This window comes from Sapajus apella, unplaced genomic scaffold (genome assembly GCF_009761245.1).
Source record: "Sapajus apella isolate SASKATOON/1434 unplaced genomic scaffold, GSC_monkey_1.0 scaffold10, whole genome shotgun sequence".
Classification (NCBI taxonomy): Eukaryota; Metazoa; Chordata; class Mammalia; order Primates; family Cebidae; genus Sapajus; species Sapajus apella.
Window position 1 is genome coordinate 20,592,164 of NW_022436950.1, and position 68,786 is coordinate 20,660,949.

At 53.1% G+C, this 68,786-nt stretch overlaps 3 protein-coding genes across 8 annotated transcripts in view; all 3 read left to right on the forward strand.

The window, feature by feature from the left end:
- The window catches only part of IHH (Indian hedgehog signaling molecule), a 6,543-nt gene extending 1,376 nt beyond the window's left edge, over window positions 1–5,167 (forward strand). The window contains exons 2-3 of the mRNA XM_032278161.1: window positions 1,876–2,137; window positions 3,724–5,167. Coding sequence (XP_032134052.1) covers window positions 1,876–2,137; window positions 3,724–4,382 — 921 coding nt within the window. The 3' untranslated portion in view covers window positions 4,383–5,167. The remainder of the gene's footprint in view (window positions 1–1,875; window positions 2,138–3,723) is intronic.
- A 14,412-nt stretch (window positions 5,168–19,579) lies between these two features.
- CFAP65 (cilia and flagella associated protein 65) lies at window positions 19,580–58,618 on the forward strand. 5 transcript variants are annotated; one of them, XM_032278164.1, is made up of 32 exons: window positions 19,580–19,874; window positions 23,606–23,790; window positions 26,749–26,851; window positions 27,560–27,726; window positions 27,904–28,103; window positions 28,383–28,528; window positions 29,001–29,223; window positions 29,541–29,806; window positions 30,800–31,000; window positions 31,192–31,551; window positions 33,086–33,223; window positions 35,190–35,435; window positions 36,261–36,485; window positions 37,321–37,479; window positions 37,709–37,859; window positions 38,364–38,492; window positions 39,955–40,168; window positions 40,503–40,631; window positions 45,686–45,862; window positions 46,142–46,208; window positions 46,374–46,484; window positions 49,302–49,493; window positions 49,594–49,752; window positions 51,235–51,378; window positions 51,627–51,740; window positions 51,931–52,038; window positions 55,039–55,083; window positions 55,314–55,516; window positions 55,919–56,092; window positions 57,003–57,512; window positions 58,189–58,326; window positions 58,440–58,618. In XM_032278164.1, the coding sequence occupies exons 2-32, from the start codon at window positions 23,630–23,632 to the stop codon at window positions 58,522–58,524; spliced, it is 5,445 nt and encodes a 1,814-aa protein (XP_032134055.1). In that variant the 5' UTR covers window positions 19,580–19,874; window positions 23,606–23,629; the 3' UTR covers window positions 58,525–58,618. The 5 variants fall into 5 exon arrangements, with proteins under 5 accessions (XP_032134055.1, XP_032134059.1, XP_032134053.1 ...); XM_032278168.1 differs by lacking the exon at window positions 19,580–19,874 and adding an exon at window positions 20,748–20,944 and having other exon boundaries at window positions 55,964–56,092; XM_032278162.1 differs by lacking the exon at window positions 19,580–19,874 and having other exon boundaries at window positions 22,807–23,790.
- A 9,325-nt stretch (window positions 58,619–67,943) lies between these two features.
- CRYBA2 (crystallin beta A2) overlaps window positions 67,944–68,786 on the forward strand; it is a 3,605-nt gene continuing 2,762 nt past the window's right edge. For both annotated transcript variants that reach the window (XM_032278170.1, XM_032278169.1), the window contains exons 1-2: window positions 67,944–68,043; window positions 68,224–68,388. In XM_032278170.1, the coding sequence (XP_032134061.1) occupies window positions 68,228–68,388 (161 nt within the window). In that variant the 5' untranslated portion in view covers window positions 67,944–68,043; window positions 68,224–68,227. The remainder of the gene's footprint in view (window positions 68,044–68,223; window positions 68,389–68,786) is intronic.

Sequence of the window (68,786 nt, forward strand, 5' to 3'; positions counted from 1 at the left end):
GGGAAAGGGAACCCGCCCAGCGAGCCCACGTGTCTGTTCGGAGATCAGAGGGGTGCTACTGCGGTGGAAGCGTGGGTTATTGGGGCCACGATGCTCTGGGACTGAGCTTAGGGGATTCCTGGGCTTGGTGGTGGGGACGGGAAGGGGTGGATGAGAGGGGCTGAGATGCCGAGGAAAGTAGGGAACAGGGCTGACGCTAGTCCCTGAATGCTGGGAGCAGGACCTGCCCTCCACTTAAGCTCAGAGGTGCAAACTTCCTTCCTTGCAGCCAGGTCTGGGAGGGGAGAGACCTGCACCCGCTTCGTTCCGGGTCTCCTGAGGCTTCCCCCCTGAAAGCTGGCCCCTGGCTTTCTAGATCCATTGGGAAGCGCAGCTAGACTCAGGGCCCTCAGCACGCACCCTGGCGCCGGGGCTGGCCGGCCGGTGTCGGGGCGAAGGTTGGCTGGTGGCCGGGCCGGGCCGGGCGCCGAGGAATGCAGATAAGGATCCGGGCCACAGGCTGGGCAATCATTGACAGCGCACGCCCGGGCTCTGGACCCGAGAGCGGGGGGGCGGTGGCAGTGAGGGAGAGAGGCGGGGAGCCAGGGCTGCAGGCAGACGTAGGTGGGGGGCCAGAAGCCTGAAGGCAGGGACTATGAAGGAGCAAACAGAGTTCCCTCCCCAGGCAGTAAGCACCCCCAGCCAGGCTGTGCACAAGGGAGGACCCACGGGGCCCTGGGTTGTAGCTGCTATTGGCTCCTGGGAGGCTAAGTCCAAGGGTCTGTGGGGCCCGGGCTCTGCAGGGTGGGGGGAGGTTGAGACTTGGGCTGCCCACATTTGTTGGCGCCTCAAATCTCGGAGTCAAGGACTGGTGGAAAGGCCTCTCCCCTTAGGCCAAGGACCCAGCCCCAGCTTCTCCTTCTTAGTCAGCTGCACAGTCCCTTGGGTTCTCAGGACCCAGGCACACTGGAAGGCAGCAACCAAGGATGGCCACTTCATCTTTGCCCCAGGGCGGGCTCTACCCCAACTCCATGTGAGGTGGATGTTGGATCTGGCTCCCTGAGATCAGAAGCTTGGTTTATGGAGTTCCTTCCGGTATAGGGGTGGGGCACCCTTGCAGAGGTGCTGAGGGTTTGAGGTTGTCAACCCCTTTTGCGCCTTACAGAGGAAGACGCTGCATGTGGTCCCTCATTGGGCAACCCTGGGGCTAGTTCACCGGTTTCTGGTTCCCGGCCGCTGTCATCTCCGGCGGGGCTGAGGGCCGGTTTGGGATCATAAAAGAGTCCCGGCGGGAATCCTTTGTGGCGCTCCAGGGATCCAGGCAGGCCGGCGATTCCCCTCCAATACACCCCCACCCCCCAAGCTGCCGAGGCTCTCTGCACCTGCCGCGCCTCCAGAGCCCGTCGTCCCCAGGCCCCATCCCTGAGGCTGCGGTGACACCTACTGGGCACCTCGGGCCTTGCATGCCTCGCAGGCCCGCCGCAAGCAATCGGCTTCTCAGGCATTCCTCCCTCCCGGCCGCTGTCTGGCCCTCCTGCCTTGGAGACACAGAGGGACCAGCCTGCACTGTGTGGTCCTGTCTGTGGAGGGATGGATACCCGGAACTGAAGACAGCACAGGAGGGAGGGGACCTCGACCTACCAGAGAAGGCACCGCCAGGGCGCTTGCCTCCATGCCTCCTCCAGATTTGTGGTGCCGCCTCGAGGCCCAGATCCCCGGGGGCGGCTGTATGCTAGAGAGGGAGCACTCCAGGGCCTTCTGTTCCTAAGGAAGAGGGAAAGCACCCTCCTGGGCTTCCAGCTCCCATGGGTGTGGCAGGAGAGTTCTGGACGAGGCTGGCCTCCACCTGCACCTCCGCCAGCTCCGCCCACTGATTTCCGCACATTCCTCTCCCAGCGCTGCAAGGACCGCCTGAACTCGCTGGCTATCTCGGTGATGAACCAGTGGCCCGGGGTGAAGCTGCGGGTGACCGAGGGCTGGGACGAGGACGGCCACCACTCAGAGGAGTCCCTGCATTACGAGGGCCGTGCGGTGGACATCACCACATCAGACCGAGACCGCAATAAGTATGGACTGCTGGCGCGCTTGGCAGTGGAGGCCGGCTTTGACTGGGTGTATTACGAGTCAAAGGCCCACGTGCATTGCTCCGTCAAGTCCGGTGAGCCGCCGCCAGGGGGCTGGGCCCAGGGCCGGGGCCGCAGGGCGTAGGCAGGAGGCATAGTGCCCAGAAGGTGAAGAGGCCACCTCTCCCACCCCCGCCGCTCCCCCACCCTCCCCCGGGATGGAGGCAGGGATGGGGGGAAGAGGACATCAGCAGCGCTCCCCGTGGCTGTTCCTGACCGTGACTGCCTGCTTATCCCACGACTGGTAGTGTCATGGCAGGAGCCTAGGGAGGTAGGGCCCAATCCCAGGGCTGCTGGGTACTGACCCAGTGGTCCACAGTCCAGCGCCTGCCACAGGAAGTGCAAGACAGAGCACGCGGCACAGATGGAGGAAGCCAGGCTGCCAGACAAGGCTTCCCCACCCCACCTGGTGCAGAACAAGGCGGGTGGTGGGACCAGGGGCCAGGGTGTGCCCAGACACCCACATGCCCGACCAGGAGCCCAGAGGCTCAGAATCACCACCCAGCTGTAGGTCAGCCCTCCCTGGGGAGCGGGCGTCCCCAGTCTCTCCCTCAGTGCCCTGAAGCTGGACATTTTGGAGCAAAGCCAGCCAGGAGAGCCAGACTAAGCAAAGTGGACTCAATAAAATGGATTTTCCCAGATTGGCAGCATTGTTGATCAGAATTGGCCAGCACTGGGGCCTCACCCCACCCTCAAGTCTTGTCAGCACCCTGTCACCTACACTGAACCCAGTCATGGAGGCTCCAAATGGTTCCTGTGTGGGTCCCATCTAGCCCCACCTGACTGTGGGCTCAGCCCTTCACACTGGCAGCGTGTAGTTGCACTCACAGACCCACACACTCAGCCCAGGCCCACGTTTTGGTATTTCTGACCCTATCCTCACCCACAATGACACCCTGAACCTTCCGCTCAGTAATTCCCCTCCCAACTGTGTCTACTCAAGTCCCATCCACCTTCACTGCAAACACCTGCCCAGGGCAACCACTTTCACTCATTACTCCTGACTCCAAACACTGTTCTCCAGCTGGCCTGCTAATGCCACAGTGTCCTGTCCTGCACAGGAACTCAGCACATGAACTGAAGATGGTGACTGTGTCCTCGCCCCTGGCCTGCTCCTGCCCCAACCATTCACTGCAGGGCTGCCCAGGAGTCTGCCTTCACCCCACTGGGTGGGGTCCCCTCACATCCCTCCACTTAAAGGGCCAGCTCTGTTACAGAACCCAGGCAGTCAGCCTGAGAGGACAACTTTGGGGGAGTGTCTGAGCAAGTGGTGAGAAATAACAGAACATCGAGGCCCTGGAGGAGCAAAGCAACCTCCCCTCTCTATGACACAGCCTTTTCCTTTTCACCCACTGGGTCTTGGGGCCCTAGTATGCTCCTCTTGTTGGCAAAGTATTAGACTGGGAGGAGGGGCAGATCACATTGGAGTGAGGGGATGGGGGACTGTGAAGGGTGGGCTCAAGTCTACATAGGAAGTGGGAGAAAGGAGCCAGGGTATGGTGATGGGGGTTCTCTGGGAGCAAGAGGGGCTCTGGCTGGCTGGGGCGGCCAAGGGAGGGGCACTGTGACCCAGAGGCCGAGCTGCACAGCAGTAACACCTTCATATCCCTTTCTCCCACAGAGCACTCGGCCGCAGCCAAGACGGGCGGCTGCTTCCCTGCCGGAGCCCAGGTACGCCTGGAGAGTGGGGCGCATGTGGCCTTGTCAGCTGTGAGGCCGGGAGACCGTGTGCTGGCCATGGGGGAGGATGGGAGCCCCACCTTCAGTGATGTGCTCATTTTCCTGGACCGTGAGCCCCACAGGCTGAGAGCCTTCCAGGTCATCGAGACTCAGGACCCCCCACGCCGCCTGGCACTCACGCCTGCCCACCTACTCTTTACGGCTGACAATCACACAGAGCCAGCAGCCCGCTTCCGGGCCACATTCGCCAGCCACGTGCAGCCTGGCCAGTACGTGCTTGTGGCTGGGGTACCAGGCCTGCAGCCTGCCCGTGTGGCAGCTGTCTCTACACATGTGGCCCTCGGGGCCTACGCCCCCCTCACAAGGCACGGGACGCTGGTGGTAGAGGACGTGGTGGCATCCTGCTTCGCGGCCGTGGCTGACCACCACCTGGCTCAGTTGGCCTTCTGGCCCCTGAGACTCTTTCACAGCTTGACATGGGGCAGCTGGACCCCGGGGGAGGGTGTGCATTGGTACCCCCAGCTGCTCTACCGCCTGGGGCATCTCCTGCTAGAAGAGGGCAGCTTCCATCCACTGGGCATGTCCGAGGCAGGGAGCTGAAAGGACTCCACTGCTGCCCTCCTGGAACTGCTGTACTGGGTCCAGAAGCCTCTCAGCCAGGAGGGAGCCGGCCCTGGAAGGGACCTGAGCTGGGAGGCACTGGCTCCTGCCGTCTCCTCTGCCACGGAGATACACCATTGAGACTTGACTGGGCAACACCAACGTCCCCCATCCCCATTGTGGTGTAGTCATACAGCTGCAAGCTGAGCTGGCGAGGGGGTGGTTGTTGACCCTTCTATCCTAGAGACCTTGAGACTGGCACGGCGACTCCCAACTCAGCCTGCTCTCACTACAAGTTTTCATACCCTGCCTCCTCTGTTGGGGAGGGCTCGTTCCATCTGTCTTAGGCCCCCTTGAGTGGGCTTGCACCTCAGTCAATGCTGCTAGATTCCCTGGAAGCCAGCATGGAGCTGGCTGGACCCGATGCTGTCCAGAACTGGGAAAGCCACAGGGGTGGGGCAGCCATCCCGGCCATTCTGAGATCTGACCTTCCTCCCCAGCCACACTCCTCAAGACACATCCAGAGACTGCTGCTGTCAGCAGGCAGAGTGCTGTGTTCTGGCCAATGTGACTGTAGGGCCTGGGATGGGGGGAGGTGGGCTGGATGTCCTTGCCACCCCCTAGGCTAAGCTCCCCCTTCTGCTGAACGATGACCCCCCACCCCCTCTGCCAGCCAGTCTCCCACACCTTATTTATTGGCACGGAGGAGGAAGCCCATGGGAGAATTCTGGGTATGTTTTTGGTCTTTCCTTCCTTTTGTAATAAAAATTATTTAAGTTGTTAGAGCCATAGAGTCCAGGATGCTGAGTGGTGACAATGCACAGATAGTTTGGAGCCCTAAAAGGGTGTGACCAGGGCATTCTCCCCTCCTTGGAGAGGCTCACCTTCCTCCAAGGACAAAAACTCCAGGGCTTCAGCCCTCACTGCAGGCCCATTCCCACCCAGTAGCTCTGCAAAGCCCTCACGGAGAACTATGCTCTGCATGGGGCAGAGCCTTTGCACGCTGACCCCACAGTTTACCCCAGACAAGGATTGACCCTAGAGACGAGTGACTAGTCCATGGTCATCTATAACCATGCCCTTGTGCTCTCGGGGCCTGGGCTTCTGACTTTTCCCTGTTGGTAAGGGACCGCAGTGTGAAAAGATTCTGTAAAATTCACATTTGTCTTGCAGACTGTTCTGACTTCTCAGACAGGTCAGAGATCACTAATCTGGCAGTTCTCAAACCTTAGCTGGGATTACAGGCATGCACCACCACACCTGGCTAATTTTTTCTATTTTTGGTAGAGACATGGTTTCTTCATGTTGGTCAGGCTGGTCTCGAACTCCTGATTTCAGGTGATCCACTCTCCTTAGCCTCCCAAAGTACTGGGATTACAGGCATGAGCCACCGCGCCCAGCCAGAAGCTTGTTTGAGGATGATTCCTGGCCCCACTTCCAGGATTCCACTTTAATAGATCCAGTGCAAGGCCCAGGAGCTTAGTCTTGCAAACACCCCAAACACGGCAGATGGTCCATAGGCCACACTCAAGAGCTACTGCTTAGTCCAGAGGAGGCCCATTTTACTGCCAAGACAGCATGCCCCCCTTCTTCACATTCCCTCTGTCCCTCTATCCTGAGGCAAGTTTTTCTATACTCACTACAGATAAGCTGAGATTCCAGGTCCAGTGGTACAAAGTCTTTGAGAGTTTTGTGAGTCAGTTGAAATAGGTTGTAATCCTAGCACTTTGGGAGGCCGAGGTGGGTGGATCAACTGAAGTCAGGAGTTGGGAGACCAGCCTGACCAACATGGCAAAACCCCATCTCTACTAAAAAAAAAAAAAAAAATACAAAATTAGCTGAGCATGGTGGTGGGCGCCTGTAATCCCAGCTACTTGGGAGGCTGAGGCAGGAGAATCGCTTGAACCCGGGAGGCGGAGGTTGCAGTGAGCCAAGATTGGATCATTGTACTCCAGCCTGGGCAGCAAATGTGAAACTCCGTCTCCAAATATAAATAAACAAATAAATAAATAAATGGCACAGCGGCTGTGGAACACTGCAGAAATTGGCAGAGATTATAAATTAGGGTTCCCCCACTTTGGGAAATCAGTTGTTGAAGTGTGCCACTGCCCAGGCTCTGTCCTGTTAGAGATGACAGTGTTGGAAGTGGTGGGGATGACTGTTCAGACTCTTAGCTTACCCACCCCTCACATCCATTGAAGAGAACGCCGGAGAAAACCATTGCTGTGGGGTCTGTGTCATCTGGAGAAATAGGGCCCCACTGGCTGTTCTGATAACTGCTGTCATTTGATGATGATTAACCATTTCTTGGCATTATTCTAGCCCTTTACACTCAGTAGCCTACTTAATGCTCATAATGACCGTACATGGTGTGTACTTTATTTAATACTACCACTCTCCAGAAGAGAACACAGTGGCACAAGGAGGTTAACAAACTTGCCCAAGATTACCCAGCAAGCGACTGAAGCAGCATTGGAATCCTTCCAGACTGGCTCTTGGGCTTATTGTTATTACCCCCAAGCTTTTCTGTTGGGGAACTCGGGTTCTCTCTGGAAGGTTGCACTCAGCATTTGAGGTCTAGAAATATGCTTTGTCTACACATCTAGAATGGACCCATCTCTCTGTGGCAGACTCTTACTGACCAGGCTCACAGGGACCAAAATGAGTTCATGAACTCATTCACAGTGAGAAGTATCAGGTCAAGGTCAAGATGCTCTTGTCTATTCATTCACATTCTCTCCCTGTAGGCATTCTGCCTGGGAGATCAGATTGCAATGATAAGTTGTTGGTGAGTGTGGATGCATGGAGTAGATGATTCCCCAGGTCATGGAGGAAGGAGTCGGGGGGTGCCTCTCCTACTGGGTCTGGGCACACGTGGTCCAGCAGACACAGCCATTTGGTGTCCCTAGACCTTTCTGTTCTAGATGGGCCTTCTCAGGGAACACATTCATTCTTCAAAGATTGCAAAGATTCAGCAAAGAACTTTGTTCAAATTTAGGCCCTCAAAAGAACAAATTCGGGGTAGGAGTGAGACCCTACAGCTTTTCCCGGAATCCTGAGCCCAGATATGAGGACACAAGGAGATAGCCTGGAGATTATCTTTCACGTCTGCAGTGCGGTGACTGAAATCTCTCCCAAGAGGAGAGTCATTTGCACGGCCCAGGCCCTGGCAGTGCTGATCCAATGCCTCCTTCTCCACTTGAGCCTAAGCTCAGCCCCCAAGGCTGCTGCATCCACAACTCTGATGTTCCCTCATAGTCAATGCTTATTTCATTTTATTTATTTTTTGAGACAGGGTCTCACTCTGTCAGCCAGGCTGGAATGCAGTGGCATGATCTCAGCTCACTGCAGCCTCTGCCTCCCAGGTTCAAGCGATTCTCTTTCCTCAGCCTCCTGAGTAGCTGGGATTACAGGCAGGCACCACCAAACCTAGCTAATTTTTTGTATTTTTAGTAGAGACGGGGTTTTGGCATGTTGGCCAGGCTGGTCTTGAATTCCTGACCTCAAGTGATCTGCCCACCTCAGCCTCCCAAACCACTGAGATTACAGGCATGAGCCACCGTGCCCAGCCAGCCTCATAGTCCACATTGATGGATGTCTCTCCATGTCAGGCACTATGCCTGAGTTTGGGGAAAGAGGCAGTGCCTGCCCTCAGTGAACTCCCAAGTCGGGAGGAAGTGTGGGGGACAGGGGTATCCACACAGTGCACTGAGTGCTGTGGCTGACATCCTTACAGTGTCTACCAAAGCACCATGGAGTGGCTGGTGACTAGGAAGACTTCCTGAAGGTGAGGACACTATAACACAGGGCAAGAAGGAGTTTGCCTGGCAGGCAAGTGGAAGGGGGCCAGGTTAAGGACATAGTTAAATCAAAGGTTTGGGGGCTTGAGGGCTTAGAGGAACCACCATTAGGCCAGCATGGCAAAGCAATGTGGGCCACATGGGCTTGGCAAAAGCCAAAGTGGAGAGGGAGAGAGGAGGCAGATGATGCAGAGCCTGTGCTGGATGCAACAGGACTCAATCCCGGGGGCCCTCAAGCAGGGAAGCTCATGACTAGGTTGCTTCCAAAAGCTCTTCTGGCTACAGTGCGGAGGGCAGGCCAGAAGGGGCAATTGTGGAAGCACTGCTGGGAAGCTGGTGTCCTAGACTAGGGAGGTGGCTCTAGGATCGTAAAGAAGGTGATGGATTGCAGACACATAGGCAATAGAGTGGCCAGGATGGAAGCCAAGGTTGGATGAGCCAGGGGAATGAGAAAAGGGCCAAGTCAGCTTGGGGGATTTTAAGTTGGAAATCCAGCTTCCCCACCCCAACATCCTGGATCTTGGACCTTGGCCTTCTTTGGCCTTAGTGGCTGCACCTGTCAGGGTGATGTCCAGGACTTTCCTGTATAGGTATCCTCTTTCCCTGTCATCCCAGGGTCTACTTGGATTCAAGGGCCCCTCCAGGCACCTGTTCTGTCTTCCTGCCTCTCTGCCCTACCTTGGACATGCGTGGGAAAGAAATTCAGAATAGCCTCTGCTATTTCAGTCCAAGCAAAATGTAAGACCTATGCCTAAGTCCACAGGTCCCTGGGAGGACCTGGAGTGTCAGGGTCCAGGAGTCAAAATGGGGGAATTCCTGGCTGCGAGGACTCTGGAGCTGCCTGGCCAGTTGCTTTCTATAGAAGCTCACTGCACCCTGGTTCCCCTACCTGGCTGTGCGGGGGCCTCTCTGCAAGCACCCTTCCTCAAGCTGGCCTTTTGTTTGGAAAGCCCCAGTTGCTGCTGGCATGGCTCTTTGGAAGCCCTGCAGGCCTGCACTCAGCCCTCTTCCTTAAGACACACAGGTCTCAGGGTGGAATGGCTTCTAACAGTGAGTGGTCTTGTTTTGGAAAGGGCTAAACCCAATGCACATATCCTTTAGGCAGTAGAACCTGCTGCTAGCACCTATGTCCCCTGTGTGGGAACTGGAAACAGGAGCCCTCCATTGAAATATTTAGTAAAAAGTGCCCCTCAGGGACACTCAGCTGTGAAAGGCAGCTCTCCTGGTCTGGTGCCAGGAGCAGGAAGTCCATGTTTAGAAAAGAGCCTAGTGCCGGGTACATGCTAGGGCTTTCAGAGCATGTCTGGATTTCAATCCCCCTGCTCACTCAGCCTAGAGCCTTTGTGCAGTGTACAACTTGTACAACCATAAGTTCTGGTCCTGGTGGATCTGGGCTTCTGCCAGGCTCAGTCAATTCTGGCAGGGATAAAGATTCAGAGAGAAGCTCCATACAGTGAGACGCCAGAGCAATTAGACAGGACTGGGGACAGGATGCGTCATGCTCAGAGACTTCCTGGAGGTGGCATTTACCTGGGCCTTCAGAGGTATGAGTGACTTGGACAAGGGCAGGTGGGTGGATCATCAGGAGCAGAGGTACAGAGGGGAAGTTTAGGGCATGCTTAAGGACTGGAAGGCAGGTAGTTGGGGCTAAAAGTTTGAGGAGGGGAGACTTCAAAATGGGAGGTAGGGAAGAGAAATACTGTATCCCATGGCAGGAGTGGTCTTGAGGGCCTGGAGGGAAATGGCCCAACACTGCCCCAAAGAAGGCTGGACTCCAGCAATGGAGGCCATCTCTGGAGAACACAGACCCAGCTTCCCACCTGGGAGGGTGCTCCTTCAGGGCAAACCTCCTTGGCAGGGTAGGCGGTGGCAGCTCCCCAGCCTGTGCCCTCTGGCCCCTGGGTGGCTGTGCCTCTGGGACTTGGCCCCACCTCCCACACCCCAGCCTGGTTCTGAAAGCCTCTTTGTTTCACGGGCCTAGCAGTGGCCAGCCCGGATCTGATAAGGCTCAGTTGGGTAGATATGGACCCCTCCGCGTGCCTCACCGCTCTGAGTCACACCTGCTGCCTGGCACGCATGCATATCCCATTCACCCAGCTGAGCATAGACATGGGGGCTTTCTGCCCAGGCGGGGCCAGGGTTTGACCTCTGGGCTGGCTTTCCCTGCAGCCTATCTAAGAACTCTCCATTCGTATGGGGAAGAAGAATAGGGGAATTATTATCCCCATCTCAGAGATAAATAAACAAAAGCTCCAAGAGGGAAAATGCCTTGCCCACAGCCATTTCTTCCATAATCTACTATGCACCTACTATGGATTAGGTGTGCTAGGCATGCTATTTACATGATCTTTTTTTATCCTAACATTATGTGACATGAGGTTCCTAATTCCTACCTTGCAGATGAAGAAACAGAGGCCCAGAGAGGTGAAGTCATTTTCTTAAAATCAAATATTAGCAGAGTTCAGACCAGAACCCAGGTGTCCTGCAGCAGCAAACCAAGGGAGGTGGGAACCGGTGCGTGACCATCCCAGGGGATGGGAGGGACGTACTCCTCACCTCAGCCTACAGGACTGATAGGCCTGGGAGTAACCTGAACCCTGTTAGAGAAGGGGGTCCTGGAGGAATTATGTTCTAGGTGCTGTGAAGGGATCCAGGATAGGGTCTGGGGGATGGTTAAAATATGTTCACAAATTCTTTGGTACTTCTCCTGTAGAGACACCAGATCTACCTTGAATTTGGTCTGAGGTTAGGTCAGAAAGGCCATGTAGTTTCTGCCTGGTTCTACCCTGAGATGGCCATGCTGGAGAGTGCATGCACCTAACCTATAGATAGGCGTTCCAGTCATCCAGCTGACATCCAGAACCAATTGTCAGCCATGGGAGCGCGCCATCTTGGACATTCAGCCCAGTTAGGCCTTCAGATGACTGCAGCCCTGGCCAGTCTCTGAAATACAACTGCATGAGAGACCCCAAGCTAGAACTACATGGCCATGCTGCTTCTGAATTCCTGACTCACAAAACTGCAAAATAAAATGGCTGTTTGAAACCTTGGTGTTTTGGAGTAACTCCTTTCATGGCGACAGTAACCAGGACAAAGGGCAAAGAGGGAATGTGGACTAATGAAGGCATCTCCTGAGGCTTTCCAGAGCCTCAAAACACAATTTGACACAAAGCCTTTTAAAAATAGAGGAGGTGTGGCTTAACCCTTTGTCATCTGAAGAGACAGAACAAGAAGACTCCGAAATGTAATAAATTTGGGGCAGATGGAGATGGTGACAAAGGAGAGGATTGGATGAGCACATCTTTCCACATTCAGTTGATTGAAAAAATGCTGTATGTCTGGCCTTTTGGCAGGACCTCTGCAGAAGCGAGAAGCTTTGCAGTGGTTCTAGAAAGAAGGAAGCTCATGGATATGGGCGTGGCCGATTGGAGAGAAACACACTTAGAGATTTTAAAAACCCAAATGAGAATGTTGCTCAAGGGCTGCAGCCAGAGCTGGGATTGGGATTGGACATGCCTGTGGGCCACTGCTGGCCACATTTGCTCAGAATGTCCCTGCAAGCAGAAAATACAGGACCTCAGCAAGAAGGTTCAGAAAGTACCCTGTTGCACTAACAAACTCCAGGTCCATCAGCATCTGGCTTCTGCACACACCTCTTTTTTTTTTTTTTTTTTTTTAATTTTTTTTTTTTTTTTTTTTTCTTTTTTTTTCTTTTTTTCAAGACGAGGTTTCACCATATTGGTCAGGCTGGTCCCAAACTCCTAACCTCAGGTGATCCACCCGCCTCAGCCTCCCAAGGTGCTGGGATTATAGGCGTGAGCCACCGCGCCCGGCCTGAACACACCTCTGAATGGCCGACTTAGGAAAACTCAGAGGAAAGGAACCAGGTAGATGATAGGGAATGGGTGTGGCTTGAGAGAGTGGTTGGCAGTGTAGGGGTGGAAAGGATAGTGTGAGGACTGGGTTCTTGGTTTCAACGTATTAATCCTAGAGAGGCAAAAGATGGGAATGATCAAAATCTAAAAAGAGAAAGAAATAGCAACTTTACAGTAAAGAATCCCAGCAGATATCACTTTAGCCAATTTATCAAGTTAGCATCACTGATAATACATATCTACACTATGTATCCCCTGATATAATGCTCTGAGAAGGGCGTGTCACCTCTGTGTTATCCTCACTCTAATGAGAAATCATGAGACAAACCCAGAATGAACCTTTTACAAAATAACTGACAGTACTCTTGAAGAGAGTTAAGCCATGAAAGGCAAGGAAAGACTCAGGAAATGCCCCACAGTGAAAGATGCTAAGGGGGCATGAAAACTAAATGCCAAGTGGGATCCTCGATTAGGTACTGGAGCAGGAATAGAACACTGATGGACAAACTTGTGAAATCTAAATTCCATACTTTTGTTAATAGTGTTTGTGTTTCAAGGTTGATTTCCTGTTTTTTTTTTTCCTGTGGTCATGTAAGATGTTAATGTAAGGGGAAAGTGGAAGAAGTGTTTATGAAAACTGTCTGTACTATTTTGTGACTCTTTTGGTACATCTAAAATTAACTCAGCCAGACTGGTGGCTCACGCCTGTAATCCCTGCACTTTGAGAGGCTGAGGTGGGAAGGCTGCTTGAGCCCAGGAGTTTAAGACCAGCCTGGGAGACATGGTGAAACTCCACCTCCACAACAAAAGTACAAAAAAAAATTAGCTTGGCATGGTGGCGTGGACCTGTAGTCCCAGCTACTGGTGGTGGCAGATTAGGTGGGGGATAGGGGTGGGGGTGAGATGGGAGGATCACTTGAGCCCAGGATCACTTGAGTCAAGGCTGCAGTGAGCCATGATTGTTCCACTGTATTCCAGCCTGGGCAACAGAGCAAGACCCTATCTCGGTAATAATAATAAGTTTAAAAAGAAAAATAATAAAATTTTTTAAATGCAAAAATAACTAATGAACACAGAATCTCATGAACCAGTCAAAGGTGGGCTCTCTTAAACATACCTGAGTCCAGACTGATTTCCACACTGAGTAAGGCCAGCAACACTGAGCCAGTGGCCATGTCACGATACCTTCATTTGAGAGACAGCTCTAGTCAGAAGTGGGCTGGAAAAGGGTTTGAGGAATTAAATAAGGTAGGAAGTCACAGAATAATAGTGTTCCTCATTTACTCAGAGCCTGTAATGAACCAGGCACTGTACTAAGTTCCTTAATTCTTTTGTCTCACATAAACCTCATAACCTTTGAGGTAGCAGTTATATGTTTGCCTGTTTACAGACAAGGAACCTTGTTATTATAGAGGTGAAGGAAAAGGTTATACAGTTGATTGCTGATGGTTTTGGAATTCAAATTACAGTCTGCTTGACTCCAGAGTTCTTTCCTAGACACTCCACTGTACTGTCTCCTCGAGGATGTTCTCCTTCAGTTCAGACCTCTGGATTTCTGCCCTAGGGTGGGTGGGGAAAGAGGAGATAGAAGGTTGGAGGAAGGAAGAAGGGGGAAGACCTGGCCCGCGGGAGCTGTCCGTGGTGCTGATCATAGAGCCCGCTAGAGACTGTGCAGATGAAGAGAGAGCTACCACAGAGGAGCACTGCTTAGACTAGAAGGAAACAAGCAGTTAGCTGTGCTCACAATTCCTCCCTCAGTGGGGAGGACCAAGAAGGGGAAAGACTTCAAACTGAAATAAACAACCATGTATGCAGTAGCCAACGGGGTAGGGATTTGTCCTCAGGTCTGACTTGCACCCAGTACAGCATGGCTATACTCGTTGTTTATATCTGGAAATACTTTGGTGCCAGTTGGTAAACAGTCACTTACTGAGCCCTGCATTGCCCTGGATGCTCTCCCAGACCCCTCTCTAAACTTCTTGTGCTTTCTTTTGGCCCTGGCACAATGTGGGCTACCAGGACCCTGACTCAGGCTCTGAGTCCAGCTGGTGTCCAGCTCACAAGTCTGTTCTCATGCTCATAGGTGGAGACACATTAGAAATTGTTAAGTATTTTGACACTCCTGTTTGTTCCCATTTTACAGATGAGGAAAGTCAGGTTTAGGGAAGTTTAACAGTTTTCCTGACATTGCTCAGCTATTAAAAGCTGGATCCAGGACTTGAACTTGAGTTTTCTGAGATTAGACTTTATGTCCTTTTACCTCCATCTCCCTATTATTAGCTCGTATGTCTTTCTACCCTGTGAGGGAGATGATGAATAGAGGGAGAAAGTTATCTATGGGTCCTGGGTTTGCATAGGAGAGTTAGAAAATCCTATAGGGGTCCCAGGCAGAAAGGAATGCTTTCCTTTAAATTATCTTGCCATTTGACAGTCTATCCCCAAATCCTGCCAGTTTTGGGCCCTGGCAGCCCTTTCAGGCTGGAGTTGCTACCAGTCTCTTAACACCCTCTAATACCAGTAGCTGCAGGGGACCGTGATCCTCTAATGCAGAGAATGTTCCCTGTCTGCTCCTAGATCCAGCCCTAAACTACTCAGTGGCCCTCTTAGCTACAGCCTTCTCTCACTCTCTACTCCCCACTCCAGACTGGGCTGAGAATACTCACCCTACTCATTTCTGAGGTCAGGAGCTTCTGTGGGAGAGCCCATCTTTTCACCTCCATCCCTTAAGTACAACTTGAATGCAAACCTGATTCCAGAACCAACACTCAAAACGGAGTCAGAATCTCAGGATGGAGGAAGGCAGGAGAAGGCTTTCTAAGTGCTGGACCTGGGTGGACTTGCAACTGGACAGCAAGGCACCCTGGTGTCTCCTTTTGCCTTTCTCCACCAGGAGCAGCAAGGTAGCCTCCTTCTTGGAGAAACAAAGGAGGAGGATGTGGACAGGACAGAAACTTTCCACTTCTCCAGCATGCAGCAGAGAGGCTGGATGTTTGTAGGAGGCACAGTTGCAGAGAAGGCTGAGTGGCTTACAGAGACCTCCCATTTAGTGAATGTCCTCTCTCTCTCTCTCTCTCTCTTTTTGTGTGTGTATGTGTGTGTGTGTGACTTTGTTGATTCCTTACCATATATCAAGTACTTTACACATACCTTATCACCCAATCTTCCCATCTGCCTTTTGAGAATTATCCCCAGGTAATAGATGAGGAAACTGAAGCTCAGAGAGGTCATGTGACTTGCCCAAGGTCACACAGGCAATTAGTAATGTAGTAGGGATTAATCTCAGGTCTGCCTAATTTGCCAGCCCAGGGTCTTCTCTATATGATGGGAAGCATAGGGGTGTGGGAAGATATATACCTTTAAAAAAACTTAGAAAAAATATTTGTTTATATGTGCATTGAAGTCCAAATCATGGAGTGTGCTTTTACCTTTAGTATTCCTCACCCCAGCTTCCAGGCCAGGAGGATCTGAGGCCGTCTCCCTTCCATCCTACCTCGCTTTTCCTACATCCTGATCATCAATTTCCTGTATCGTCACCCAGCCTTGAACCAAACAGCAACCCCTCTCACAAGATTTTTTTTTTTCTTTTGAGATAGAGTCTCGCTCTGTCACCCGGGTTGGAGTGCAGTGGTGTGATCTCGGCTCACTGCGACCTCCGCCTCCCAGGTTCAAGCAATTCTCCTGCCTCAGCCTCTCCCTCTCGAGTGACTGGGATTACAGGCATGTATCATCATGGCTGACTAATTTTTATGTTTTTAGTAGAGGCAGGGTTTCACCATGTTGGCCAAGCTTGTCTTGAACTCCTGACTGAACTCCTGATCCACTCGCCTTGGCCTCCCAAAGAGCTGGAATTACAGGTGTGAGCCACCACGTTTGGCCCCCTCCCCCATGATCTATTTTTAGGTCCAGGGAGAATATGATCAACAGGTCTCAGGATCCATTATTCCACTGGTTCTGGGCTCCTGGAAAGAGAGAGTTTTGAAGCAAGCCCAGCTTCCTCTTTCCCCTCCACAGACTCAACACCTTGTGAAGCCTTCTTCCATGTGTTTGCCTCCCTGGGAAATTCCAGCATTCAGGCTTCTCCCTAGGAGTCCACCAATGTCAGGAGAGATCACTAGGCATCAGGGCTTCTAGGAAGCAGCTAGACACCTATAGAAGCAGAGCCTACAGGAGTCCTGCTAAGAGGAGGAACCATCCCCTTTAATTTTCCCAAACCCAGAATCCACCAAGGTTTGAGCAGGCAAGAACTCCGGAAAGAGGCTTTCCAGTGAAGAGACACAAGGACACCTTTAGCATTAGCTGTTCTCCACGAGCTGTTTTCCTCTTTGGGGTTTCCCCCCTGAGATTCCTGGGGCCAACAATAAACCCTGCCCCCACAGTCTCTATTTTTTTTTAGCCTAAGAATTGACTGGTTCCTTTTCTTGTCCCTAAGGGCCAGCTGAGTCAGGCTTACCATTTCAAAAAGAATTTGGGGAAAAACAAAAAGGAAATCATTATAGAAACTACAAACAGCATAAAAGTCGTCATGTCCAAAGTGCAGATTTCAGATTCTGAGAATCCTGTTAAAACCAGTGAAAAGCTCACTGAGTTCCACATTCCTTGATTCCCGGAAAACTCCTAATCATGCTGGCGTAACTTAGCATGCACCCTGCCTGCTCCTTCCCTCTGCCAGTCTCTGGCCATGTGATCTGCCAGGCCAGCTCAGACCACTTTGTCATCTCAATCCATCTTTCACCTTTCACAAGTCAACTCCAACTGTACCAAAATGATAGCTTATTTTCTGCGTTTACCCATAGACTCACGAAGCTCTCTCCCCCTAACCACGCCCCTTCTTCCATCTGAAAGGAAACCGGTTCACTGTCTTGGGGAGCAAAAACATCCTTGGTTGCCCAAGAGTGAACTTTAAGACTTTCAGCTTCACTTACTAAGGAGTCTTACAAAATGGCACGCTTCTTCCAACACACATACCAACAAATGAACCAACGGGCTTCCAAAAGTCTACATTATGTTAATAATCCCTTCATACATTAACCTTGCGATCCCTTCAAAAGAGTTATTTTTCTTGTTGCTGAGCAAGTAGAAATGCTGGGGAAAAAACGCAGAGGACACAGTCCCTCTCATCAGCAAAAGGGAGGTATTTGCAAAGCAATATCCAAATAAGAAATAACTACGGGCTGCTTTTAAGTTAACAATTGCAATCACAGAGAATGAGGTTCTGTCTCTGTGTGTCAGTGTCAAGCTCACCGAGTAGCTTCCCATGAATTTGGTAGTCAGCTAAAGTCATGATTGCTGGAACGTCACGACAACTAGGGGGCGCTACATTACCATGTCGCGACAGGTAGAAGCCCACAGTTACTACCAGCAGGAAAAGTCAGGGAATCAAAATTGAATACAGGGAATAAATTTGGGCGGCACATTCGCCTTCCATGAATCTTGACTCATTCGGGCTGCCGTTGTTGCCCTGGGCTGTCTGAAGACGCCGTGTTCTGCGCGTCTTGTATCTATGGAGACGGCAATATGGCGGAGATGTAAGTTCTGAGCGTTAGTCCCAGGGTCCCAGGGTCGCAGGGAGCGGCGCGGGTGGCCAGGGAAGGTATCTGTCCCGGGAGACCCTCTCCTTAGGGAAGTCGTGGCCAGAGGTCCCCTCCATGCCCTTCAGAGAGCCCCGTGGGACTGAATTTTGGGCGAGAATCAGACTAAGGAGCCAGAAGAGCAAGGAGAAACAGCTCTAAGTATATTTTGTACCCCTTTGTTTCACCTGTTTTTTTGTTCCTCTAGTCTACACGACGACCTGCCACTTTTTCCAGTGGTCATCTTAGAGATTTTTAGATCCGCAATTAGACAAATAAAGGAAGCTTATAATATATATTTTTAAGTCCTCGAAATTGGAAACTTCGATTTAAAACAAAAACAAATCCAAAACAAAAAGAAAAAAACCTCGCTTGCCCAGTCTCTTCACAGCGATTGCAGATGTGTGAGTCTTTTGGAAGAATAGTGCAGGCTAGTGTGGAAGTTACGGTTGTTAATTACTATAACATAGGTTTGTTTAGTGCGTTTTAAAATCCTCTGTTTCATTGGAGCTACACATCAACTTTGCGAAATCGTCAGGATAACCCACATTTTATAGGCAGGAGACTGAGGCTCCGGGAGATGGAGAAATTTGCCTATCCTAGTAGAGTCTGAGAAGATGCCGGCACCCAGCTTCCCTTGCCCTGAAACCAGTGCTTACTCCCCTATGACCTGGGTTGGACCAGCTCTTCTAGGCACTCTCTGGAATATTCATGTGTTGAGTGGAGACTTTTTTAGAGCCCCGAGGCAGGAGCTGACTGTACAATCCCCTGAGGTCAGAGGCATTAATGAGTCAGGGCAGGACTGCAAGACCATCCCGTGGCAGAAAAGTAATGGACTCTGTCTGTGTCTCCTCAGCTTACATTTCTTTGATTTCATCTGAATGTACAGTTCACAGTTGGTGGTAGGAGACCTGCCTGCCTTGTCTGGTGCTTAGCACAGTACCTGGTATGTAATAGGCACTCAGTAAGTGCTTTGTGAATGAATGAATGAATGAATCTAGATAGTCCCTTCTAGGAGGTTTGGACATGTTGCCAATTAGGAAAAACAGGGTCAACAGAATCTTCCACTTTAAAAGGGTGGTGACAGATGGTGGGAGAGGAATAGGAGAGTGTCTGATGGAAATGTATAAATTCCTAAAGGGTGATCATAAAATTGGTTACTAAATATGAATACATTGAAATAAGGAACTGAACCACAAACTTGAAAAGAGGTCATTTTAGGCCAAATAAATGGGCAAGTCACACATAATCATAAACTGTTATAAGAACTAAAATGCCTGTGAGGGAGAATCGCTTGAACCTGGGAGGTGGAGGTTGCAGTGAGCTGAGATCTTGACACTGCATTCCAGCCTGGGTGACAGAGTGAGACTCTGTCTCAAAAATAAATAAGTAAATAAATAAATTAATTAAAATACCTGTGAGGATTTTACAACACTGCCTGGCACGTAGGTTCTTAGTACATGTTAATAGACATTATTTTTTTGAGATTCTTATTTGAAGAAGTGGGGGAGGATACTGAGTAGTCTGAAAAATATGCATATGTTCAAAAAGGTATTAGAGTGATGCCATCCAATGTGGTAGCCAATAGCCATATATAGCTATTCAGCACTTAAAATATGGGTAGTCCGGCCAGGCACTGTGGCTCATGCCTGTAATCCTGGCACTTTGGGAGGCTGAGGCAGGCGGATCACAGGATCAGGAGTTCGAGACCAGTCTGACCAACATGGCGAAACTCCATCTCTACTAAAAATATAAAAATTAGCTGGGCGTGGTGGCAGGTGCCTCTAATCCCAGCTACTCGGGAGGCTGACGCAGGAGAATTGAATGAATCTGGGAGGCAGAGGTTGCAGTGAGCTGAGATTGTGCCATTGCACTCCAGCCTGGGTGAAAGAGTGACTCCATCTCTCAAAAAAAAAAAAAAAAAAAATGGGTAATCCAAACTGAGATGTGCTGTAAGTGTAAAATGCACTCCAGATTTCAAAGACTTAATACAAAATAAGAAAGTAAAGTATCTCAATAATTATCGATTACATATTTAATGAGAGTATTTTTGATATGATGGATTAAATAAAATATATTGTTATAATTAATTTTACCTGTATCCTTTTACTTTTACAATGTGGCTGCTAGGATGTTTTAAACTACACACATGGATTGCGTTATATTTTGGGGACAGTGCCATGTTCTATGATTTCATGGATGATGGCTTTGTATCAAGTGTAAAGGGAAATTAGAGATGAACCATTTGTGGTACGTCATTATACAGATCTGCACACCACTTCCACATGTGCCTGAGTGGGGCTGGCTTAGTTTTGGTGTGTGTGTGCGAAAATTGCTGTCCTCTTACAGAAGTAACAAAGTCACACTGAATGTGTGTGCTAAAGGAAGCCAGCTAAAGGAAGAGGGGATTCAAGATGATGGAGCCAGAGTTAGTCTGAGATACTTTGTGTCCCTTAGATCAAGGTTAAGCATTCTCTTAAGCATTTGGTGAAAACTGTAGATGTTCCTCCTGGAAAACAGACATGTACGCATACATAACATCTGGTATATACTTTACCTATGTGTCACATATATGTGCATATGATTTCAGCTACAGTCATCGGGGATCCCTCTTCTCTAGACATGGATTGACTTATGCTTTCATTGATCTATTTCAGTGATGTTTGTAGACTGGTGAAGGAAACCCACAAGGTGGAGAATCCGTCAGTCTCATTTGCCTCTTCTTCCTCCCTTATTCCTCCTCTCACAAGAGGTAAGAGTGTTTAGAGGAAACAAGCAGAGAGTAAAAGCCAGATAAAGGTACTGCACATGCTTCGGTGACACCCACTGGAGCTAGCTGAGTGGAGTCAACTATGGCCACAGAGGGGCATGATGGGGTGGGCCTTGTCCCCAAGTCCCTATTTGGAGTCCCTTTCCTGATGGTGAGTCCCTAGGCTCCCAGGAAGAGCCCTGGATCTTGTGTATAGCCTCATTCCTCATGGTGCCACCTTGCACCTGTTGCCAGAGCTGGGAAGCCGACCCTCTTCTCCATGACAAGGATGGCCACAAGAGTCTCCTCCCTCAGCCTCTCTTTCTCATGTCACTGCTGTCTCCCCTTCCCTCTGCTCTCTTCCCAGCTCCATACTCAAAGTACTTCCTTTGGACTGTGTCCCAAGGGCCTGATGCTCACCCAGGCTCCAAGCTCCATCATGAGGTCCAGGAACAGCAGGGACCATACCATGAACTCTGGCGGATCCTGCCTGAGTGCCAGCACAATGGCCATCCCCACCATCAATGACAGCAGTGCAGCCATGAGTGCCTGCAGCACCATCAGTGCCCGGGTTGGAATACAGCCAGGGCAGGTGGAGCAGGGTGTGACAGGGCCAGGGTGGGGCATGGGCGGCAGGGCAGGGGGGTGGGAATCTGAAAGGCCCTGACTCTTCCCTCTGCATCTTAGCACTAGACCTTGTCTAGACTTCCCTTGTCACCTTTCTTCCATGGGTCGCTCAGGAAAGAAAATATCATATTGGCCATGGAACACACTCAGTAAATACTGAAACTGAGGATGTTAACTCCAAGAGAAAAGAGATGTGTCAGTCTTGTTCACCATTGTAGCACCAAGCACACTGGAGTGCTGGGAGCAGTGAGTTCCCAAGAGGCTGTGGGGTAGGAGAGTGCCAGGGAGGAACGAGCCAGAGGCTGGTTGGATGGCCAGGATTTCTCTCCTCAGAAAGTTCTTCTGGCCTTGACCCCAAGGACTTTGTGTTTGACCAATAATGTATGGATGCTGTTTACTCTTTGCAGCTCTTTGTGATTCTCTCTATGTGATGATGCAGCTGCACTGTCCAGGGGTGTGACTATCAGTATGGCTTTGTGTAAGATGCAGCATGTGTCTGTGTTGTGTGGTGTGTGGTGCAGCTCCTTAGGTGTGCTGCCCTGGCCTCCTTGTGGACTGAGGGTTGTGTTTTAGAAGACATCTCTGTCCTCTGTGCCGTTCCAGACCTGTTTGCCCTTGGATTCACTCACTGCCCTTCCCTGCTCTGCACTGAGCTGGTAGGAGATTGGAGGGTGGGAGGAAGGGAGAAGCCAGGGTGTTTCTCTTCCTCCCTCTGCTTTTGACAGTGTGTCTGTCAGCAGCTGCGTTTCCCCTGGGTCTCCAGTTCCCACCAGACAGGCCTCAAGGCTGTATTGACCACTTCTAACCTAGGTGTGGCGGCAGCATCTGGATGTTGCCAGCTCCTGGGTTCCTTCACTACCCATGGTTGTGCAGTAAATTCCACATTTCTTGTTTTTGTTTTCCCTTTTTTTGAGACTGAGTCTCACACTATCGCCCAGGCTAGAGTACAATAGCGTGATCTCGGCTCACTGCAACCTCCACCTGCTGGGTTCAAGTGATTCTCCTGCCTCAGCCTCCTGAGTAGCTGAGATTACAAGTGCCCACCACCATGCCCAGCTAATTTATTTTTATTTTTATTTTTATTTTTAGTAAAGACGGGGTTTCACTGTGTGTCCAGGCTGGTCTTGAACTCCTGACATTGTCATCCACCCACCTCCGTCTCCCAAAGTGCTGGGATTACAGGTGTGAGCCACTGCACCCGGCCACAGTAAATTCCATTTTAAACATTCAGAGTGGCTTCCGTTTTCCTGCCTGGACACTGACTGATGCACCAACTGATATTTATAATAAATTACCTCCCACCACCCATGTCACCTTTCTTCCATAGGTGACTCAGGAATGAAAATAGTATATTGTCCATCAGACACACTCAGTAAATATTGAAGCTGAGAATGTAAGCTCCAAGAGAAAAGGGATTTGTAAGTCCTGTTCACCATTATAGTCCCAGCACCCAGCACAGTGTCTGGTGCATGATAGGTGCTCAAAAAATATTTGTTGAATGGATAACTGTATCCTTACGTTATGCAACAATATAAAAGCAATACTTGGTCAAAGATAAAATGCTGGCCAGGCACAGTGGCTCACACTTGTAATCCCAGCACTTTGGGAGGCCAACATAGGTGGATACCTGAGGTCAGTAGTTCAAGACCAGCCTGGCCAACACGGTGAAACCTTGTCTGTACGAAAATACAAAAATTAGCCAGGCATGATGTTAGTGCCTGTAATCCCAGCTACTCAGGAAGCTGAGGCGGGAAAATCACTTGAACCTTGGAGGCGGAGGTTGCAGTGAGCCGAGATCGTGCCATTACACTCCAGCCTGGGGAACAGAGTGAGACTCTCACAAAGAAAAAAAATAAAAAAAGATAAAATGCCAATGAGTTGAGTGCTCATAGCAATGACCATGGTAGGAAGAGGCATCCAGTTCATCCTCCCTCCAACTTACTGCCCTGGGGGGCTTCCATGCTCCCTCCTTCTTCATCTAGAAGGGGGTGATGGATAAGCCTATGGGAAGACTTTCCATTATAGATGGAAACGCGGCATATGGCAGCACCAGCATCACCAGGAGCAGCACTTGGAGTGGCCCCAGAAGTCAGGGGAATAGCAGGGGTGAACAGCTGGCAAATTGGCTCCTCCTCTGTTCCACCAGCCAATTGAGGAATGGGAGAGGGAATGGTGCAGAGGGAATTGTGGTCTGGAAAGGGGCCTGGGATAGACTGCTCTAGCTAGGAGAGGCATCTGTAGCAAGGGGCAGGACTGGGGGGAAGAAGAGGGGAGGAGGCACCTGACTGGGTGGGATCTGAGGGTGCACTGAAGAATAGAATGGAAACCTGCATTTGTGTGCTTGCACAGAATGGCCGATGGGGCCACCCAGGGAAGGCTGCAGGGGCAGGGGCTCTAGTTGCAAAGCTGTTCCAGTCTTGGAAGAGGTGATGTCTATCTCCAGGCCATCCCCCAGGGGTGAGGGGTGTGTCAGTCATCGTTTTTCTGTCTTGTCCTTTATTTTCTTGGTGGTGGAGGGGAAGACCTTCGTTTGTTCTCTAGGTCTTGAGAGCCCACCCTGCTGATGCATGCTTTCTGCTGCCCCTTCTCCCTGCTACCCGGACAGCCTGCAAGCTCCTTGGACAATCAGATGCACTCCCCAAAGATGCAGGAGAGAGTGAAGAAGAGGGTCATCTGGGGCATTGAGGTGGCCGAGGAGCTGCACTGGAAAGGCTGGGAGCTAGGAAAGGAGACCACAAGGAGCCTGGTTCTGAAAAATCGATCCTTGAAACTCCAGAAGATGAAGTACAGGTACCAGTATAAGGAATCAAGGACCCAGCGCCAGAACCTTGAGCCACTAAGGCAGGCTCTGTTAAAAAACAAAACAAACAAAAAACCTTTAACATGCCATATAAAAGCCAGTGAGTGTATAAAACGTGCAGTATGAATAATTGTGCAGCTGTAGTTCATTCTTTTTCATTGTGGTATAGTGTTCCAGTGTGTGCCTGTACCATAATGTATTCGTGTATTCTTCTGTTGAAGGAAGTTTGGGTTGTTTCTAGTTGGAGACTGTTACCAACATTTGTGTATATGTGTCCAGTTGTGTAAGTACAAGAGTTTTTCTGGGGAATACCAGGTACTATGAAGGCTCACGTGATTTTGGGCGCTTATGAAAGTTTTTTGTTTTTTTGTGTTTCTGGGTAGTTGTTAAATTGGTGTCCTTGTGGGGTGGAGCCTTCTATTCTGCCTCCTTGCTCTACCTTCTGTCTTTTCTGGGGTATAGGCTTAGGACATGTGCTGGCTCACCTTCTGTAGATAAACGATTTCCCAAAGTACACAGATCTGTTTAGACGCCCTCCAGCAGCAACAGAGTGTAGATAAACGATTTCCCAAAGTACACAGATCTGTTTAGACGCCCTCCAGCAGCAACAGAGAGTTCCCATTCCTCCACATCCTTACCAATAATTGCTATCATCAGAATTTAAAATTTTTGCCAATAATGGTAACTTGTGGTTTTAATTTGCATTCCCCTGATTACTGATTAATGAGGATGACTGTCTTTTTGTACGTTATTGACTGTTTGGATTTCTTCATTTGTGAAATTTATGATCAAGTTCATGGCCATTTTTCTATTACATTATCTTGTCTTTTTTCTGTTTGGTATAAGTTCTTATCCCAGTTACAAACCCTTTGCCAGTTATAAATTGTGGATATCTTCTCTCGTCTTATGAGTTGTCTTTACTTTCTTTATTGTGTCTTTTGAAGAATAAAAGTTCTGAATTTTAAAGGTATCAACTTTATCAGTCTTTTTTATGGTTGGTGCTTTTTAACGCTTTTCCTAAGACCTTCTCTACCCCTAGGTCATGAAGATATTTTCCTCTAGTATATTCTAAAGATGTTATAGGTGTGCCTTGTATATTTATCTTTTATCTGTATGGAATTGATTTTTGTGAATAGTACATCTTGATATCTGGTAGTATAAGTCCTCTTAATTCTTCTTCAAGATTATCTCGGCTATTCTTGGCCCTTCGATCTTTTTTATATAAGTATTCAAATCAGCTTAACATACATGCACATAAAACACTTCTTGAGATTTTGATTGGGATTTAATTGGACCTATACATGAATATGGGGAGAAATGGTATCATTGCAATATTGTGTCTTTTAATCCATGAACATGGGCTATCTCTGTATTTACTAGGTTATCTTTCATGTCCATCTCAATAAAGTATAAAGTTTTCTCCATAGACATTTTGCACATCTTTAGTTAGATTTATTCGTAAGCATTTTATATTTTTGCTGTTGTTATATATGACATATTTTTAGTTGTTTTGTTTGTTGTTAGTTTTTAAAATGTCATTTTATATAGGTATTGTGTTCAGTGATCTTGGCAAATCCTGTTATTAATTCTAATAATTTATTTGTTAGTATTCTTGGTTTTTTTCATGCACACATTTGTATTTTATATAGAAAATGACATTTTTTCCCCCTAATCCTTATACACTTTGTCTTTCCTTACTGGGTTGTTAAATAGAAAAGTGTTGAACAGAAGTGGTTATAGAAGCATGTTTTTTTGTTTATCATCTCAAAGTGAAGGACTGCAGTGTTTCACCATTAAGCTGTCTGGTAGAATTGATTTCCTGTAGGATTGGTTTGTGGTTTTGTTTTGTTTTTTTGTACACTTTGTCAGATTATGGGAGTATTCTTCTATTCCTGCTTTGCTGAGAGTTTTTCTCATAAACACACATTGAAGTTTATGTAATTTCTTCTTTCTTTTTTTTCTTTCCTTTCTTCCCTCCTTTCTTTTTCTTTCTTTCGTTCTTTTTTTGTGTGTGCGTGGTTTTGTTTGTTTGTTTGTTTTAAGACAGGGTCTTGCTCTGTTGCCCAGGCTGGAGTATAGTGGCATTAACGTGGCTTACTGCAGCCTTGAACTCCTGGGCTCAAGTGATCCACCCACCTCAAGCTCTCAGGTATCTGGGACTACAGGCATGCACCGCCATGCCTGGATAATTTTTTTTTTTTTTAATTTTGGTATTGATAGGGTCTTGCCCTGTTGCCCAGACTGGTCTTGAACCTGTGGGCTCAAGTGATACTCCCGCCTTAGCCTCTCAAAGTGCTGGGATTCCCGATGTGAGGCACTGTACCTGGCCTGTGGAAAGATTTTTGACCATCCATTCCATTTCTTTGATGTTTTTAGGCAGAACAGCCATAATATTTATTGAACAATTCTTGGGTCAGTTTTGATAAATTATATTTTTATAGCAATCGGTTTTTTTCATCTAAATTTAAGCATTTGTTGGTGTAAAGTTGCTGACAATGTCATCGTCATATTAGTGTGTTGAAAGTCTGCAGCAGCTGCGGTTCTGACCCACTGTGGGCTGCCGCTGCTCTGCTGAGGTCTCTGGAAAGGCACCTTAAGTCCCACGCTCCTCAGCCTTTGTTCCCCCACCTCAGTGCTCAGGGGCTCTTTAAATCTGGGCAGCCCTTCCCTGTCCCTGTCCCCCTTGGGCCTCTGTGCTCGTCAGAGGTACAAACACTACTCCATTTTTGTTTAGAGTGAAGATCTCTGAGAATAGGAGGGGGAGGAGGACGGGCCCTCTTGTGACCAAACCCCGGAGTTTCCACCTGCGCATTCTCATCTCCTGGTCTGTTTCTCTGTGGTCCCTAGGACTCAAGCGCCTTTGGCTACAGGGCTTCTCTCGTTCCCTGCCTCTTCCAGTTGTTCTGAGCCCTGATCTGAGGTGCTTACCCCCCGGCTGTCTCCTGCAGGCCCCCCAAAACCAAGTTCTTCTTCACGGTCATCCCTCAGCCCATCTTCCTGAGCCCAGGCATAACCCTCACGCTCCCCATCGTCTTCCGGCCTCTGGAGGAGGTAAGGTCTGCCACAGCAAGTGAGGGCAGGAAGGCACCTGGGAACAGTGACCTCCCTCATCTCATTGGACAGAGGGCATTCCCTAGGGGATGCTGGGGGTAAGGCTGCGATATTATATTGACCATCAGAAAGACCTACGTTCCGTGGCCAGGCACGGAGGCTTACGCCTATAATCCCTCACTTTGGGAGGGCGAGGTGGGCAGGTCACTTGAGGCCAGGAGTTAGAGACTAGCCTGGCCAACATGGTGAAACCCCATCTCTACTAAAAAATACAAAAATTAGCTGGGTGTGGTGGCGCATTCCTGTAATCCCAGCTACTTGGGAGGCTGAGGCAGGAGAATCACTTGAACCAGGAGGCAGCTGTTGCAGTGAGCTGAGATCTCACCACTGCATTCCAGCCTGGGTGACAGAGTGAGACTCTGTCTCAAAAAAAAGAAAAAGAAACCCCTACTACATGTATTTCTCGGCCTCTTCCTGCTACCCCCTGCCCACATTTCCTCAAAATACTTTTTCCCCAAAAGAGGCTCTAATCTTTGAGACCAAGACAACAGAGGTGCCCACGTAGCTGACCTTCCCTTCGGTCTGACGTGGAGACCACGGCCCGGCCCTCCCCTTGGCAGTTGTGTTGGGGGTGGCTGAAGGTGGGTGGGATGTGCAGTCCCTGAGTGCCACTGATGGGTGACTGCCTCTGCCCGCCTCGCACTGCAGAAGGAGTACGTGGACCAGCTGTGGTTTGAGAAAGCGGAGGGGACATTCTGTGTGGGCCTGCGGGCCACCCTGCCCTGCCACAGGCTGATCTGCCCACCGTCCCTGCAGCTGCCCATGTGTGCTGTGGGGGACACGACCGAGGCCTGTTTCTGCCTGGATAATGCGGGGTGAGGGAGAGGCTGAGGCATGGGCGGGGAGAGCAAGAGCTGTGAAGAGGGCGTCTGGGAGCAGGAGAGATGGGCATACCCTGGGGGGAAGTCTGAGGTTCTGGCCAGTGTCCCTGACTTGCTACTGCAGGAGCAGGGGCCGGGAGCCCAGTGACCTGACCTGCTCCCCACCCCCAGGGACCTGCCCACCTTCTTCACCTGGGAGTTCTCCAGCCCATTCCAGATGCTGCCCACCATGGGGCTCCTGGAGCCGGGCCAGGCCTCTCAGATCAAAGTGGCCTTTCAGCCCCTTATAGCTGTCATCCACGAGGTACAGGCCACGTGCTGGTATGGGAAGGGCAGCCAGCAGAGGACCAGCATCCAGCTGCAGGCTGTGGGTGAGGCCCGACCTCCCACCACCCGCAGACCCGCCCCTGCTGTACCTCCCTGGGCCTCTAGGCCTCCGTTTCCCCCACCTCCCACCTGGCCTGGCCCCCACAGGGCCTCCACCAGCCTCCTGCCCTCTCCCCAGCCCCAAAGTCTTTGCTTTTTCTTTGTCTTCCATGATGTTACAGACTAAATGTTCCCTGGGGCCACCTCCCCTCTTCGAGGGGCTGTTCAACTGGGGACACGGAGGCCCTGGTGGTTCCCCCAAGAATCTCCCATCTCTGCCCCAGCCAAGTGTGCTCAGCTGCTGGTGAGCATAAGGCACAAGCGCCTGGAGGACCAGGATACTGAGGGCTTCCAGAAGCTGTTGCACTTCGGCTCTGTTGCTGTGGGCTGCACCTTGGAGAGGCAGATCAGGCTCCACAACCCGTCAGCGGTAGGCACTGGGCGGGAGGGGCAGCAGCAGGACTCATGGCCCCCAGGACCGGAGTTTCCTAAAGTCATGAATGCCCCCATTTCTCTCTACACTTTTGGCCCCAAGTCTCCTGTAACCCATGTCAACTGTCCGTAAGGGTGTCCTTTCCCTCTGCTGGGGGCTGGGCTGGGGTACACCTTGGCTCCCCAGAGCCACCCCAAGAACAGCCCTAAGACTGTCCTGACCCCAGGACAACCACAGTTAGCTGTGATAGGACCTTGGGGAGATTCCAAGGTGTCCCCTTTGGGCAGGCCCAGCGCAGTGCACATGATCCTCCTCCTGGTGGAGGTAGTCTGGCTAGTGGGGCACAGGCTGGATGCCAGCTGCCCCCACCCCCTTGGCTGGGCACACCAGTACAATGTGCAGACTGTGCCACATCGTACAATGTCCCACTCTGCGACCTGACCCCTTGTCCTTCCGCCTGGCCCCACAGGTAAATGCCCCCTTCAGGATTGAAATTTCCCCAGATGAAATGGCCAGAGACCAGGCCTTCTCATGCCCCATGGCCCACGGCGTTGTGCTCCCAGGAGAGAAGAAATGCGTGTCCGTGTTCTTCCACCCCAAGACGCTGGACACCAGGACTATGGACTACTTCTCCATCGTGCCTTCTGGCTGTGCCTCCAAGACCCTGCTCAAAGTCGTTGGTTTCTGTGGAGGTACTGGTGACCCCAGGGGTCTCCCCGGGAACAGGAGCAGTCTGCTGAGGATTCTGAAGAGCTCCTTCCCTGCTTCTATGAGCCAAGGCCATCTTGCCTCAACCTGGGTGTCTGCTGCCCCCTGGTGGCCCTGTGGGGAATCATTTGCAACTACCTAGAGAATCCCAGTCCCACAGACACCCAATTACAATGGAGTTCTGCTCAGGCTGCCAGGGCTCTGGGCCTTTGTAGCCTGGTCCAGAGAACACCACCGCCCATCAGTGGGACCTTGTCTAAGACATTCTTGGGGAAGCTGATACCGCATCTCCTGTGCCCAGGCCCTGCTGTGTCCCTGCAGCACTACTGTGTCGACTTCAGCTGGGTCAACCTTGGAGAGCGCTCCGAGCAGGCCCTGTGGATTGAGAACCAGTCAGACTGCACGGCTCACTTCCAGTTTGCCATTGACTGCCTGGAGAGCGTCTTTAGCATCAGGCCTGCCTTTGGGACCCTGGTGGGCAAGGTCCGCATGACCCTGCGCTGTGCCTTCCAGCCCACTCACCCCATCATCTGCTTTCGGCGTGTGGCCTGTCTCATCCACTACCAGGTGAGCGGTGGGGAGGAGGAGGGCATGAGGCTGACGGGGGAGGGGCTCCCCTGTGGCCCAGCGTGATGACAGGGCTTGGTGGGCACTCACCTGTGTTCTGGAACTTCTAGGGCTTTCTGTCTGGTCGTCCCACTCCTGGGCTCCAGCCCCGGCTTTTGGAGCCACCGTGTGGGCCAAGTACAGGAGAGATCACTCTGTGCCAGTCTTGCCCTGCTATCAGGCCAGGTGCTTTGCTGCTGCTGCCCTCATGGGCCGGGAGAGGGCGGTTTGGACCCCCGGCCTCCTGCCCTCCCCTAAGCCCTGCAGGCTTTGCCGTTTCTTTGCCTTCCATGACTCCACAGACTAGTTTTTCCCTGGAGCCACCCCACATAGCATGCGTAGGGCAGAGAGCTTTCAAGTTAGACCCAACCCTAGGCCCCTGGGCAAGATCGGACACATTGTGCCCTGACCAGCAGGTGCCTGGCCAAGGTGGCAAACAGGGCTGAAATGTAAGCCACGATCCCTTCCTGAGCTGGTGCCCAGACTCGGGCTGTGTTGTGTACCTGGAGGAATGGGTGCCTTTCTCTAATTCTCATGACAGTGTAGTATGGGCTAGGGGGATCCTTGGGAATGGAGGAAAGAACAGAAGCCCAGACGGAGGCCTGATGAGGCAGCCCCCATATTTTCCTCCTTTGGGAGGGTCTGAATTCTAGTTTCGCAGGCCTTTGGGCTGGCAGTAGGGTGGGCAAGAGAATGCCCAGGGGCCATAGCAGAGGGGAAGGGTGGGCAATGGCTGACTGTCCTAAGGACAGGGGTGCTGTCTCCTGACTTGCCTTGGACTCCTGCGGTGCCCTGGCTGAGCCAGGCCGCAGCTGAGTGCTCATTCGCCACCTGGAGCTTCTGCCCTGCTGCCTCTGTTACCCTGTCTGCCCAGCTTCTGTCAGTTCAACCCCCAGCAACCCCCTTGCCCCACCACCCCTCTCATGCGCCGTCACACATAGACAAATGTCACAGGACCCACTGTTCCTGGACCTGATGGGGACCTGCCACTCAGACAGCACCAAGCCGGCCATCCTGAAGCCTCTGCACCTCACCTGGTATCACACACACCTGGCCCGGGGCCTGACGCTCTACCCCCCTGACATCCTGGATGCCATGCTGAAGGAGAAGAAGCTGGCGCAGGACCAGAATGGGGCCCTCATGATTCCCATCCAGGTTCAGTGCCCTCCCCAGCTGCACATCTCTTCCCTAGTGATTGTTGGGCAATCCCACGCTCCCAGGGTCCCATGGGCACCATTAGTTGTCGGGGTGACTAGTGCAGCCTTGTCCAGACAGGAGTGTGCCGGGAGGGGCAACAGCAAGAGGAATGGCAGTCACGCCCTGTCCACCTGTCTTTCCCCATGCAGGACCTGGAGGACATGCCAGCCCCGCAGTACCCTTATATCCCCCCCATGACTGAGTTCTTCTTCGATGGCACCAGCAACTTGACCATCTTCCCTCCGCCCGTCAGTATAGAGCCTGTCGAGGTAGACTTTGGTGCCTGCCCCGGGCCTGAGGCCCCCAACCCTGTCCCCCTGTGCCTGATGAACCACACCAAGGGCAAGATCACAGTGGTCTGGACGCGAAGGTCTGACTGCCCCTTCTGGGTGACCCCAGAGACCTGTGATGTGCCCCCACTCAAGTCCATGGCCATGCGCCTGCACTTCCAGCCACCTCACCCCAACTGCCTTTACACGGTGGAGCTTGAAGCCTTCGCCATCTATAAGGTGTGTGTGCGTGTGATGAGGGAAGAATTTGCGGTCTCTACTGGGAGCCTGAACAGCTGGGTGTGGTGACGGGGGTGACCGAGGGCGGCTTTAGGCTCCATCCTCTGCATGCCAGGCTTTCTCTTGGCTGGACAGTGGCCTCGATGGGTTTGTCTCCTCCCAAGCTCCTGGCCCAGCTCGGTCCATCTAATTTTCTCATTCATGTGTAAGTCTCCCCCCACTTCCAGGGGAGAGCTCAGCTGGGATCAAGCTGTTTGGGAGGATTCAGCGCACAGGGAGACACTCCCTGGGGCTCCTGGCTAGGAGGCCTCCTGGCTTCTTTACTGGTACTTGAATTAAGAAGTGGTCCCTCTAAAGGAGCTTTGAGTGCGACAGAATATGTTAGGAAGAATAATAAAAAAGAAAAAAAAAAGTCAAGGAGCTTTGAGCGGGCAGGACTCTGGGCCTGGAGACAAAGTCAGAAGCATTAGATACTTGTGTTGGGAGGGGCGTCTAGCTCAGCTTCCCTGGGTCAGGGAACACAGAGTGCCAGCTGTCCCAGGCCCTGCTGCTCTGGCCCCCTCCTCATCCATTAGTCCTACCTGTCCCTTCCTTCTTGGCTCTGCTCATGCCACTGCCCTTGCCCAGTGGCCAAGGTGTTGGGGCCCAGAGAAGTGTAGGGCTGTGCGGTCAAGATCAGCGTCACTTAGCAGCTGTGTGACCCTGGGCAAGTTCTTTAACTCAGGACTCTTCTGAGTCCTGATATTTTCATCTCTAAACTTGGGACCACATCCGGTCTTTTGAGGAGGCTTTCCAAAGCAGAAGCTTTAGTTGCTCCTGTCCTCATGCCTTGGCAGTGGGGTGATGTGCAGGCTTGTAGATGCCTGGCTCTGCTGAGGCTGAGCCTGTCAGATATTTAGGTTGCAGCCTCTAGACCTGCACAGTCCACTATGGCTACTGTCAGCCACGTGTGGCTACTGAGCTCCGAATATGTGGCTGGACCCAATTGAGACATGCCGTGAGTGTAAAATGCACACCAGGTTTCAAAGACTTAGTATGAAAAGAATGTAAAATGTCTCATTACTAATTTTATATTGGTTATATGTTAAAGTGATAAGATTTTGGATCTATTGGGTTAAATAAAATATGCTATTAGCATTAACTTCACGTGTTTTACTTTTTAAATGTGGCTACTGGAACATTTAAAATGACATTTGCGGCTGGCATTTGTGGCTTACATGCTATTTCCATTGGCCAGCGTTTCTCTAGGCTCATTCCTACAGAATGAATGCCACCTTCACATCCCAGGCCCACCCTCCTCCTGGGTGTGAGGACTAAAGAGAGCATTGTTGGACGGATGCACACAGGGCCTCGCTCCCCGTGGGAGGGGCTAGGCTGGGATTCTTGTTCTCTGCCCTGTCTTCCCAGGGAGGCCCTCCTGTCTGTGTCCAATGTAGGACTCCTGTAGTACCAGGGTGGGGCAGGGGCAAGTGGGGGTGCCCCACAGGACAGACACAGGACTCTGAGCTTTTCTGTGGGTCTGGCCCCCCTGCAGGTCCTGCAGAGCTACAGTAATATTGAGGAGGACTGCACCGTGTGCCCGTCCTGGTGCCTGACGGTGCGGGCGCGAGGCCACAGCTACTTCGCTGGCTCTGAGCACCACATACCCCAGTATTCCCTAGATGTCCCCAAGGTGAGCGTGGCCCCAATAGCAGTGGGAGGGAGACAGGGGAACCCTAGCTTCTGGCCGGGCCTGCAGATCCCTCTCTCCTCTGCTGACCTCAGAAACACATCCTTGCACCCTCCCCGGCTGACCCCACCTCTGCTGTGCCAATACTGGGGATCTGGGCCTGAGGACTTGTTCCTGGGCCCCAACACTGGGACAGGGGAGAGTCTGGGACCTGGATGGCTGCCCCCTTACTGCTCCATTGGAAATACTCACCAGCTCCTGTGACTCTCAGGCTGAAAACTCTCCAGCTCCTGTGACTGTTTGTGTCCCGTTTACTGAACACCTGGGTGCCCCAAGTCCTGGGCTCAGGCTCAGGGATATGACAGCTGCACCACCAGCTCCTGCCTTTGGGGAGCACCCCACCCTGTGAGAGGTAGAGCCAGCCCCATCCTCAGGGAATCATAATTCCCAGGCAACCCCATGGCCCTCAGAAGCCCTGTCTGACCTGACAAGCAGGCGGACATAGGGCTGAAAAGCACAGAGCCTGGGGCCAGACCGCCGGCTTCCAATCCAGCTTCACCTTTCTCCTCCAGTCTCCATCGCCATCATCAGGTTTTGCATTAGACTTCTGTTTGCTGGAAAAGCACCACTTTGGGACAATGTGCTTTGGGGTGACTCTGTTCCCCCCTCCACCTACACTTCTGCCCTCCTATCCCAAACATGTACCACCCCAAGATTCAGCTTGGAGGCAGCTGCTTCCCAAAGGCCTGCCTGCCTCACAGGGTCCCCTCGATGCCTCCCTCAGCCCCCTTCTCTTGGCAGTTCCTCCTGCTGGGTTGTGGCCTTTATGCAGCCCAGCAGATGTGGCATCACTCCCTCAGCGGCTCACACAGCTGTCACCCCAGCTGGATGGGGACCTCTGGTCAGGGATTACAAGAGTGCTTGGGCTGAGATTGTTTGGGCTGGTTCCTGTCAGCTGCCTGCATGAGAATCATCTAGAAGGGGTTACTTACTTTTTTATTTTTTGATACAGAATCCCTCTCTGTTGCCCGGACTGGAGTGCAGTGGCATGGTCTCGGCTTACTGCAACCTCCAACTCCCAGGTTCAAGTGATTCTGTAGCCTCAGCCTCCTGTGTAGCTGAGACTATAGATGCACGCCACCATGCCTGGCTAATTGTTGTATTTTTAGTAGAGATGGGCATTCACTTTGCTGGCCAGGCTGGTCGCTGGTCTCAAACTCCTGACCTCAAGTGATCTGCCCACCTCAGCCTCCCAGAGTGCTGGGATTACAGGTGTGAGCCACCGTGCCCAGTCTGAAGGGGCTACTTACTGTGGCCCCAGAGTTTCTGGACCAGGCTCTCTGAAAATGAGTTCTCCAAAGGGTAACTCAAAGACACCCTAAAATAAAACAGCTTCTTCTTTACCCTTGAGCGGCCTTGGAGACCTGAGTTTCCCAGGGGCCTATATGGCCTCCAGTCTCCCTGTCTGGAGGTCTCTGGAGAACAAAAGCATTCTCTTTTTTTTGAGAAGGAGTTTCGCTCTGTTGCCCAGGCTGGAGTGCAGTGACGCGATCTCCGCTTACTGCAACCTCTGACTCCCGGGTTCAAGTGATTCTCCTGCTTTAGCCTCCTGAGTAGCTGGGATTACAGGTATGTATCTCCACGCCTGGCTAACTTTTGTATTTTTAGTACAGATGGGGTTTCACCATATTGGCCAGGCTGGTCTCAAACTGCTGACCTTGTGATCCACCTGCCTTGGCCTCCCAAAGTGCTGGGGCTACAGGTGTGAGCCATCGCACCTGGCCGAACAAAAACATTCTTTTTTGTCAGGCCTCCTTCCATTCCCTGTTCCCAGGACGTTGACTGGGCTGCAGGGCAGCATCTTGGATCTCCTTGGAGACAGCTCCTCCCAACCCCACATAGAACCCTGAGGGTATGTCTCAGGGTGGAGCTCTGAGTAGGGACCCACTTCCTCTTCTCCCTCCCCCAGCTATTTCCAGCAGTGTCCTCTGGTGAGCCCACCTACCGCAGCCTGCTCCTGGTCAACACAGACTCCATGCTGCTGACCTTCAGCCTGGCCCCCCAGAGAGGCTCAGACATCATCCTTCGGCCCACCTCGGGCCTAGTGGCACCCGGGGCCCACCAGATCTTCCTCATCTGCACCTACCCCAAGGGCAGCTCCTGGAAGCAGCACACTTTCCACCTGCAGTGCAATGCTTCCCCGCAGTATCTCAAGGTAGGAGGCAGAGGTAGTGGACCCAGGTCCTTGGGAATGGGTCATAATCTTTTTTGAGACGGAGTCTCCCTCTGTCACCAGCCTAGAGTGCAGTGGCACGATCTAGGATCACTGCAGCCTCTGACTCCCAGGTTCAAGCAATTCTCCTGCCTCAGCCTCCAGAGTAGCTAAGATTACAGGCACGTGCCACCACACCCAGCTAATTTTTGTATTTTTAGTAGAGATGGGGTTTCACCTTGTTGGCCAGAATGGTCTCAATCTCCTGACCTCGTGATCTGCCCACCTCTGCCTCCCAAAGTGCTGGGATTACAGTCGTGTGCCCTTTTCAAGGCCACATGCTGGGGCTGGCCCTTAAGATTTCCAGGGGGCCACTTATCCTCCAGGAAGTAGCATAGTAGGGAAGGAACCACATCTGTGAGCAAGTCTCCCACTCCTCAGGGCCTTGCCTGTCCACTTCATGGGGCCTGAGACCAAGAAAGAGGGTGCTGCAGAGAACCCAGGGGATGGATCTGGCGGCAGCAAAAGACATCTGCAGGTGGTAGAGGGCTATTTGGGGCCAGGCCAGCAATAGGGCCTGGGGTGGTGGCCCCATGAAATGGTCCTCGGATCCTCTCTCAGTCCCTGAGTTCTTTTAAAGAATCATCTCCTGGGCCAGTGACCATCGACTCTGCTTTTGACAAAAACTAACAGTACCCAGGCTGGCAGAGGGCCTCTCACTGCCTGCTCCAAGCGGGGAAAGCTGCCTACTCATGGCTTCCTAGACATGTTGGGGAGCCGGGACTGCAGAGCGAGGTCAGGGATCTGCCCTCCTTCCTCTGGCTCTAGGAGGTGAGCATATACAGCCGGGAGGAGCCCCTGCAGCTGAAGCTGGACACCCACAAAAGCCTCTACTTCAAGCCCACCTGGGTGGGCTGCTCCTCCACCAGCCCCTTCACCTTCCGCAACCCCTCACGTCTGCCCCTGCGATTCGAGTGGAGGGTCTCTGAGCAGTACCGAAAGCTGCTGGCTGTCCAGCCCTCCAGGGGGCTAATCCAGCCCAACGAGAGACTTGTGAGTGGCTCCCCTCCTGCTGAGTGATGCAACCTTCACCTCCGTCACCTCTTACTTGTGCCTATCATGGTCCAGACTTGCCATGTGCACCCCTATTCCCTCCACACTCACCTCCTGCACCTGGCGATGAGGTGTTATTATTACTGCCCCCATCCCTTCCGCCACCATTTTACAAAGAATTGAGGCTTAGCGGGACATGCAGGACTGGGACTGGAACCAGTGTGTCTAATGCCAGGACCTGAGGCATGTCACCTCCCCAACCATGGTCCCCAAAGCTGGGAGGTCATTGGGAGGGTGGGTTGCAGCAGTTGGATTGGGGTCCAAATGGCCAGCCACCAGTGAGGGTGAGGAAGGGGACTTTGAGTCACAGCGGGGCTGCTGGCTGGGACTCAAAATAGCAGACCCCTGTCCCTAGTCTAGAACCTTACAGACAGGTTGGGGAGGCCAAACTTGGGACAAGAAGCACCAGTATAAGCATCTGTAAGAGCCCAGGGAACAGTGCCCAGGGGGAGGAGAAGCTGTGGAGTTGGCCTGGAGTATTGACCCCCACTCCCACCCTCACTAGTGTCTGACCCTGGGCAAGGACCCCACTTCTCTGAACCTCCAGTTTCTCACCAGAAAATGAGGCATGGAAATAAGGCCACTGAGCCCCTGGGGATATAGGAGTGCGGGACTTGGGGAAATACCATACATGTGCCGGGTACAGTGCCTGGCACTGGGTAATTTCTGAGAAAGGGCTGCTATAGCGTGACGCCCTGCAGTGGGGCCTCGGATGGCCAGGGACCCGAGGAGGGGCTTCCGAAGTCCCCTGCAGGGATCATTTCTGTGACCCCAGACGCTGACGTGGACCTTCAGCCCTTTGGAGGAGACCAAGTACCTGTTCCAAGTGGGGATCTGGGTCTGGGAAGCCGGCCTGCCTCCAAATGCCAAACCCCCTGCCACGACCCACTACAAGCTCCGGCTGGTGGGCGTGGGGCTCACCAGCAGCCTCTCTGTGAGTGGGAGGGTTCTGGCAGGAGGGGGCTGGGGCAGGGGCCCAGACAGGTGGGAGGGAAGGCCCCAGGGAACCTGACTCCAAGAGGGCAGGGGATAGGAGACCTCTGGTTCCCCCAGACACCCCAAACTTGCCCTTCCTTGGGGGATGCTCTGAAAATGGGGCTGGGAGAGTGGGGCTGTGGGCCTGGAGGAGCCCCCACTCCCGGCTGGCTGACCGTGACCTCCAGGCAAAGGAAAAGGAGCTGGCCTTTGGGAATGTGCTGGTGAACAGCAAGCAGTCCAGGTCCCTTGTCCTCCTGAATGATGGCAACTGCACCCTTTATTACCGCCTCTACTTGGAGCAGGGCAGCCCTGAGGTCGTTGACAACCACCCCCTCGGTACTTGGGCCCGGGGTTGGGACTGGGGCCAGGGGAGGTGGGAGGAGGTACTGGTTAAGACTGGTTAGCCTTCTGGGCACATTGGCACAAGCCTGCAGCCCCAGCTGTTCAAGAAGCGAGGTGGGAGTATTGCTCCAGCCCAGGAGTTCCAGGCTGCAGTGCACTGTGATCACAATTGTGAAGAGACACTGCGCTCCAGCCTGGGCAACATAGCGAGACCCCACCCCTGAGCCTCAGCTTCCTCATCTGTAAAAAGGTGCCACAGGTGGCATCTACTTCACAGGGCTGCTAGGTGGGGAAAAGTGCTTAGCAGGTGCCAATGACACAAAGTTAGGTGTGGTCCCTTTGACCCAGGCTGGAAGGAGGGGCTCTGCTCCATTTCCTGCCTCAGAGCCTGCTGTCCAGCCGGTGCTCTCCTGGCCCAGGGGAGGGTATCTCCAAAGCAGCAGGAGGAGAGGCTGGGCCTCCCCTACCCACTGACTCACCAGCATCATCCCTGAGCAGCTCTGCAGCTGGACCGAACAGAGGGGAGCATGCCACCCCGGTCCCAGGACACCATCTGCCTGACTGCTTGTCCCAAGCACCGGTCCCAATACTCCTGGACCATCAGTTACTCTCTCCTCTCCCACAGAGGTACCTAGACCACCTGGCAAGAGAGTTGGGGCCAGGGAAGTGCAGGATGGGGGGTAGAGTGTGTGAGGCAGGATGTGAGGCGGCAGATGCCGAGTGTCAGGCACAATTGGCAGGGTGAGTGGGGCATGCTGGAGTGTGATTTTGGTGTCCAGTGTAAATGTCACACACCAGATGTGTCTGTCCAGATGAGTGTCCATATGTGTGTGTGCCCAGTGGAAAGAGTTAGGAGCTCTGCTGACTTATTGTGTAATCTTAGATTCTAACTCTCCCTGGGTCTCAGCTTTCTTCTCCGTAAAATGGAGTTCTTACTAGCCTGCCCCTGGCAAGTTGGAAGGAGTCCAGGGAAGCACAGAGAGGAAAGTAAGAGTGTGGACTGGGGCCAGAGGGTTGGTCTGGAACTGGATCCTGGCTTCAGCACTTATTAGCCTTGTAATCTTAGCAAGTTACTTCACCTCCCTGTGCCTCAGTTTCCACACATCTAAAATGGGGATAATAAGGTGGACAGGGTAGCTCACACCTGTAATCCCAGCACTTTGGGAAGCTGAGGTCAGAGGATTGCTTGAGGCCAGGAGTTCAAGACCAGCCTGGACAACATAGCAAGACCCCATCTCTACAAAAATAAAAGTATTAGTGGGGTGTGGTAGCATGCACCTGTAGTCCTAGCTACTTGAGAGGCTGAAGCAGCAGGATGACTTCAGCCCAGGAGGTCAAGGCTGCGGTGAGTAAGCTGTGATCGCACCACTGCTCTCCAGCCTGGCAACACAGTGAGATCCGATCTCAAAAACGAAATGAAATAAATAAAAATATAAAAACGGGGACAATGTCACACAGGCCAGAAAAGGGAAGTGAAGTCACAATACCTGCCACCACTTGCATGAACCTTGGAAACGTTATGCTAAGTGAAAGAAGCCAGTCACAAAAGTCACATATTGAATAATTTCGTTTATACGAATTGTCCAGAATTAGACAGAGAGAGAGAGAGAGAAAGTAGGTTAGCGGCTACCTGGGGAGGGTGAATGGGGAGGGATGGCTAATTGATACTAGGCTTCTTTTGGGGATGATGAAAATTTTCTAAAATTAGACAGTGGTGATGGCTGCACAACTCCGCGAATATACAAAAAAAAAAAAAAAAATCACTGAATTGTATGTGTTAAAGGGTGAATTGCCCAGTATATAAATGGTGTCTCAATAAAGCTGTTATTAAAAATTAGTTTGAAAACAAATCACGGAGCACCTTAAGTGCAGGCATGTGTGTAAAGCACGTAGGACAGTGCCCAGTACACAGAAAGTGTCAGGCAAGGGCTGGCTGTTGTTGGAAATGGCCTGGAGCCTGAGAGGGACCCACTGCTCCTGATGGAAGTCCTCAGGACAGCTGCCAGGACTCCTGCGCCCTCGGCCTGCACGCCCCTTCCAGGGAAGGTGGGAGGCAAGCCCACTTCTGTCTTCCTCACCCCCTTCCCAGATAACGAGGCTGGGGAGAAGCAGGAGCTGTGTTGCGTCTCCCTGGTGGCCGTGTACCCCTTGCTCTCCATCCTGGATGTCAGCTCCATGGGCAGTGCCAAGGGCATCACCCGGAAGCACCTGTGGCGCCTCTTCTCTCTGGACCTGCTCAACAGTTACTTGGAGCATGACCCCACCCCCGGGGAGCTCACCTACAAGGTGCCCACCCGGCACAGGTGAGCTGAGCCTGGGGTGGGGGTGGGGGTGGGGGGGTAGGTGGCAAGGCCTATCTAGGGATGTTCATGGAACTTGCTGCCCAGACCCCCAGAACCAGGAAGCTGTTTCCGATCTCTTTGAGGGAAGAGCTCCCCAGTGGTCGCCTATCCCTGGAGGGGCCCAGGAAAGGGAGGAATTGGCTTTCGGTCTGAAGAGCCAGCCCACCCTTGCCCCTGAGTCCCAGACTCTCCAATTCCCACCTGGAGGGAGGGGAGTGCCCAAGCCAGCTATCCCTGGGAGGGCCCTGCGCTGGCCCCATGCCCATTTCTGAGCCCCTTTCTCTGTTCCACACAGCATGAGCCAGATCCCCCCCGTTCTCACCCCTTTAAAGCTTGACTTCAATTTTGGGGCAGCACCATTCAAGGCCCCACCTTCTGTGGTATTCCTGGCCCTGAAGAACAGCGGAGTGGTGTCCCTGGACTGGTATGGCTTGAGTGGGGGGGGATCACTGGGGGGCCCGGAAGACAAGTGCTTAGAGGCTGAAGGGGAACAGGAGCTGCGCTGTCTTGCCAGTGGTGGTCTGGGTGCATGGCATCTGTGAAGAGTGGGCCTCGCACTGATGGCTGTGGAGGCCAGCTGCCAGGAGCACTTGGGGACTGTCGCTGGCTAAGATGCAGTGGTAGGCTTGGAAGTGGTGGGGCTGCCTTGATGGAGCCTGGGCAGAGTGGCCTTAATCACTTAACAAATAAGACGCATTCACTGGGTATCCGCTGCACACCAGGACCTGCGCTTTACAAGCCTTTTCTCCTCTAATCCTGTGGGGAAATCCTCTTCTCTAGACCTTTTCATAGGCAGGGAGGCTGAGGGTCAGCAAGGCTAAGGACTCAGCAAAGGCCAGTCAGCCATGAATGGACAGGGCGAGGTCCAAAGCTGGATTTGTCTGCTCCAGAGCCCTTGCCTACCCCAGTTACTCAGCAAGAAGGATGAGTTGCTCCTACTCATGCCTCAGTGCTTCCTGCCTGACAGAGCCCCAGCTCAGTGGAGGCTGGGCCTGAATGGGGACAAGTTGAGGCTCTCTGGTGGGGAAGGACAGGGACTTACTGCGGGGGATGGAGCTGCCCCGAGGGTCCTGACTGAGCAAAGCCTCATGGGATGCAGGTGGGCTGAGGCCTGGGGACCTGAGCAGGCCAAGCTTGGCCTTTCCACGGGGGCTCAGGACTTGTGCCCAGCAAACATCCTGCTTCCATGCCAGGACTTTTCCTCCTCTTCCTCCTCCCTCCACCGTGTGCCTTGGTTTCCTAGTAAACTTCCTTTTGATGACTTCCAGCTTTACTTGGCTACAGAGAGGTGAAAAAGAAGTTTCCCCATCTGGATCATACTTGGGAGAAGGATCCAGGGGCCTCGCCAGGGCATGGCAGTGGGTGGGGGACAGTGACAATATGCAGGTGGGGGTGTCTGTGATCAGGAACTCACTGGCCTGAGCAGAGAGAGTCTTGGGGGATGTGGGGTGAAAGGGGTGTGGTCTGCATCGTCGGGTGGGCACTAGCAGCCCCTCACCCTCTGACTGTCCCCTTTCTCCTCCGTGGTGGAGGAAGATGGGGAAACTGACTCTTTCAGGGGCTCCTGTCTGGGAAAAGCCGGAACTGTGAGTAACTGAGGGTTCCCAGCCCTGAGTGACTGGGAAGCTTGGCAGGGCTGCCATCCTGGTGGGGAAGGCCAAGGCCTGCCTTGAGCTCCAGACCTGCCATTCACTCGGCTCTTTGAATGGGCCCAGAGCCAGGCCCTACAGGGCTCCAGGGAGAGGGGTGGGGGCCGAAAAAGCAGTGTTGGCCTGTGTCCTGGAGTGGACCGCGCGCCGGTGTTTGTGTAGGAGCAACCAGCTCACACTCTCTGTGGAGAGGGTCCAGGCTGCTGGAAACAGAGGCGGGGGAAACCCAGGCAGCATGCCCGCCCAGCCAGGCCCATCCACCGGATCATCTGAGGCACAGGAAGGCAGTTCGTGCCTCGTCCAGGATTCTAAGCAGATTGACTCTCCCATGCCTTTTGTGTTGTTTCCTTTCAATTTCTTAGAAGGCTATTTTTGAAAATTCTAGTCTCTACTGAGCTCATAAAGAACAGACGGAGGGTTTTATTCCTGCCAAGGCCCTTCAGAGAGGGTTAGGAGGCAGCAGCAGGCAGGAACCCCCAGCAGGAGGGGGAGCTCCAGGGGAAGCAGGGAACTGTGGGGCTGCCCCACCCGCTCCATGCATTCTCCCCTTGGCGCCTCTGCTTTACCTGGCCCTGGGTTTGTAGGGTCTTCCTTTTTTTTTTTTTTTAAATACAGACTCTTGCTCTGTCACCCAGGCTGGAGTGCAGTGGCACAATCTCAGCTCACTGCAACCTCTGCCTCCTGGATTCAAGCAATTCTCCTGCTTCAGCCTCCTGAGTAGCTGGGACTATAGGTGCCTGCCACCAAGCCCGACTGATTTTTGTATTTTTAGTAGAGATGGGGTTTCACCATGTTAGTCAGGCTGGTCTCGAACTCCTTACCTCATGATCCATCCGTCTCAGCCTCCCAAACTGCTGGGATTACTGGTGTGAGCCACCTCGCCTAGCCTTTGTAGATTCTTTTCAGATGTCACATCGTCTGGTTAATGTCATTTGTTCACTCATCCAGTCTTTAACTCATTGTCGAAACCTTTACTGGGCACTTCCCAGATCCAGGCTCTGGGCTGGCCTCAGGATAGAAATGTGGATGGGCCTAGTCCCTTCCTTCCAGGTGCTGCAGACTAGCCTCCTGTGGCGGGATCACGTGCGCTGTGAAGGAGGTGTGTGCGGCACTTCCGAACGGCTTCCTTCAGGAAGCTACAAGTAAGCTAGACCTACAGCCTAGTGGGAAAAGGCAGAAAGGTTGTGAAGCGCCTTCCCGACAGAGGGCCTGGCATGTGCACTGCGTGGCTGGAACAGTGAATGGGAGAGAGGGGAGAGTCTCAGATGAGGCTGGGGAGGCAGACAGGGGCCAGGAGTGCGGGGCCTTGGAATGCTTGAGAGTGTGTGGACTTCTTCCTGAGGGCATCATGGGAGGTGCATCAGGGAGTTAGGAGCAAAGACACGATCAGCTTTCAAGCCTTGTCACACAGGGCTCTGGAGGAGAATGGGTTAGCAGCCTGAGGCAAGGGGATAGGTTGAGAGGCTGCTGTGGTCCTCCAGAGGGAGGGGTGCAAGACAGCGTAGAAGGCCACCCTCGAGGGCTGGCAGGGAAGGGGGCTGGAATTATTTAGGAGGGAGACTGGGCCGGGCATGGTGGCTCATTCCTATAATCCCAACACTTTGGGAGGCTGAGGTGGGAGGATCACTTGAGGTCAGGAGTTTGAGACCAGCCTGGCCAACATGGTGAAACCCCGACTCTACTAAAAATACAAAAATTAGTCAGATGTGGTGGCACACACACATCCCAGCTACTAGGGAGGCTGAGGCAGGAGAATCGCTTGAACCTGGGAGGTGGAGGTTGCAGTGAACCAAGATCACACCACTGCACTCCAGCCTGGGTGACAGAGTAAGACTGTCTCAAAAAAAAAAGGTCAGGGGGAAGGAGATTGGACAAGGGCAGAAGGCAATGAGGACAAAGGAGAGGCTGAAATACTCAAGGACCCCCAACTAGAAAGGTCTCCAATTTTGCCAATATCCCCAATAAAATGACAACAGTGGTTTACTCACTTGTAACAAATCAGACAACATAGGAGCTATGGAGAAAAGTAAAAAACTCCACAGCTCCCTCTCCAAGTCTCGCTGCTGGTGTGATAAGGATTCGGAATGTGCCTTTTACACACAGCATTTGCACAAAGTACAGACATGCACACATTTACAGAGCGCTTCTCTCTTATTTTTCATGGTAATGGCCCAATACTATACCTGTTACTTTCAGGAATAGTGATGCTTTCACTCAGCATTATATCAACAACAACTCCTTCAGATCAATGCAGTTATCTAATGCATTCTTTTAAATAGCTGTATAATATGCCATAATGTGGATGGACCTTAAATCATTAAGTCACTCCTTTATTGGAAAATTTAATTGTTCCCAGCTGCTTTTTTTCATAGCCATTACAAACAAAGGGTGACAGACATCCGTGTATGTGTGCATGCACACATATGTGCTTTTATTTTTACGAATTAGTTTCCCAAACAGAGACTTCTGGGTCAAAGGGCATATGCTGCCAAAATTCCATCCAAGAGGTTGAGCAGTTGGCTTTCCATCCACCTATGATACAATCTGCTCTTTCTAAACTCACCAGTGCTGAATGTTACTATTCTTCCTGCTTCAGAGGTGAAAAAATTTTATGCTGGTTCCTTCTGAGGGTTTGGACTTGCACCCTCCTGACTCCTAGTAAGGCTTTCTAGTGTGTGTTGTGCACTCTCTCAGGTGTGTGTTGCGTGCTCTTAGGTGTGTGTTGCGCTCTCTCTCGGGTGCGTGTTGTGCATTTTCTCTTGGGTGTATGTTGCGTGCTCTCTCGGGTGTGTGTTGCATGCTCTCTCTCAGGTGTGTGTTGCGTGCTCTCTCTCAGGTGTGTGTTGCTCTCTCTCGGGTGTGCGTTGCGCGCTCTCGGTGTGTGCTGCGTGTTTTCTCTCAGGTGTGTGTTTCGTGTTTTCTCTCGGGTGTGTGTTGCGCACTCTCTCTCGGTGTGTGCTGCGTGTTTTCTCTCAGGTGTGTGTTATGCGCTCTCAGGTGTGTGTTTCGTGTTTTCTCTCGGGTGTGTGTTGCGCACTCTCTCTCGGGTGTCTGTTGTGCACTCTCTCTCGGGTGTGTGTTGCGTGCTCTCTCTCGGTGTGTGTTGCACGCTCTCTCTCTCTCAGGTGTGTGTTATATGCTTTCTTTTCCTTTTCTGGATGCTCCCTGTCATATCCTCCACCCAGTTTGCAGCTGGAACCAGTTCTGTGTCATCTCTGAGAGTGATGTGGGTTCTCCTTTCAGATTGTGACCTCAGGACCCCTTTGTCACTTGTTTTGTCAGCAATTTGAGATGCATTATCTACTTTACTGCAGTTCTAGGCATGTCAGGCACATTAACTGTGTGCACAGCCTTGCTTCTGTTTCAAGAGCGCCAGGCCCACTGGGGCATCTCTTCTCCACCCTGTGCCCAAGTTGGCCTGGACACCCCACTCCCTGGGGCTGCTGGCTTGTGCTGCCAGCCTTCCTGGGAATGGCCATTTGGGAATGGCCCCTTCCCAAGAGCTTTGTCACAGAAGGGTCCATGGCCAGCTCAAAGTGGCCCCCATATTCAAGCAACACCTTGGCTTCTGGCACCCACAGCGGGAGCCCCACTCTTCACTTCGTGAGTCACCATGGCCCTGCGTCTGTTACTGGGTTTGGGGGCAATTATGAAATGAGAATCCACAACAGTCACATTTGCTCAGGCACACATGGGACAGTTTGCCAAACGGGGGAATGAAGTACAGGAGTCATGGGGGAGGCCACCTCCCACCCCTTGGGGTCTCAGAGCTCCTGCCTCTCTGGTCTGCCTGACTGGTCCTTTGTATGGCTTTGCACCCCTTTCCCAGGGCCTTCCTTTTTCCAAGTGACCAGCAGATCGACGTGGAACTCTGGGCAGAGCAAGCAGAGTTGAATTCCACTGAGCTCCACCAGATGCGCGTGCAGGGCAATTGCATCTTCTCTGTTAGCCCCAAGGCCGGGAGCCTGAGTCCTGGGCAGGAGCAGATGGTGGAGTTAAAATACAGGTGTTCCCCACCCCCCAAGCCTGCTGCACTTCCAATCATAGAGACCCTTACCCCTGGTTTTCACTGTGTGACTCCGGGGCACCCCAAATGGCCATCACCTAGGAGGACCACCTTCTCACCTGCAGGGGAGGTCTAATTTCCTTCTTACCCCATCCCAACTCAGGGGTGATTGCTCCCAGGGGCTAGCTAGAAAAAAGCCACAGAAAGGTCCTGTCCATTTGCTCTCCTACTTGTACCAGGGCTCCAGAACTCATTCCCAGACTGATTTATTTCTTTCAGCCACCTGTTCATCGGCACTGATCGCCTCCCGGTGCTCCTCAAGGTGTCCCATGGCCGGGAGATCCTGGTGAGGCCCCAGCACCCTGGCCCTGCCCTGGTTTCAGGCTGGAGGAGAGGGCTTGCTGGACAGGAGCAGGGATCTGTGTTCTCCTGGGGAGCTGGGGTCCAGATCTCCGCTGGTTGTGTCAGTTCATGCCAGGGAAGGATGCTACACTCGGCCTTTTATTTCCAGCTAAATTTCATAGGCGTGACAGTGAAGCCGGAGCAGAAGTATGTGCACTTCACCTCCACTAGCCACCAGTTCATCCCCGTTCCCATTGGTGACACGCTACCCCCACGGCAGGTCAGTGGTCCACGCTGTCTATTGACCAAGAAGGCCTAAATGTTGATCTCTGGGTATGAGTGTCAGCCCTTGACAGGATGACAAAGACATGCCCTCTGGAAGCACTTGAGAGGTTGGGCCAGCAGCTTGACTGGGCAACTGGGAGAGAATGGAAGGGAGAGGCTGCAGTGTCCCGGTGCCTGGTGCTGAGCCCTTTGCCTGGCCCCGTTCCAATTAAAAAATGAGGATTTTTTTCTCCTTTAGCAAAACGTTCTTCAAACTTTTCTGACCATGAATCATACTAATATATTTTATGTTATATATGCTCAGACCCCAGTATATACATACACATACAACCGAAATGGAAGTATCACAAATTGATAATTATGCTACTACCTGTAAAGTATACTGATCTTTTCTTTTCTTTTTTTTGAGATGGAGTTTCACTCTCGTTGCCCAAGCTGCAGTGCAGTGGAATGATCTTGGCTCACCGCATCCTCCACCTCCCAAGCTCAAGTGATTCTCCTGCCTCAGACTCCCGAGTAGCTGGGATTATAGGCATGTACCACCACACCCGGCTAATTTTTTGTGTTTTTAGTAGAGACAGGGTTTCACCATGTTGGCCAGGCTGGTCTCAAACTCCTAACCTCAGGTGATCCGCCCTCCTCAGCCTCCCAAAGTACTGGGATTACAGGCGTGAGCCACCGCACCTGGAGATATTTTCTTTTTTATTTTATTCTGTCCAGTTTTTTTAATGGTGGACATGACCCACAGCATTGATTTAGATCTGCTTACTAGTAGGTCTTAGCCACAGTTTGAAAATCACTGCTCCACAAAGGATGTCCTTCTGGAGTGTGAAGAACTGGAATGTGAATTCTTGGGAAGGTTTAGATCTTTCTTTCTTTGCTGATTGCAGGGAATACAGTTCCCTTGCTCTGGAAATGTACATTGGTAATCTCCAAGAGGGGGACATAATATTTTCCCAAATATTTCACAGCTGTGCAATTTCTAACCATTTAGAAGCCTTTGTGTTTCTGAACAGGAGCCTCCAGCCATTCAGCCTAGAGGCCAAGGAATGGGCTTCCTGGATCTAGAGGGGAGTCTGTCATCCCCAACTCTGTTCAATTCCATATAGCCCTCTGGCTCCCCAGCAGCCCAACTAAGGGCTGTGACAGTGAAGCTGGTTTGAACTACTGGGAATATGTAGTGCCATCTGCTAAAAGGAGATAAACTGGGAGCAGGAATAGGCTTTAGAATGAAGAGTTTGGTTCTGGCTAAGTTTGAGATGTTAATGAGGCAACCAAGAGGGCTTGTCAGGTAGAAGCTGGACACCAAGTGTCTTAGTCCATTCTGGCCACCATAGATTGGGTGGCTTATAAAGAACACAAATTTATTTTAATTTATTATAGTTTATTGTAATTATAAAGGCTAGGAAGCCCAAGATCAAGGCATGGGCAGATTTGGTGTCTGGTGGGGGCCCACCTCCTGGTTCATAGATGGTGGCTTCTTGCTGTGTCCTCACATGGTGGAGGGGGCAAAGGAGCGTCCACAGGCCTCTTTTATGAGAGCATTAATCCCACTCATGAGGGCTCCACCCTTGTGACCGAATCCTCTCCTGATCATCTCTTAATACTATTGTATAGAGGATTAGGTTCCAACCTATGGATTTTGTAAGGACACAAGCATTCAAACCATAGTACCAGGTCTGGAGCTCAAAGGGTGGTCTAGGCTAGGCAAATAGAGTCAGTACGCTCAGCAGTGAGCGCTCAGAAAGGGGAAAGGGGGCCAGAACTGAAATGAACTCTATTCTATCTGGCTTCAATTTTTTCATCTCTAAAAGGAAGGATTGGACTAGAAGATCTCTCGTTTCTTCTAGGACATTCTATAATTCCCAACCTTTGAAGTTAGTCTTTAGTCCTTCAGACCTTTCTGCCCCCTTAATACCTTTAAGCAGAACTGCCTTGGCCAGGCACTGTGGCTAAAGCCTGTAATCCTAGCAATTTGGGAAGCAGAGGTGGGAGGACTGCTTGAGTCCAGCAGTTCAAGACCAGCCTGGCCAACAGAGTGAGACACCCATCTCTAAATATATATATATATTTTAAAGCAGCTGGATGTGGCAGTGCACGCCTATGTCCCCAGCTCCTTGGGAGGCTGAGGTGAAAAGACTGCTTGAGCCCTGGTTGATGCAGCAGTGAGCCATGATTATGCCACTGCATTCCAGCCTGGGTGACAAAGTGAGACCTTGTCTCAAAAAAAAAAAAACTTAGGCCGGGCGCGGTGGCTCACGCCTGTAATCCCAGCACTTTGGGAGGCCAAGGCGGGTGGATCACAAGGTCAAGAGATCGAGACCATCCTGGTCAACGTGGTGAAACCCCGTCTCCACTAAAACTACAAAAAATTAGCTGGGCATGGTGGCGCGTGCCTGTAATCCCACCTACTCAGGAGGCTGAGGCAGGAGAATTGCCTGAACCCGGGAAGCGGAGGTTGTGGTGAGCCGAGATCGCGCCATTGCACTCCAGCCTGGGTAACGAGCGAAACTCCGTCTCAAAAAAAAAAAAAAAAAAAACTTAATTAAGTTAAATTGAAGACCTAAAATAAGCTACTCCTTTACAAATAAGATGACAGATGATCCTAAAATGTCACAGGATGAACATACAGTTACATATTTCTTGGGTGATCAAGCCACACAGGAAATGAGAGGTCTTTAGAGGAGCTTACAGACTCAAAGGTGACACCACGGAGATCAGCCTGCTCTCCCACTGTGGGCATAGCGTCCCAAGTTCTCTGGCTTGAAGTCTTGAGCTGATGTGTCAGTTTTCCTATTCCTGTCCCCTGCAGATTTATGAGCTGTATAATGGTGGCTCGGTGCCCGTGACATATGAGGTCCAGACCGACGTCCTATCACAGGTTCAGGAAAAAAATTTCGATCACCCCATCTTCTGCTGCCTCAACCCCAAAGGGGAGATTCAGCCAGGCACCACTGTGTGCATCTTGTGGATCTTCTCACCCATCGAGGCCAAGACCTATGCTGTGAGCAGCAGCCTGGATGACGTGGGAGGCGGGGTGGTGCTGGCTTCCTCAGCAGGCCTCCCTCTGACCAGTCCCTACCTTGACCCTCCTAACTCCCCAGGTGGACGTGCCCATACACATCCTGGGATGGAACTCGGCCCTCATCCACTTCCAGGGAGTGGGCTACGACCCCCATAAGATGGGGGACACAGCCCCATTCCACAACGTCTCCTCATGGGACAACATTTCCATACACTCTAGGCTGACGGTGCCTGGACAGGTGGGGAAAGGGGAGCTGGAAGGCCTGAGGCCTTGGGGGAGAGCCTCAGCACCCAGGGTGGCCAGAACAGAGGGATGGGGAGGCTGGAAGGTAACTGAGATGGAGCTGAAGAGGGACAGAGGCAGAGATGAGACCTTGGAACCCGCCCTCCTCCAGATTCAGGAGGCAACACCAGCTCCGTGAGAGGCCTACCCTGCCACCTAGTGCCCACAGGTGTTGCTGCTCAAGCTGCTCCACCTGCGCAGGACCCTCCATTCCACAGACTTCTCTAGGATGAGGATGTTAAAAGATGGCATAGGAGTGGGGGTGTTTAAAAGGTGTGAAAAGGGCAGGGCAGAATGGCTCACACCACCACTTTGGAAGGCCACTTTGGCCAGCTGAGGTCAGGAGTTCGAGGCTAGCCTGTCCATATGGTGAAACCCGTCTCTACAAAAATACAAAAATTAGCTGAGTGTGGTGGTGGCTGCCTGTAATCCCAGCTACTGGGGAGGCTGAGGCAGGAGAATCACTTGAACCCGGGAGGCGGAGGTTGCAGTGAGCTGAGATCACACCACTGCACTCCAGCCTGGGCAACAAGAATAAAATTCCATCTCAAAAAAAAAATAGGTGTCAAAAGAAGCTCTTCTATTCTAGCTATTATCTTCATACAGAAGAGTTCTTCTCCTGGACCTAGATGGATTTTGATGAAAAACATCTAGGGTCAATAATGCTACCTTAGTTCACATGCTCCTCACTGTTGGAAGGTCTGGCCTGCCCATCCATGTGTCCATCTATCCACCTACACACTCATGCGTTTATGCATCTACCCAGTGACCCATGCCGGTACATGGGTACTTACTCATCTAAGTACCCATCCACCCCTCCAGCCAGCTCCCCCTTCCTCAGTCATTCAGTCGCTGTCCATCCACCTGTCCACCCTTCCAGATCCTTGTTGGACTCAAACTCTAGAATGAGCACCGCAGAGGCCCTGGGGACAGAGAAGAGCCAGACAATGTTCCTGCCCTGGTATCACTCAGAGTCTGGACAGAGTCAAAGTGTCCCTTCCGTGTGGTCTCAGCTGTTCCAGACATCCCTACAACACGCTCTTATTCTATGCCCAGTGAGATGCCAACATCTGATCAGCCATTCCTTTACAATCATCCATCAGAGACTCAAATTATGTTGGCTTTAGTTCTGTCTTCTCTAAGCTGATTCTGGTTCAGCCCTTCCAGCCTATTTTAACGTTTGAAATCATGGGCACTAGAGTGTGACTGTGGTTTTTCCCAGCTACAGGTGTGGGAGATTGTTGGACAATTTACTTGTCCTCTCTGAACCTTAGCAGCACATTGTAAAATGGGGCAGTAGTGGTAGCTATGTCACAGGGCCATCATGAGGCTCACATGCATGGGAAGCACCTAACACGGTACCTGGCCTGGGAACGGCGCTCTGTAACCAGCAGTAGCTGTGCCGTTCTTCTTTCTTCACCTCCCTCTCCACCCACAGAATGTCTTCCTGTCCCAGTCTCACATTTCCCTGGGAAACATCCCTGTGCAGAGCAAGTGCAGCCGCCTGCTCTTCCTCAATAACATCTCTAAGAATGAGGAAATTGTCTTCGCCTGGCAGCCAAGTCCTCTAGATTTTGGGGAGGTGAGAGTACCCTGAGCCCACAGAATTGGAACCTCCATCAGAGCTTCAGACTCAACCAACCCCACCCTGCCACATCCCATTCCACCGAACTCCATCCAATCCCATCCCACCCCATCCCATCCCACCCCACCCCATCCCACCCCACCCCATCCCATCCCATCCCATCGCACCCCACCCCACCCCATCCCATCCCATCCTATCCAATTCCACCCTGTGAATCTCCAGAGACTCCTTCCCCAAATTAACAGGTGTCTGTGAGTCCCATGATAGGGGTGCTGGCTCCTGAAGAGACGGTCCCATTTGTGGTGACCTTGAGGGCCTCTGTGCACGCCAGCTTCTACAGTGTAGACCTCGTATGCAAGGTGGGAACCAGCCCCAGAGGTAAGGTGGGATAGAGGCCCAGCTCCCAGTGCTGGGGTGGGGTGAGATGGGCCGTGAGATCCCCAGACCCCAGCAAAAGGCAGGAGTCAGCCCTTGGAAGGGAAAGGCCCACAGCATAGGCCCAGAGCAAGCTCCAGACCTTGGTCTTCTCTCTCTCTGTCCTGGCCAAAGCTGTACCCGCAGCAGCTCATGCGGCAGTATCACAAGGAGCTGCAGGAGTGGAAGGATGAGAAGGCGAGGCAGGAAGTGGAGTTCACCATCACCGACAGGAAAGTGAAGGTGAGGAGGACTGAGTAGGCCTCAAACACCCAGATCTTTCTGACTGGTCTTACCAGAGGGGACACAGGTAGTGGGCCAACGTGGCCCTCCAGGACAAACCAGCCAGCCTGCCCTAAGAGACTAGATTCCATTCACTGGACTCAGCTTAGCATCTCCACAGCCATCCAGAGAGGCTCTCTGGGTAGAGAAGGCTGTCTGTTCATTCCCTGCTTCATGTAGCTAGCATTTAATGAGTGGCTACTATGTGCTGCACACTGCGGATACAGGGGAGACAATGCAGAGTTCACCTTGTTTTTTTTTGTTGTTGTTGTTGTTTGTTTTTTTGAGACAGAGTCTGTCTCTGTCACCCAGGCTGGAGTGCAGTGGCGCGATCTCGGCTCACTGCAACCTCCGCCTCTCGAGTTCAAGCAATTTTCTTGCCTCAGCCCCCCAAGCAGCTGGGACTACAGGCGCCTGCCACCACATCCAGCTAATTTTTGTATTTTTAGTAGAGATAGGGTTTCACCATGTTGGCCAGGCTTGTCTCAAACTCCTGACCTCAGGTGATCCGACCACCTTGGCCTCCCAAGGTGCTGGGATTACAGGTGTGAGCCACCACGCCCAGCCTGGAGTTCACCTGATAGAAGACACTGTGGCTTCAGGGGAAGGGTCTGGAAACAGATTGCCCAGGTTTCATTCCTGGAGTTAATGATCTAGCTCTGTGATCTCAGTCAACCTACGGAACGTCTCAGTTCCTTCAGCTGTGAGAAGTGGAGGTGGGTACTGTGACATCTGGCATTTGCTTCAATATAATCCAGAGGTGAGGCACAGCTTGGACCAGACTGGCTATGAGTTGCTAGTTGTTGAAGCTCGGCAATGGGCAATGGAGGGTTCTTTGTACCATCCTCTCCACTTTTAGATACATTTGTAATTTTCCATATTAAAAAGATAAAAGTCTAGGCTGGGCGCAGTGGCTCACTCCTGTAACCCCAGCACTTTGGGAGGCCAAGGCTGGTAGATCACCTGAGGTCAGGAGTTCGAGACCAGCCTGGCCAACATGGTGAAATCCCATCTCTACTAAAAATACAAAAATTAGCTGGGCATAGTGGCAGGGTCCTGTAATCCCAGCTACTTGGGAGGCTGAGGCATGAGAATTGCTTGAACCCAGGAGGTGGAGGTTGCAGTGAGCTGAGATTATCCCATTGCACTCCAGCCTGGTGACAGAGCAGGACTCTGTCTCAAAAAAATAAATAAATAAAAGTCTAAAAATATTTTTTAATTCGAATGAGATATCTGCTTTGTAGCATTGTTGTGAGGATTAAGTGAGTTAAGGAAAATGTCCTGAATCCCTCATTTAGTGTTTACTTTCCAAGTTAAGTGTTCAGTTCCTTCTTCATATGTGATAATGAAAATAAAAGCTTTCCTGAGTCTTAAAACTGACATTTTTTTCAGGGAAAGAGACTCTATAGCAAGGTATACTAACAGTATTTCCCAAATAAGGCACATAGGAGAAAATAATGAATCAATAGAATCTAATTAAAATTAGATTTTTTTAATGAATAGAGAAGATGGCTCAGAAATAGAGTGTATTTGTATTAGTGACTCAACTAGTGACCGTTATAAAAGGAATAAAGTTTTGAGTGATTTACAGGAGCTTAAAAATGCACTTTATATTGAGTCGTTATTTCATATGTTCTTAAAACAATTATTGTATTGAACTAAAAATAAACTAGGTAGTTTGTTCATGTAACATATCTACAAAGACATGCTTATAAATTTTCCACTTAGCCCAGTTTTCTGTTTTCAGCATTACTACAAATGCCTCATTCCATCGTCATGTTGGATTCTTCAGCATCTTCCATATCATTTCCAGGGGCATCTCTGGGAATAGATGCCTGTCTTCCCTCAGAAGCACACTGATAACCCCAGTATACCCATAGTTTACACCTTTTCCCTTCTCTGAGGTGTGCTGCTTTTTGGCACAACAGAAAAACACACTTCTAGAATCTGAAAAAGTAAATTCTGGGCTTGGTTAGGTCATAAACTACAGAAACCTTAGGTCGCATATTCTCCCCAGGTGCTTGTTTCTCCGCGGCAAAAAAGAATTCATATTTGCTTGGTCCTTAGCAGTCCTTTACTATTTCATTTATCTTCACGATAACCCTTAAATTTGAGTACGGTAACATTAGGCTCATTTTATAGAAGAAATTAATCTCAAAGAGGATATAGTCTCCCAACAATCCCACAGGTAGTAATATATTAGGCAGAGCCAAACTCACACACTCTCACTCAAGAGCCTAGCACTGGTACATGCCCTGCTAACAAGCTTGCTGAAATGGATGCGACAGAGTGAGATCCCATCAAAAAAAACTGAAAAATTTCTTCCTGGGGGCATGAGAAAAGGAATTTCTGAATTAAATCTTAATAAAGGAGACTGTTTTCTCATCTTACCAAACCATTCTTATCTCAGCAAACCACAAAGCTCCAGGGCACCAGGGCAAGCACGCTTGGAGCTGCCTGCCTGCATTTGATGGCATTTCCTTCACTCAGGAAACCAGAATTTCCTGGTCTGCAGGCAGCACTTCCCTAGGGAAGGTTCTAGAAGAAAGCGTGACTGGGAATTGGGCAGGACCAAGTGGGCAGCAAGGTGGTCAGAAAGGGAAGTCTCTTTGGACTTCTCGCATCTTTTTTTTTTTTTTTTGAGAGTCTCACTCTGTGGCCCAGGCTGGAGTGCAGTGCTGAGATCTTGGCTTGTTGCAACCTCTGCCTCCCAGGTTCAGGCGATTCTCCAGCCTCAGCCTCCTGAATAGCTGGGACCACAGGCACGTGCCACTGCATCTGGCTAATTCTTGTATTTTTAGTAGAGATTGGGTTTCGCCATGTTGGCTAGGCCTGTCTCGAACTCCTGACCTCAGGTGATCCACCTGACTTGGCCTCCAAAAGTGCTGAGATTACAGACATGAACCACTGCAACTGGCTGGGCCTTTCGCATCTCAAGCAAGGGTCTCTATTCTTTCACAGAGGAGAACATGCTGCACAGCATGTGAACCTGCAAGGAAGTATAAGGTGAGGCACAAGCCCCAGGCCCAACTTCTTGGGACAACTTGGGAGGGTCCTTGTTTGCTCCCCCAACTCCTGGACCAGCCTCCCAGAAAGGAGGGATGAAAGTGGCAATGAGTGGGGTCACATGCTTAGGTGGCCCAAAGGGCCTGATGGGGAACTAAGTCAAGGGACCCCATTGATGATGTGAGTGTGGTCCCCAAACCCTTGTCATCCATGTCTCTCCTTTCCCAAAGACGCTACCTCCCATCAAGAACCAGCAGTCTATCAGCCAGCCTGCCAGCTGGAAACTGCAGACCCCAAAGGAGGAGATGTCCTGGTCCCTTCCCCAGCCACCCTCGCCAGGCATGTTGTGCCTGGGCCTCACCGCCCGAGCCCATGCCACTGACTACTTTCTGGCTAACTTCTTCTCAGAGTTTCCCTGCTACTTTTTGCACCGGTAAGCTCTTGGGAAGGCAGGGGTCTCCCTCCTCTTCTCTCTGTCCTCTCTGTGACTCCAGGGCAGCGGCTGCCCAGACCCAACCCATGGTGAGAGATGGAGCATGGGCAGCGGCAGTGGGACTCATTGAGCGCCACTGGGCCCCCATTGCTGCTTAGGCCCTTGTGAGAGGGGAACCAAGAAGCCAGAGCCCCCTGGGGAATACAACTAGGCATCCCCTGCCCATCTTTGTTCTTTCTTTTTCCAACTGGGAGTTTCTCTGGCTCCTGTGCTGATTCTGAGGGTTTGAGTTTGGCTCTCTGAACCCAGTAGCACTACAGTTGGGTTAAGTCTGGGAGTGCCTCAAACTCATCTGTGCCCTCATCACTGGGCAGCTACCACCACTTATGCACCCAACCCCAGCATGGTGGTTTGCTCAGGCCACTCAGGGTGTCATGGCTGCCACAGGGAGCTGCCAAAGAGGAAGGCCTCCAGGGAACAGTCAGAGACTTCCAAGGAAGAATCCCCTACCAAGAGGGGCCCTGTCTCCAAGCAGCAGCAGCAGCTCCTGGTTGACATTCTCACCACCATCATCAGGTACTAGCCCACACCCTGGGCTCTCACTGCCACCTCCCCATCCTGCCAGCTCATTCAGCCAGAGCCCCTTACATTCCAGCACTCTTCCTTTCTTAAGAAATAGGACTTGGCGGGGCCTGGAGGTTCTTGCCTGTAATTCCAACACTTTGGGAGGCAGAGGTTTGAGGATGGCTTGAGCCCAGGAGTTTGAGACAAGCCTGGGCAACATAGCAAGACCCCATCTCTACAAAAAGTACAAAAATTAGCTTGACATGGTGGTGCATGCCTGTAGTCTCAGCTACTTGGGAGGCTGAGGTGCGGGGATTGCTTGAGACCATTAATTAGCTTAATTAACTGGGAGGTTGAGGTTGCAGTGAGCCATGATCATACCACTGTACTCCAGCCTGGGAGACAGAGTGAGACATTGGCTCAAAAAAAAGATAGAAACAGAGAAAGAAAGGAAGAAAGAGAGAGAGAGAGAGACAGAGGGAGAGATGGGGGGGAAGAAGGGGGGGAAAGAAAGAAAAGAAAAAAAGAAACAGAACATCTTTGCAAGATCCCTCCACTGTCCCCCACCCCACCCACCCCAGGATAGTAGAGCTCTGATGGAGCTGGCTGGAGGGATTCTCAGGTCTGGGTCCTGAGTTCTGCCCCATTTCTGGGCTAGTAGATGAGTCTGGAGCCAGTTCAATATCTCCCCAGGGCTCCTGCCCATCAGCTGTGTGATTCTGACCTGCTGTGCCTCCACCACACCATGTTCGCTTCCAAGATGTCTTCCTTGAAAGAAGGGATAGGAAGAACAACTGACCAAGGGCTCCCCTCTCCCCACCTAGCACCCCCCTTTTCCACCTAGCACCTAGCCCTGAAGCCAGGGCTCCCAGGGGCTGCAGGGCCCCTCAGCAAGGCTTTCTCCCCCGTTGCTGCCGTCTAGGGGTCTGCTGGAAGACAAGAACTTCCATGAGGCTGTGGACCAAACCCTGGTGGAACAGGTGCCCTACTTCTGCCAGTTCTGGAATAAGCAGTCTACTAAGTTCATGGACCAGAAAAACAGTCTGTACTTAACACCAATCCTGCCCTCCAGCAGCTGGGAGGATGGGAAGGGCAAGCAGCTGGAGGACAGACCTGAACACACGCCAGGGTTGGGGAAGAAGGAAGAGGGGGAGGAGGAGGAGGAGGAGGAGAAGGGTGAGGAGGAAGAAGAGGAGTTGGAGGAGGAGGAGGAGGAAGAGGAGGCGACAGAAGAGGAGGAGGAATTGAGCAAGGAGGAGATAAAGGAGGAGAAGGAGGAGAGGGATGAGAAGGAAGAGAAAGTGAGCTGGACAGGGATCGGGCCCACACCGCAGCCTGAGTCCCAGGAGTCCATGCAATGGCAGTGGCAACAGCAGCTGAAAATCATGATGAAGGAGGAGCAAGAACAGGACGAGAAGGAGGCCATCAGAAGGTGGGCAGCCAGGCCCCGGTGAGGATGGGAGGGAGGCACGCGTGTAGAAGGTTGCTAGGAGACAATGGATGCTGAGGCTGGCGCCGCCTGTGTGCACATCTCATCCTCGCTCAGGGCTTAGTGAGGTCATGTTGGTAACTTAAGGCCTCTGGGAGTAGCAGCCTGGTAACAACACTGAACTTCATTCTTTTTTCTCTGAGAGCTGGTTGTTGACATTTACCAGCACATGACTACCAGGAGAATTGTTATAGTCTTCAAAGTCTCTGAAATGGCCTTCTAGAGCCAGAAAAGGACCACCTGTCTTGCAGGTGGGGCTTCCCACTGGGGCTGCCCTGCAGATGATTTATGTTCTTGCAGAGATTTCCCCAGGCTCCGCCCAGTCCCTTCTGCACCCTCACACCACCTCCCTACCTTTCTCCAAAGTTGGCCCTGAGATGCGGACAAACCGCCTGGGTTTGAATCCCACTCCTTAAATCAACAGCCTATTTGACAACTTGGAATCTTTTAACCACACTTGGAACGTCTGTAACATTGAAACAAGGATGCCCTACAGTGTAGTGGATGGGGGGAGTCGAATGGGAATCTCCGTAGAGCTCGCGGCACACCGCACTGCCCTGACAGGCGAGCAAGGAGGCGCGCGGGCACTGCGCTCACGCTAGCCTCCGCCCCCTCGCAGGCTCCCGGCCTTCGCCAACCTACAGGAGGCGCTGCTGGAGAACATGATCCAGAACATCCTGGTGGAGGCGAGCCGGGGGGAGGTGGTGCTCACCTCGCGGCCGCGCGTCATCACCCTGCCGCCGCTTGGCATGCCCAGGTAGGGGCCCCGGGGCCAGCAGCTGCGCAGACCGCGCCAGAGGGGCCACGGGGGCAGGCAGGCTCTGCCCGAAGCCTCGCCCCCACGCCTACCTGGGACTTTCTGTCTTCTAGGATTCTGACCCCGGACATGCTGCTGCCGATGCAGCAAGCAGAGGCACTCCACCCGGTGGGGCCACTTCCCACCGACCTTCTGTAGATGCCCGCGCCCAGCCTCTCCGACAAGCCGCCCTAGGTCCCGCCTGGGCCCCTCTCCACCGCCCAGCCAGTAAAAGCATCTAGTCTTTTTTCTATATCTGCCTTGACTTTATTTCCCCGACGAGGGGGAAAGGCGCGCGCTCTGAGAGGGAAGGATGGCCAGAGCAGTCCGGGCTGACTGCAGCGGCGCGGCGGGGACTTAGGGCCCGGGAGGATGCACCTCTCCGTCCACACTGCAGCTGGCCTGAGACCTCGCCGCTCTCTGCCGGCCGCTGGACCGAGTCTGGCCAGTGGAGGGCGCTCCGGGCGGGGCCTGGCTGGCCTCTGCCCCAGCTTAGTTTAGCGCACAGTAACTGAGCGCCAGGCCTGGCCAGCGAAGCAGGTGACCACGGGGCCGGGCGGCCACCCCTCAACTTTACGCGCCGCGTCTGCCCCGGGACTCAGCACTCCCAGGGCCAGCCCCTTAGCATTTTTCCGGCTCCGGGTGCCCACGAGGCTGGGGAGGAAGGAGAACTGAGGCACGCCGCGGAGGGCCAGAAACTAGACGCTGGGGCGGGTCGAGGTCACCGCCAGATCTCGGGCCACAGACCCTGCTAAGCGACGCCCACTGTGAGTCAGTCCTTAGACCAGGGGATACCCACCTCTCGGTTCCTCCTAACCCCCGCCCGCCAGGGAACTTCTGTCCTCTGCTTCTCCGCTCCTCCCTCCCAGAGGCAGGTGGGTGGAAAAGTGACATCTGGTGTTGTTCCAGAGGCGCCCAGGTCCCCAGCACCCTCCCCTCCACCCCCGCCACCAAGGCCTCGGAGAAGCTCCGGCCTCAGAGCCCTGGCGGGGGAGGGAGGGGGCGCTCCGCCTCCATGAGTCAATATTTGCCCCGAGCAAACGGGCGCCCGGACAGGTGTGAGTGTGTGTCTGGGGGCGGGGACTGAACAGGCAGTATAAGAGTACTCTGAGCCCGGGCTCCCGGACAAGCTCCAAGGCGTGGGCTGCGGACAAAGCCAAGCTAGGCTGGGCCGGGCAGAGGGGCCAGGAAAGCCTAGCGGAGGGTGGCTGGGAAGGGAGGGGCGGGCCAGGTGCGCACCTGCGGTGGCCGCCGCGGCCGCCGACGTGTCAGCAGCCGCAGATGCGCTCAGGTGAGGGCGGAGGCTAGCGGGCGCTGTGCTGCACTGCGCTCGCGGAAGACCAGGACCAGGAGATCACCGAGGGCGACCGCCAGGCCCCGGGCCCTCCGCTCCCGCCCCGCGACGAGCCCCTCGCACAAACCGGACCTGAGCGTTTTGTTCGTTCGGCTCGCGTGAGGCAGGGGCGGCCTCTCAGCACCAGCCCGGGGGCCCGGCCTGATCGCCACGCAGGCACCTCCCGCCGCCACCGCCACCGCCACCGCCACCGCCACCATACGGGTGGGAGAGGAGAGGCAGTGCGCCGCTCCAGTGGAGATCCGGCTCCCATCCGGTCCCACCCGCCCTGCCTTGCCCTGCCCGCAGCTTCTGGGCTGCCCGGCTAGATTCCGCGTCGTGATACGGGCTGAGCCGGTTCCAGCGGGTGGCGAAGGAGGCCTTGACCCAGAACCGAAGTCCTTCTGGAGGTGGAAACCCGGATTCTAGTCCACCTCTCTCCCCGCGACTTCTGTGGCCTTGGGCAAGTCATTTCCCGGCCTCTTGGTTTTCCCGTTTGCACAGTGAAGGGCTGCTCTGGCCTCCAGCAGGGGTTAGGACCTCCCCCACCTCCTGTCCTGGTTCCTGGGCTCCTGGTCATGCCGGGAAGATGGACGCCCTCATGGGGTAGGAGCCGAGGCTGAGGTGTGGAAAATCTGGGCGGGGGAAGCTGAGGGCCACCATGGAGCCTCAAATCCACTTACTTGTTGGATCTCTCCGGTGCTGCTGACATCCTGAGATGTCACTCCCTGACACCCCCCTGGTCCCTCTTTCTGTCTAACCTTGTCTGAGTCACTCAGAATGACTGAGAAGGACAAGCACGGGACCCTTGCCCGATAGGGCCCCAGGCACCGCCAGTCACCACCTTCCTCAAACTCAGAATTCCACATCCTGGTTTCCATCAGCTGGGGCGGGGTAGGTAGGTAGCCCTCAGCTCAGGCAGAGGCAGCCCTGGGAGATGGGAACCAGGGTCAGAAGTCCCTCCAAACTGCTTGTTCCTAGAGGTGCCGGCTTGTCCCCTCCACCACCACCTGCTCTAGTGCCCCTACCTTACCCAACTACCCAGAGGCCCCAAAGGATCTGCTGAGCCTGAGACCATGGCACAGAGAGAGGAGCAGGGACGGGGCAAGATATTGTTGGACAGATCCCAGGCAGATCTGGGGAGAGGGTGGGCTGCAGGAGGGCTGCACGGAGCAGCCGAAGGGGCGGGGGGAAGGATGTGTGCAGCCCTCTCTGGGCCAGCCCTTTGCTCTTTGCCTGTCACTGAAAGATTGGCCTGTCAGGGCCTGGCATGGTCCTGGCACATCTTCCCTGTGTCTTTAAGGGCTTCCTCTTCCCTCCCCAACCATGGCTGGGGACAGGATTCCAGATCCTGGGGCTGCACAACAAAGAGGAATCTGCCTGGAATGACCCCTTCCCAAACAGACACAGACACACACACACACACACACACACACACACACACACACACGAGGCCCTGAGGGGAGGGTGGAGAGAAGGAGGTGGCCACCCAGTGGTCTGGGATGTGTCCTGAGAGTTACTGCCCCTTCACCTCAGGATCTAATTTCCCTAGGCCCCTAGCCCCCCATCCATCCCTAAGACCAAATTTGCTGGCCATTACCAGGGATCTGGCCTCTCATCCAGGTCTTTCCTCCGCTGCCGGGCTAGGGGTGGAGTCTCCTGGTGCCTGGCAGGCTTGCAGGTGCAGGGCTGCAAGGGAAGGGGGGCACTAAGCAGCTGGTGTTCGAGGCAGGCCCCCTCCCCCCTCCTGCTCAAAGCTGGAGCCTGCTTCCTGTCGTCCCTGTCAGCACCCTGGGTGGGGGAGGGACCAGGTAGTGGGAGAAGTGGAAAAGGGACTGAGCAGTTGGAGTGCAGCAGCTGAGAAACAGCAGAAGAGAAATGGAGAAGGAGGAGAAAGAGGCCAGCAACAGAGGCAGAAGGACAGAAGCGTGTGAGAACACAGAGGAGATCCCAGGGGCCCCAGAGGCGGCAGATCCCAGACTGTGAGATCGAGACCAGAGGCAGAGATGACCAGAGAGAAAGCAGGGAAACGGAACAGAGAGAGACACAGAGACAATTTGAGATAACGAGAGATATACGCTGAGATGGGGGCATGTGGAGACAAGGGTTACAGCTCGGGGGACCAGAGGGGACAGGTACAGTGTGTATGGAGAAAACGGAGAGCTTCGAAACAGCCCATCCCACCCCAAACTGGGGCAGGAATTAGCCCCAGCAGAGCATAAAGAGGCGGCTTCTAGATGGCTGCCAGGTTTGGAGGTGGGGAAGCATGATACCCCTATCTTGGAAGACCATCTCCTCCCATTAAAGGACAGAACCTGAGGCAGGGGCACGGCCAAGGCCATGGCTGGACCCTGGAGGCTGTGAGCAGTGAGGGACATAGATCTGACACCGTCTCTCCATTTCCCTCTTGGCCACAACCCGACAAGCCAACAGCTATGGCAGCTACCCTGCCCTCACCCGCCCCACTGATTCTGGCCTAGCCTTGGAATTTCTGAGCTTGGAGGCCCCCCAGGGTCTGTGTGAGAGTGGGGAGACCTGGGAGCGGAGGCACTGGGTGGTGGGGTGGGGTGGGGAGAGGCTCATACCCAGGTGCTAATCCCCATCCGGCCAAGGCAGTACCAGAGCCTCGCTGACCTTCTTGGAGATTAGTCCCCATGGAGACAGTGGCAACTCGCCCCCTCATTCTGGCTAGGCCAGGTGGGTGGTTGGGTGGGGCAGGCAGGGGCTGGAGAGGGAGGGGAAGGAACCTTCCAGAGGCATCAAAGGATCACAGGAATCAAGGCTGGGAGGCCTCCTCTAGGACCCACAGCCAGTTTAGTTTACAGGTAAAAAAATGGAAGCCTCAAGAGGGGACTGAGGAAAATGGCACCCCGACAAGCACTGACACTAGAAGCCAGGTCGTCGGCTCCATTTCCAAGCATTTTTTCCTAGAGAGCAGAGGCCTAAGCAAGAACAAAGGAAATTGGCACACTCCCCTCTGACCCTCTCAAGCTTCCCAAACTGAGGTCGTGAGCTGAGGAGTGGTTTAAATAGGGTAAGGCAGGAAGGCGCTCTGTCCTGAGCACTAGGCTGGCCTCTGCAGGATGAGGATAAGAAGAGGGGTACAGCTCCCAGAACCATGCTTACGGCCTGATCACTCCCCCGACCAGGCTCAGCCCAGGGGTGGTGGGAAGCGCGTGTCTCAGAGCCAGTTATATAACCACAACCACAGCAGCAGCAGCGCAGACATTTATTGGGTGTACATTGCAGGCCAGATCTGTTTTACATGCATTTAAATCATCACAACAGCCTCTTAACCCACTCTCCTCACCCTTCAGTGTCTCTGTGACCCTGGGTGGGTAGCTGAGCTGATGCCTCCCTGGGTGACCATAGAGTGGGTGTGTGCACGTGACATCGAGGAGGCATATTCGTGTGTGAGTCCAGCACCCAGCACAGTCCGTGGCGCATAGTACATTGTATTAAATCTTTGAGAAATGAGTGAACAAGCGTCTGCCCATACGTGAATCTGACATTGAGGTTTCTATCAGATCCCAGAATGAGACTATTCGCATTTGAAGCTTGTGGGAGCACACCTCTGTGCCTGGAATGACTCTGTCTCCACCTGACTGAACATGTGTCTGTGTGTGCCCTCTCCCTATCACCCTGTGCCAGCCCTGTGGCTTTGTGTCCGGGTGTGTGAGTGACTGTGAAAGCTGCCTGCCATCTCCCTGGATGGTAGCCAGTTCTCCAACCCCACTGAGGGGCGGAGGAGAGGGGGTCTGTTTCTAGTGGGAGAGAACAATGGGTCTGTGTGGGTGGGGATCCCAACAGGGCCGGACTGGGCTGGTCTCTGTACCCGTTATCTCTGTCTCCCAGGAGACCAGTCCTGAACAGCCTCAGGGAAGGTGCTCATTTGCCGGTTCTGGGCTCCAGACTGGGGTGGGGGCCAGGGCCAGAGAAGCAGGGGTGGAAGGGAGGGGCTGGTGAGGGTGGCAGGGTGGAGGAGGACACCCTTCCCTGAATTTGCATCTTCAGTACCCAGGACCCTTGGATGATTTCCCAGTAAAATGAGGGACGAGAGCTGGGAGGCAACCAGCTCAAGGAGAGGACATTGGCCACCAGCTCCTCTCTGCTGCCCAGCAGTGCTGAGCAGTACAGGCTATTCCTGGGGTGGGGCGCTAGGTGAGACAGGTGCCACTTCTTTGGGATTCTCGGGGCCTCTGCCTAGGACGGAGATCTGGGTGGGAGCTTAGGTGCTGGTTTGAGGGCTTCCTTGCAGGACCTACATGTCACCACATGGGCTGGGGGTCTGGGTGGGATCTGAGGGCCTCATGGAGGGGACTCAGGCTCGAGGGATTCTCTGTGGGATCTTATGGGTCTGTATGGGATGGAAGTTTCGTTTCAGTGAAATCAGAGGGCAGGGGATGGTGATTGGGGGTGGGGTGAAGTCCTGAGGATTTCCCTGTAGAACGTAAAGGTCCTGCTGTGAGATGGAGAACTGAATGTGGTCAGGGTGGGGGTCCCCGAGAGTGCTCAGATCTCTATGAGATTTTGAGGGCTCTTTGAGGTGTTGACTGGGGTTGCTGATTTTTGTCTACCTAACTCCCCGCTCCATGCCCCAAGGCCAGGCTGTGGATGTGGAGGAGGTAGGGGTGACTGCTGAGCTGGCAAACAAAGCCACCTGGGCACCCATCCTTCAGGAAGCTCTGGGCGCAACTGATCTGGGAAAACAAACAGGAACAGCTGCTAGGGGTGGGGACACCACAGCTGGGGAGAGAGGCAGAGCTGGACCAGCCTGGTGGAGAAGGAGACCCGCAGTGGGTCCGTGGAACCCAAGGCGGGTAGCGATCCCAGAGTCCTCCGCTGGAACAGCAGGCAAGGCTGCCCGGAAGCCCCTTCCCCTCAGTGGTTCTTCTCTTTGGCGGTGACCGTGAGGCCCAAAGTCAGGAGGGGCCTGAGGGGATTGGGGACCCTTGAGATGTTTAGAGGTCTCTGGGCCAGTGACTACTGGTGGTGGTGCTGGGTATGCCCATTTCTGAGAGAGATGGTGGCAATTGCTAGAACTAAAAGCCCATGGGTGGGAGGTGGGACCTCCGTACTATTTTCACCAGTAGGGACGAGGTAGAGAAGGGGAGAGGCTGGATGTCGCGAAGGCCAGAGCTTCGCACTGGAGGAGGAGCAGGGGCACTTCTCACACAAGGGGTCCCCTCCCCAACTCCAGGCGGGACTCCTAATTCTAACCTGGATCTCGGCTGGACGGCCTCCCCGCTTTTCCTCCTCCCCTAACCCCGGAAAAGGAGCGCGCGCACATACACCCTTCCTGCGGAATGCCGCCGTCCAACACACGCGACCCTCGGGAGCACACCCAGACCCCAGCCCCGCTCGGTGCAGTGTCCAGTCTCCGACAGACACCCCCACACCTTCTGACCAACACTTGGCGCCCGCGTCAGGGACAGCGCAGACGCACAGCCTGACGCACTAGCCACCCGCACGCGCGGCCTCCCTCCCGACCTCGACCTCCCCTTCCACCCCGCCCTCGGCGCCAGCTTTCGGGCCAGCGCGGCCTGCCCGCGCCCTCTGGTGGCAGAATCCAGAATTGTCGGATAGAGATGGGGGAAGGAGGGAAGGCGAAATCTTGATTCTTCCCCCATCACCCCTCCCTCGGCTGGTGACACTGACGACAAAGACTGGAACACCAAGGGTCCAGAACTGGCTTGTGCCCCACCCCACTCTGTAATTTATATTGGGGGAAATTACACCTTATTTGTGTTTGTTCAAATCCCCCAAAGGGTAGGAATCAGGACATGGTTCTGACCTCACCCCCAATCAAACCCGCCTGAGGCTGTCCCATCTCTGACCCATATCCCCCTCACTTGGACTCTACCTCCATGCCCAGTTCTAGGGCCCTGTACTCTTGGCACCCATCTTCATACACACTGCGAGCTCCAACAGTAACTCCTCACCAGAGAAAGGAAAGGCCTAAGGGAGCCTCTGTTTGTCCCCAGTGCCTGCTCTCAGCAACCCAGAACTTCAGAAGTGGGAGGCCGAGCCCCCACTCCCAGCTTCCATTGGAGAATTTCCTCTACGCCCCTTTTCCCGTGGACATTTGGCCCACACCTGACCGCCTTGTTCACTCACTCGTTCAAGAAGTTTTATTGAGTGCCTACTATGCACCCAGCACTGTGCTAGGTTCGAGGATAACAACTGAGAACAAGACACAGTCCCTGCCCCTTTCATTGGAGCTTACACTCTAGTAAGGGAGAGGCTGGTGCACCCATAAACACAAGATGAAAAAGATAACTTTACAGAGTGATCAATGCTAGAAAGAAAAAAAGGGCTGATGTGATGGATGGAAGAGTGCCTGGAACAGCATCACCGAGGAGGTGACACAGGAGCCAGCCATGCCAGGATCTTGTACCAAGACACTCCAGGTGGCGGCAGCACAAATGCAAAGGTTCTGAGATGGGCTGAGCATGGAGCACTGGGAAGAAGGCTTAGAAGGCAGGCTGGTGAGGCAAGGCTTCTGGGAGCTAGGGTGGCCGCAGCTGGCCTATGAGCACTTTTGGCACAGGAGCTTGGATGGACAGCGGCAGAGCACTGACTGTGGCTTCCAAAGGTCCGAGGTCGATTTTTGTTCTGAAGCTGGCTCGCTGTGTGAGTTTGGACAAGGCCTTAGACCTCTTTGAGCCTCCATTTCCACATCTGTACATGCAAACCTAATTCACTGGACTGTTGTGAGGACCCGTAAACGGAGCACAAGGCTCATGGGAGCAGCAACATATTAGCTCCTTTCTCACTTGCCCTCTCACCTCTGCTGGAATATCCCCACCCACACCCACCACCATTAAGGAAAACTCACGATTTTGCAAGAAGTCTTTGTGTCTCATTAACAGCTGTTGTGGCTAGAAAATTCCACTGCAAGTGGTGAGGAAATTTCCTACCTGTAGCTACCTCTTAGGGGTCCCAACACTTTCCTCTTCCTCCTCTCCCTCGACCACCCTCCTGCCCCGTCCCCCATCCCCCTCTGCCTTTCCCCAGCTCACTCTGTCGCCCAGTCTGGAGTGCAGTGGCTTGATTTCGGCAAACTGCAACCTCCACCTCCTGGGCTCAAGCAATTTTCCCTTCTCAGCCTCTCAAGTAGCTGGGACTACAGGGACATGCCACCACGCCCGGCTAATTTGTTTGTTTGCTTTTGTGGAGACGGGGTTTTGCCTTGTCGCCCGGGCTGGTCTCAAACTCCTGGGTTCAAGAGATCCTCCCAAAGTGCTGGGATCACAGGCGTGAGCCGCTGTCCTGTCCCCAGCCCTGGGAGATTTCTTAGCTGTGACGCTGCACTACGTTCCAAAGCCCTCGGGGCCTCCACTTCCTCAGCTGGGAAATGCAGGACAATAACGGCACCTTCCTCACAGGTCTGTGTTAGAGTTAATGGAGTTCACGCACCCGAAAGCCTGGGGAGAGAGGTCGGCCTGAACTAAGCGCTTCAACCTCAGCGGTTAACTCTCGGGCAGACGTCGGGCCTGGAGCCCCGAAGGCCTGGATCTTTGTGGGAGACCCGCAGCGGCACGAGTTGGGCAGAGCTAAGGCCCAACATTCCTCCTACCTCCCGCGGCGAGCCACTCCCTGGGTGGCCATTAAGCCTAAACCCTGAGTAAACCGCGGGGCCCTCGGGAGGTGGTTTCCAGCGCCCGGAGCCGGAGCCGCGGCGTGGTGTGTCCTAGCCGCCGCCTCCTCTCCGTCCCGGGCCCCAGGGGAGCGGCCCAGGATCTGGGAACGCACGCTTGGGAGGAAAGGGGCTGCGATGCACCGATCCTCCAGGAAAAAGAGGACTGAGCATGTGAAGCGAGTCCTTTGCGCAGAGCTTTCTCTAATTCCGCCCTAGCGTCGCCCAAAAGAGAGGCCGGGACTAGGGCCGAGGAAGGCTGTAGATAGACCCGGGGAAGAACTTCCCCTCCGAGAGTCAGCAGCGCGGTGTTAGCCTGAGGCCCCCGGAGGCCAGATCCCTTCGTTCCGAGGACCGGGCCAGGGAGGGCGCGTCCTGTCCTGAGGCCTGGCGCGCCCGGCCTGGCTCAGGCTAGAAAGAAAGAAAGCGCGGAGTCAGCCTGGGCTGCGGCGGGCGCGGGGTGCGCGCCTCAGCACTTTCTGTTGTCCTCCCTATGGGCTGGGGCCACAGCGGCGGCTGCAGGCGAGGCCTCGGCTCCCCAGCGGAGACCAGAGCCGACCGCCGCCTGCCTGCTGACTCAGCGGCCCCACCCCGGAGGGAAAGGGTACGGGTAGGGGACAAGGCCAGAGTATAAAGCCTGGCCCGCCCGGCCGCGCGCAGCCTAGTAGCCTGTCCATTTCCCTCGTGTGCCGAGCTCACCCACCCGGTGAATGCCTGCTACTGGGGCGGGGACGGGCTGGGAGCGCGGGAAGAGAGCGAGGCCCTGGCAGCCGGGTCCAGAGCCAGGCTGGGTCCTGCCCCCAGTCCAACCCAGGTTGGACAGGCTGTGTTTCGGAATGGGGCTCTTGAGACGCTGAGCGCCTGGTTCCACTCTTCCTGTCCGCAGCGGCATGAGCAGCACCCCCGCGCCGGGTCCGGCGCCCGCCGGCCTCACGCTCTGGGACGAGGAGGACTTCCAGGGCCGTCGCTTTCGGCTGCTGAGCGACTGTGCGAACATCTGTGAACGCGGAGGCCTGCGCAGGGTGCGCTCGGTCAAAGTGGAAAACGGCGTGTGAGTGATCACCTGGCCGCGGCTGGGCTCGGTTGAGGGGCGCTGGGCTCCACCGGCCCAGGCTCTGAACCTCAGCCCCCTGTCCTGTGAGCCCTGGAGAGACCTGCCAACACCGGAAACCCCATAGCCTCCCGAAACTCCCCACCCATTGCAAGACAAATGATGGGAAAGCGTGTATTTTTGTGCGAGTTAAAGAGGCAGGCGAGGCCGGGCGCGGTGGCTCACGCCTGTAATCCCAGCACTTTGGGAGGCCGAGGCAGGTGGATCACCTAAGGTCAGGAGTTCGAGACCAGCCTGACCAACATGGTGAAACCCTACCTCTACTAAAAATACCAAAATTAGCCGGGCGTGGTGGTGCAGGCCTGTAATCCCAGCTACTCAGGAGGCTGAGGCAGCAG

Excerpts from the sequence above, each read along its gene's own strand:
- CFAP65 (XM_032278168.1), top strand. The coding sequence starts at position 20,786 with ATGCTCACCCAGGCTCCAAGCTCCATCATGAGGTCCAGGAACAGCAGG. Across the intron at positions 27,727-27,903 it reads TTCTGCCTGGATAATGCGGG|GGACCTGCCCACCTTCTTCA; the intron begins GTGAGGGAGAGG and ends CCCCACCCCCAG. Across the intron at positions 58,327-58,439 it reads CCGCCGCTTGGCATGCCCAG|GATTCTGACCCCGGACATGC; the intron begins GTAGGGGCCCCG and ends TCTGTCTTCTAG.